Source organism: Anguilla anguilla, chromosome 16 (assembly GCF_013347855.1).
Source record: "Anguilla anguilla isolate fAngAng1 chromosome 16, fAngAng1.pri, whole genome shotgun sequence".
Classification (NCBI taxonomy): domain Eukaryota; kingdom Metazoa; phylum Chordata; class Actinopteri; order Anguilliformes; family Anguillidae; genus Anguilla; species Anguilla anguilla.
In genome coordinates this window covers 26,734,883-26,806,971 of record NC_049216.1, presented here as the reverse complement: position 1 = coordinate 26,806,971, position 72,089 = coordinate 26,734,883, and the positions used below count along the sequence as shown (strand labels likewise).

General features: G+C 45.7%; 1 protein-coding gene across 8 annotated transcripts; it reads left to right on the top strand.

The window, feature by feature from the left end:
• Positions 1–17,198: 17,198 nt before the first annotated feature.
• LOC118215003 (protein CBFA2T3-like) lies at positions 17,199–63,783 on the top strand. 8 transcript variants are annotated; one of them, XM_035395333.1, is made up of 13 exons: positions 17,199–17,256; positions 17,454–18,176; positions 44,048–44,194; positions 46,022–46,263; positions 46,668–46,757; positions 49,473–49,654; positions 50,730–51,010; positions 51,430–51,530; positions 53,515–53,752; positions 54,058–54,126; positions 54,679–54,732; positions 56,510–56,700; positions 57,233–63,783. In XM_035395333.1, the coding sequence occupies exons 2-13, from the start codon at positions 17,969–17,971 to the stop codon at positions 57,578–57,580; spliced, it is 2,151 nt and encodes a 716-aa protein (XP_035251224.1). In that variant the 5' UTR covers positions 17,199–17,256; positions 17,454–17,968; the 3' UTR covers positions 57,581–63,783. The 8 variants fall into 8 exon arrangements, 7 of the variants coding, with proteins under 7 accessions (XP_035251224.1, XP_035251226.1, XP_035251229.1 ...); XR_004762749.1 differs by lacking the exon at positions 17,199–17,256 and having other exon boundaries at positions 17,264–18,176; positions 57,233–59,152; positions 59,319–63,783; XM_035395335.1 differs by lacking the exon at positions 17,199–17,256 and having other exon boundaries at positions 17,264–18,176; positions 51,430–51,515.
• The last annotated feature ends 8,306 nt before the right edge of the window (positions 63,784–72,089 follow it).

Here is a 72,089-nt window from a genome sequence, read left to right as displayed (position 1 = left end):
TTCCTCATCAGTATTTTCTCTGAAGTATACAGCGTTACTCCAAATCGAAAACAAAACATGTTTCACGTACAAAACAAATATCACTAAGCAATGACTTTAAATTTCCTCTTGTGCTGTATCCAACCACTCCCAAAGGATTACACTGCTTGTTTATTCACTGTGATCTCAATGAAAATGAATGTACTGTATTATATCCGAATACACAATGATAAAAAAAGATAATTCTACTGATGCTTTAACAAGACCATGCTGCAAATATGTCAATTTCTTTCCCAATGTTCCAAAATTTCATATAGCAGAACAATGATAATCATCTTATTATTCAATCTAGTACATTTTTAGGCTGCGCTTTTTCCACGCTAGTCTATTTATCTGGCTATTGCCTATCCACAGACACTTTTACAAAGCAGTCAAACACTTCCATCAATCCATCATTTATTTAGCGATTCATCAAAGTCAGAGAGTCCACAGGGCCGGGGGTCAGTGCTGCGTGCCCATCCCTCCACACAGCAGGAAACGGGGCCATTATCACATCGTATGTGCCGCTATTATGCAGACACTCACTCGCTGACTAACATCAGCCATCTGAGCGCTAGAAAGGGAATTTTTAAAAGCCAATTAGAAAACATGACGGAAATCAAAGATGTCACTCCTGAGGCACACACACAAAGAGAGAAACCGCTCCGCGATGGTATTTATTGCCTTCACATAAGGGGAAAAAGAAGAAGATTTAAAAGTGCTCTCATAGCACGTGACCTGCGATAAAAATAAAAAGAATTGGTAAGACGGGACAATGAAGAAATAAAGAGACAGAAACACCGGAGTGGATTGAGACCAGTCCTGATATTTGTCTGTATTTGCCCTGTGGGTTTTGTTGGCTTTGCCTGTTTTGGGAGGGCGGGGGGGGGGGGGGGTGCATGATGGGAGGGAGCGGCGGCAGTAATTGGGATATGTGAGTGTAGAGGGGCTGCTCATCGGTGGGATATCTGTAAATAAGTCTCAGTTCACGGTGGGGGGGCTCTGGCAGCACGGAGGACCTCCTGCCAGCCAACAACACACTATAATTAATCCCTCAGAAGACAGATGAAAGAATTGACTGCACAAAAGAATGAAAGGCACATCTCTTCTCTTGTTTTTGCCATGAAGCAAGTGGGGCCCCAGACTGGACCACGCTCAAACTTGGCTGCCTTTAGACAGCTGACTCTACGACGCGCTGATGTATCTTTCAAAGAGAGAGAGAGAGGGAGCAGAAAATGCACAGGTGTGAGGAGGGAGCCGAGGGAGTTTGAGGCACTGCGGGGACACGCACAGTCCGAGGTGGGATGCACCAAAAAGCGTCCTCGCTGACGGCTCAATCTCAATTTAATCACACAACACATCTATTGATCAGGTCTCTGAGGAATGAGCTTTCCCCGAGCACGGCCACTGCAGGTCACGTGAGCGCTGGTGGCTTCGGATGGAGTCCCTTATGAGTATTTACTGAAATAACACCTGAGCAGTGGTGGATTTCTCCATTAGTTGTTCTTGCTTTCCCAAAGGCAAACAATGCAGAATCATCAGACAATTCTCTGTTGAAGTTCTAGTTCTTGTTTGGAGACTAATGGTTGTATTGTCCCTGCTTAAATGAAGAGCACTGTCATTTATATAATTTTATGTCCCTGTTTTCAACATTGCTCCCACATGGTCTAGTGGAAACTTTGAGGGATGTTTTTCAAATTTGCAATCAGTGATGATTCTGAAACAAAACCAACTATTGTTAGCTATCCATTTCATAGCAACAAATGTTTTTTTAGTGCTTTGAAGAGACATTCCTGTAGTATAATTTAGCAAATAGAAATTTTATCATAGCAAGTAGAATTTTATCATAACAAGTACCTTTATAATCAGACAAGAATGTCTACAATGTGTTATTGTAAGTGTTATGGTCCCATTAACAAATGGTGATAATAGTAAGTTTGACGACACATAATTGCTTGTTATAATTTTGATTGCTTTGGGAATATATAAAAGATATAACAAACATACAAAGGGCCAATACTACTACTACTACAACACACTACGCACTGTTCATACATTATGTATATAATTTGTCAACATTTCTTTAGGAATGGGTTTCAAGGGCATGCTCAAACCACTATTTTCCAAGACATAAAGTGGCACAAAAGCATTTGCTTGTAACTGCCATCGCTGACAAGATGTGAATATACACGTACAATATATTGCACATTTCATTGAGAGCATGATCAGAGTGCTTCCAGGACTCGAGAGTTTTATCAAGTGAGTTTTGAGAGCGTTGTGCTAGTCCCAGTGTTTAGATCACAAGAAATGACACAGTGAGCTCACAGTCCACTACCCACCCCCCCCATTCCCCCTCGCCCATTCTGATTGTGGAGGTCTCCACAGCACCACTTTGAAAAGCTGCCTTGCCCTGCTTGGCCGGCAGGTCCGCTAAGCTCCTGAACCTGAAGGTGTCAGCATTCCGTCACACATAATTAAACCCTTTTTCCTGGACCCCGCGTGCGTGAGCCCCTAAGGGGCGGAGCGGAGAGGGCTGCAGGTAAGCCAGCAGGCCCACGGGGGCAAACGCTGCTCAACACAATAGGACCGCATCATGACCTTTCAGACACATCGATGGCCAGGTCTCTCCACCTCCTTCCTACCTGGCCCAACCAACGGGCATCTTTATCTGTCTATCAGCATCCTGTTCTCTCCGATCAAGGGGAGCTTACAAAAGACTGTCATGCTGGCTGAGGTACGATCTTTGACAACGATCATTACTCAAGTGGGAGTGCTGCACTGATCTTGGAAAAGAAACAATAGATTTGGAAGGAGCACCAAGAGCACTAAATAAAATCTGCTTACGATCTAAAATAGTGCATCCAATGCTCTTTTCCAGTATAATATCCATACCAAAAAGGGGGGGAATCATTATTTCTGATTAATGTAAAGGCGTGAGACTGTGGAATCTTGTTCCCAAAAGAGCTAAAGGCACCTTTGACTTAAGCGAGCCAGATCACACTGATGTCATGCTGGCCAAGCTCTAACAATGGCCTGCTCTCCTGAAGCAGCCTATTCTATACAGGGTGCCACCTGCCATTACTTTACAACCAATTGGCAAAAAAAAAAAAAAAAAAAAAAAAACACATACAAAAAAATAATAATAAAACAGTGTATAGCCGCACAGCCTTCTGTTCCTGACAAGAGCGGTGGCTGCCTGTGTGTGATGAATAATGTATGAGCGTTCATTAAGCGGAGTGTGTACTGCCTCCCCCCAACCCCCCCACCTCCCCAACCCCCCCCCGCACCGCGCCGAGACGCCTGCCTTGTGGCTGCCATCTGGATACACGCCACAGCCTTCAGAGCCCCAGCTCGGGCGAGTCGCAGAGCAGGGAAGGGAGAGAGAGAGAGAAAGAGAGCGAGAGAGAGAAAGAAAAAAAAACATTTTCCGTCTGCTTAACAGTTTCTGAGTGACACCCTGTAAACGCGATGGATATTTAAAGGGGAAGAGGGCAAAAAGGGGAGCGGCTCGGCACAAAACTCCCTCAGCCTCGTGCCGTCCGGCTCCCCGGCCCTGCAGAGCGTGAGCTCCACAGAGCCGACCACGCTCAGGGGATAATGACTGGCAAAGCGCAAAGCAGAGGTCACTGCGGTCTGGTGAGAGAACACCGAGAGAGTCAGCCTGGTCATTCAGAGCTGCTCAGCATAGGGCATTAACATCAGGGCAGTGCTACAGCCAATACAACAATTTATACATCATTTACACACTTTCATATTCAGGCACATTTCACATCAATCAAAATGGTACCAGGAAAAAGGAGAAAGGTCGTCATCCAAAACAAAAAAAAGCAAGGATATAAGAATAAGGCTAAATGCCACTTAATAAAACTGACCAACCATCCATACATGCATTTAGGTTTTTATGACTTTTCAAATTTTGAATCCCTAGTTGTGTCTGTTCTAGGGTTTTGCAGTTGAATAACATTCCACTATGGGTAACTAAGTGCACATATGACAAGTCCTCTCTCTTAAACTGCTTCAGCACAGCCAGAGTGGGAGAAGAGCAATGTGAACACCTCTTTTTGCATCCCTCTGCAGACAGATAGTTGCATGAGCCACTGGCATGCAGCACTGCACCAATGCAGAATGTACTCCTCTGGCACTGTGGGAAGATACCATTCCTCACCTAAAAATGGCGTGCCTCTCCTTTTGCTTTAAACAGCCACACTCTGCTTTTTTTCCAGCACATTCTACATCCACTCAATTGCTTTTCTCTAGTTGCATAGAGGGACACAGAGACAGCTTGCATCAGTGAATATCTGATAGATATCCCTCAATGCTGGTGAAATGTGGTCATTGGACTCAGCTAATAAACATTACTTCAATGTGTAATTACAGTCATGAGAGTCTTCGACCACAGGCACCAGACATTACTTCACTTGTCCCACCAGCACCTAATGATGATGGCGTATGGAGAGAAGCTAAATATAGGGACTGGGCTGTTTTATCCTGGCCTGCTTTCTTCCAATATTAGTGTGGGTTGTCCATCTAAAGTTCAGTATGCTTGGGTCAGCTGTTATTTCACCCAACAAACTGTCTAGTTTTAAAAAAATATTTCTTTCATTAAAAAGGTTTCCAGTAGGGTAAGCCGTCAGTACAACAGCACAAATCACCTTCTGGGATATATATGGCTAACAACCAGTAATCTTTTCAAACATTATATTCACCTGTCAGGGAAGCTTGCCTGTGTCTTGTGAGGGTTGAGTTTTTCTTATAGCCTGTGCTTCTGGAAATGTGTGACACCTTAAGCCCTGTATAAGACTGTATAGCAGTACCCCTAAACATTTCATTACCATTCATAAAGACAAAAACGGCATTCACAATTATTTTTGCATTCTTAGTCATACAGAAAAGTGACAATTTTAATGACGTATAGCGTGATGAGCTTCCTGCCTCTTTAAGCCGGCATTGTTTCCGAATGCAGATCCAGAGAAAGAGAGAGAGAGAGAGAGAGAGAGGGAGAGAGAGAGAGAGAGAGAGGGAGAGAGAGAGAGAGAGAGAGAGGGCTTGGTTGGTAGGTGGGCAGGAGGACTGGTGGGTGGTGTGAGCTCGGTGATCCTGGCAGCTGTCTGATTGCAAAGGTGTCAGTGCGCACATTGTTGCGCTACCTTCCCCCTACCTGCTCCAGCCCACCTGCTTACACCCCCGCACGGTGCCCCAGCGAGGTGGCAGGAGCGCGGGCACGCTGCTTTTTTTTTTGCAAGTGCCAGCCAGGAAACGAGGTGACAGAAGGCCCGGCGTTCCCCACGCATTCTGCCCCAGCGTCAGGCTTGTTTGTTTGTCAGTGTTTGCGCGAGATAGTGTGTGCATTGGCGTGTGCGTGTTTGTGTATGCGTGTTTGTGTGTGTGTGTGTGTGTGTGTGTGTGTGTGCGGCACGGTGATAAACTATCTAAAAACGAAGATGCCAGCTGGTGTGCCCCTTCCATCTGGAGGGGTCTGCCGGGTCACGGTGATCTGGCAGAGCGAGCTTCCAGCATAATGATGCTGCATTTGAGCAGGAGGGGAGAAGGAAAGTTTATTTGTAGGTTAGCCTGCTCTATATCCTGCAAGTCTGCAAAGGCAGAATTAAAAGTGTAGGAACCAAAGCCAAAGTCAGCACCAGTAACCAGAAGTATATGCAAACAGGAAAACCATTTGGTATTCTACACTACAACTGGTTTTGCCCTAAAGAAGATGTTAGAACTGGAACTATATGTCATCTGAAGATACGTGGCCTCCAGCTTCCTCGACTGTTCACTTAATTATCTGGAAATAGTGTGTTAAATTAGTATAGGAAGGAATGTCTACTACCATTTTTCTAACCAAAGATACTACAATTAAAATGTAATTACATATTGCAGTATCGGTGTAAGAATGTTTCATTTCTCAGTGTTCCTCTTCCTGTCAGGATCTGGAGTCCTCCTTAAATAACCTGACTACATCCACAGGCCCTGGGTTTTTATTTCTGTGAAGGATAATTATCCAGTGTTTAAAGCCGTAAAAACGAAGCCTGCCTGCTGTACCATGGGGAGGAAGGGCGCTGCTTATCTCTGCCAGGGACACTTATCACATCTGCGCATGTCACACCTGTCAATGCCTCCCCCCTCCCTCCCCCTCCTTATCAGCCTGGTCCTGCTATAGCAGGGCCTCTCTCTGGGCTTGGGGGGGGGGGGGGGGGGGGGGGGGCTTGAGGGGGGCATGGGGGTGAGGTGTGTGCAGTTGGGAGGGTCAGGACAGACTTTGTGATGGTGCATGAGAGTATGTGTGTGCATGTGTGTGTGTGTGTGTGTGTGTATATGTATGTGTGCTTGCATATGTGTGTGTGCATGTATGTGTGTGCATTTGTGCGCGTATGTGTGTGCATGCATGTGTATCTGACTGTGTATATACATGTGCGTGTGCGTTTGTCTGTGCATGTGTGCATATGTGTGTGTGCATGTGTGTGCGTGTGTGTGTGTGTGCATGCATATGTGTGTGTGTGCGTGCATGTGTGGCATGTATGTATGTGTGCGTGCGTGCGTGTGTGCGCATGTGTGTGTGTGCGTGTGTACATGCCTGTGTGTATGTGTGCGTGCGTGTGTGCATGTGTGTATGTGCGTGTGTACATGCCTGTGTGTGTGAGTGCGTGCGTACATGCCTGTATGTGTGCGTGCGTGCGTGTGTGTGTGTGTGTGTGCATGTGTGTGTGTGCGTGTGTGTGTGTGTACATGCCTGTGTGTGTGTGTGCGTGCGTGCGTGTGCGTGTGTGTGTGTGTGTGTGTGCGCATGTGTGTGTGTGCGTGTGTGTGTGTGTACATGCCTGTGTGTGTGTGTGCGTGCGTGCGTGTGTGCGTGTGTGTGTGTGTGTGTGTGCGCATGTGTGTGTGTGCGTGTGTACATGCCTGTGTGTGTGAGTGCGTGCGTGTGTGTGTGTGTGTGTGTGAGTGCGTGCGTGTGTACATGCCTGTGTGTGTGAGTGCGTGTGTGTGTGTGTGTCTCTGTGAAGGAGGGGGAGGGTGAAAGAAAGCAGAAGTGTGAATGGGCCGCTGGGCAGCAGGGCTGCCTGGCTCAGAGCCAGCGGGGGATTGTGGGTGTCCCTGTGCCAGCTGGCACGCAGCGCTGCCCATCTGTGGAGGTGCGGAGAGTGTGCAGCAATCTCGGCGAGAGCCGCCGCTCGGCCCCGGCCAGATTTAAAGGGACATCGCCGGAGGGCTGAGCGGGTCCGCACCGAGGCGCGCTCTCTCCCGCACCTCGTCCGTCGCCGTCAGAGCGAGCGCCTCCGCAGCTCGCCGGCGCCGCGTTCGGAAGGAGGCGTTTACCAGCGGGTCCCACGTCGTTTAAGTGTCGTGGTTTTTTTTTTTTTGTTCTTTTTTTAATTGAACCACCCACGGCAACGTGTAAAGAGGCAACAATGCGGACCGTTCTGGAGCCCGCCCGCCCGCAGGTTTCGCAGCACATTACAACAGGAACAAAAAAAGCAGACGTTGTTAACCATTTAATCACGCGCAGTCCCAGGGCGGCGGGGAGAATAAACCACACCGCAGTGAAATAAAGCAGAGCATCGGCTAACCTCACACCCTTAAGTGCTTCATTTAAGTGGCTTTAATGCCTGGGACTTAATGCTACTGAGCTCTGGCCTGAGCGCACTATGCGGTAAGCGTGTCTTTACAGTAAGCCTTTTCCCCTTATCAAGAGCTGCAGTTCTGGTACAGATGCCCTTCTGGGGGGGTGAGGGGTGGAGAAGGGGGGGGGGGGGGTGTAGCCAGGTGTGAGTGTGTGAACACACAGCTGGGTGTGAGGGGGGGGGTGGGAGGGGTCAGGACCAGGTGAGAGAAAGTCACCCAGGTTAGCAGCTGTGGACTGCAGCCGGGCTGCTGAGCAGAGCAAAGGGCTGTCTACAGCAGGTCCCCAAAAAATATCAGAAAAAATAAGGGAGCGGTATAAACACGCCGATGCATACGGGGGGGGGGAGGGTGGAGGGGGCGTTTACTGGTGTTTAAAAGGCGGCGGATGGTGGGAGATTAATAAACAGGGGGTAATAGCGAAAGGAGTCTATATTTACTTCTTTATCTGGGACGGTGCTTGTTTGTCAGGCCGGATGAATATTGACTGTGAAATTGGGATCAGGGGCGACACATGCCAGTGCTCGGCCTTATCTCGGGGCTGCAGGCGGGCAGAAGCGTCTTATCGCGCCGGCGCAGGAGCGTGCCGGCACTCCAGCGCTCTCAAAGCCACCACTTTCCCTTTGTATCGGCCTGGAGAAGCCTGTTTACCTTTCAGTGTCTTGATATTCCTATTAGAGGGCCTTCTTTTTTCCTCTTTCCATTCTGCTATGCGCAGTCTCTCTCTCTCTCTCTCTCGCTCTCTCTCTCTGTATCTCTCGCTCGTTCTCTCTCTCTGTCTCTCTCTCTCTCTGTATCTCTCTCTGCCTCTCTCTCTGTCTCTCTCTCTCTCTCTCCTATTCTTTCTCCATCTGACCTTCACTTTGAACATGGGATGAATTATTTAACTCTTTTTCGCAGAGGCCTGACTTTTGTTCTCACTCTCTTTCTGGTATCTGAGTCATCACGCTGCAACGTGCCTTTAAACCCTGCTGCTGTGTCCATAACCTCCCTAAGACCCACCTCACGTCTCAGTCTCAAGCTATTCCATATTCTATATTCATCCTTTAACTCATCCTTTTTTTTTACTTGAGGAAATCAGCCCTTTCTTTCTTTAAAAAAAAATACAATCAGTAATCTGAGCAAAGAATAATTCATATTGAGAACCGGCAGAAATGCAGATTTCTGCCTCATCAAATGAGCACATGAGCACGTCCTCCTTTGTGCGGTTCAACCTGCAGATGGTCGGCCATGTCCAATCATCTCCAGCCGCATTGTGCAGGGTCCTTTAATGGCCGCGGCCTGATCCGCTGATGTGGGATCTGAGAGCTCGCTACCTGAGGAGGGGGTACCGCGGGGGAGGGTACCGCGGGGGGGTGGGGGCTCTGGAGCCAGTCAGGATCACAGCATTCCTCAGCCTTTCATACAGAGAGCTCAGTGAAGCCCAGCTCAGAGCAGCATGAGCCTGCATCACGAGGGTCAACACACGCTTTTCTGAGTGGGAGGACGGGGGTGGGGGGAGGGGCATTTTTATGTAGATACAAAATGGTGCGAACAGTGACCACCTCATTTAGAGCTTCTGATGTGGGGGAGACAAAGTGAGGAGGAACAAGTTCCTGTGCGCGGCGTAAAGAGGATAGCCCCCCTCCCCCCTGCCCACCCCCTACCCCCTACCCCCAGCACGTCTTTCTGCGTCGGCTTCTGTACCCTCCAAGCCCCCTGATGAAAGGGGATTTGGATTCTTCTGCCGATGTGCTCTCCTGGCTGCCAGCTCCGCGGCTGTCTGTTTTATCAGCCTCCTGCACGCAGGGATTGGCTGAGGGCGGAAGAGCGCGGGGATAAGGGAGACAAACATGCCAGCACTGCTTAGCGACCCGCAGCCGCGTGCCTGCCAGGCGGCTGATAACCAGACAGGGACAAGTGGGCAGCCCGCGGGCACCGGCAGGGCCCAGCTGACACGGAGCCGCCGCCCGGAGAGACGCGCGGGGCGCTCCGGCTCCACCAGCCGCGGACGCGTCTGAGCGTCGACCGGGCAACCGGGCATCAGGTGCGCTGACTGCCCCCCATTGGTCCGCTTAGGGATGGAGGGGCTCGGCACACGCCAGCCCCCACACCCCCTGCCGGGAGGGAAGCGGTCCTGGGGGTCCTCACACCGGCACAGGAGTCTGACGTCCAAACACAGAACACGGCGCACATGTGGGGGGGCCACAGCAAGTGTCCCCCCCTCACGCCTCCGTGCCTAGCGCACCACACGCCCCCTGTTAGCCAGCATGCCCAGCTCCTGTGGTTCACCCACATCCGGAAACCCAGCAGAACTGTCCGTACAGACTAATCTCGCTCAAGAGCACAGCTGCAGAACCCGAGTCCAGCGCACCTGCCCTTCCCATTTAAACTATACTTTCAGTCTGCACCTCAGGGCTGGCCGGTGAGAGCAGTGTCTAACTGAGGTCCAGGCAGGTACATTGTGCCCTTCTCTCTGTCTGTAATCACAGTGTGTGGCCCCTGACGAACAGGTGGGGCACAGCAGCTTTAGCCAATGGGAAGCAGAGGCCTCTGAAACGGGCGGCCCTGCTTGTGAGCATTGGGCCAATGAGAGCACACTGCTCCACGTCCTCCATCGTGTTCAGTCTGCAGCAGGCTGTTCTTCCCGAGTGTATGTCAGGTACACACACGCACACACACACAAACAGATGCACATACACACATACACACACATGCAAACGCACACACACACGCACACACAAACAGATGCACATACACACATACACACACGTGCAAACGCACACACACACACACACACACACACACACACACACACACAGCCACACTCAAACGCACACACACAAATGCATGCACACACACACATACACTCAAACTCATACATACACACACATACACACACACCCACACCCACACGCAAATGCGCATACACACACACAAACACATGAACACACACACACATACACGCACACACGCATGCATACGCGCACAGGTACGTACGTACGCACATACGCTCGCACACACACACACACATAGGAGGTTCATGCATGCTAATTCATTCATTCATATGATTTTTATTCACCCAATTAAATCAACGAGTCAGAGTGACTGGGGCTGGAATTGCACAAGGCTGTTTGGATGCATTCCCACTGAGTGAAAGACAGAGAAGAGAGAAGTGTGAAACTAGTTAAAGCAACCACTTCTTCCAGCACTTCTATATCCCCATCGGTTCACCCTGAATGAACCTGTAATTATTAAGTTAAAAAGTTGCACTTTTTACTGACTGGAGAAAGGCAATCTGCCTGGTATAATGTTCTATAGAGGTCAACCACATAAATGATTGAGCCACTTTTCTAAAAGTATTGCTTGTGTGTGTCATCGGTGTCAATAAAATTGACTTCCTTGACTCCGCCTTGATGTTATTAGCGAAAGGTTATATTCCCCTTACAAACTCATAGATTGCGTTCCTTCGTTGCACCTCAATCAAGAATCAATATGATTAGGTGGCCTTTGGTTTCTCTTTCTCATTTCAATATTGATGTCACTTCTAAGGGTCTAGATGATTAAAGACAGCTCATTGATTTTTGTGGATGGGATGGATGGAATTGACTTGTGCAAAACAGATTAATGAAGGGCCTTTTCAGCCACTTCAGTGTGATTAAACCAGCAACGTGTTGCAAAGAATTGTGTGGAATATCAATGAAAGAGGGGCTGAGGACCATGGGACATACAACAGCACGTGTTCATATGTATACACAAGCAAGCTGCCTTCTCACATGTTAAACAGTATCACAATATTCTACATACAGTACACAGGGCTCTACTTATGTTCAGACCCCAGGAAGATTAGCTGCACACTGTGTATTGCTAATGGGGATCCCAAATAAATAAATAAATATTTGCCACCCCTGAGCAAGGCAACCTACATTATAAACAACCAATTAACTCACAGCACAAACAGGCCTCAATGTGCATTATGTACATTTCAATGAACAAATGAAAAATGGTGCACATAGTCCATTCTATTGTGCTTATAGTATTCGTAGAACTCACTTCGCTTAAAAAGAATTACCTGCATTACAGTCGTTTGCATGAAGGAGCTGGAGATGGTTGCGAGGAGACAGTAATCTATTTCGAACTTTCACCGAAATAAAAACAGGTGTCTGTCTGTTTTTTTTTTTTTTTTTTTCCGCAACGACCTTTCTGGAGTGTCTCCTGCTCATGAATAATTTATGGTCCCAGTGCACAATATACTGTGAAACCTATTGAGCTAATTGGCAGCAGTTAAATTCTGAGAGTGCATTTTCTCGCTGCGAACGGGGCATTGTGTCCTCCCTGTCCACAGGCACTTAAATAGCACACGCTGGATTAGCACAGGGGTTACTCTCCCCTAGACAAACATATTTCTCTGCATGGGCGACACTACGACTGGTTATATAAAGAGAGCAGTCTGGAGTTCTGGTTAAGGCTCCAATTGTAGGACCCAGAATATAACGACAATGACGCTTTTTCTTCTAGGGCACCCTCATTAGCTACTGAGAGCATGTACAGGCTAAATGGTGGGAGGCAGAAGAAGAAGTGTGTGTGTGTGTGTGTGTGTGTGAGTGTGTGTGTGCGCGCATGTGTGTGTGCATGCGCGTGTGAGCGTGTGTGCTTGCGTGAGCATGCATGCTTTACAGTGCTTTAAAGAAAGCAAGCGAGCACGCACTTTAAAAACGCAGTACACCTTCTGTCACTCACCAGTCTCACGGTGCAGTACCCACAAAACCCTGACTCTCTCTCTCTGATAAGCATAATGTGACCCAACACACTGCAAGCTGCAAAGTCAGAGGAAATACAGGAAAAATAGAACCAGATTAACTAAATTAGACACTTTGACAAGCAAAATACATTAATTTGTACTCAAACTCAACCTGTAGATGAATAATCTCCACACTATAAATGTGTTTTAAACACGTTTTGCCAACCGACATGTCCCCCTCATAGCCTGAACTAGAAATGGTGTGTTCTGCTTGCCGTACCGCTCACCCCCTCAGGGGGCAGTGCTGTAGGCCCAGGCCTGCAGGAAGGGTTAAGTTTCCTGCCTGATTCGGTGGCTCTCTCCCTCTCCGGGCCTGCTCACGAGCGCCCCGGGCTCTCGGGCCGTCCCTCCCGTCCGCGCGTCCTGCCCGCGTCCCCACCGAGTAGCTGTCATCACATCCTGTCACCGGGGCCCGGCGCAGCTGCAGGGGAACCGCGCGACGGGGCACCTTCCTCTCCATCTGTTTCCTATTCAGGGTGGCACCTACTTAGAGGAGAGCGGCCACTGCGTGCGCTTCCAGAGCGCGGGTGCGGGTTCGTGCACGGGGGAGCCGGTGGGGGAATGTGCACACGGGCGCGCCCCCAAAAAACAGCGGGCTTTTCTATTACCCTCCGCCACGCGTCACCTCAGCTCACTCCTCTGCGCAGCGCTGCACGTTTTCCCCAAAACACCAGGCGCCACAGAACTGGGCGCCCCCCCGTTCAGAGGAGGAAGAAAGACATCAAAGTGTAAAATTTCAACATACCACACATATAAGCAGACTGAATTTTAATTTTTTATTTTTTTTTTTGCTGATGGCAATTAGCCTGGAACACTGTACATGTAGCGCGTCTTACAGCGATGGCAGCAGTGTGGAATACATAAAGTGAGATGAGCACCGGCAGCTGTTCCGTCTGATAAGGGAAGCGTGTGCATACACGGCATGCATATATTGATGCATGTTTTTCTATGTGATTGTGAAATGTACACACTGTGTTTGCTGATGGGCTTGCATGTGCACTGGTATGTGTATGTGGGTATGTGTGTGTGTGTGTGTGTGTGTGTGTGAGAGGTGTGTGTGAGAGAGAGAGAGAGAGAGAGAGAGAGCATACTTAATTTAGCAGGTGCAATCTGACAGTTTTTGAACGAGCGCCAAGCCTGTTCTGAAGGCCCCGGCTTGCATCTGCGTGAGGCAGCGCAGTGACAGATGGGGACGGTTTAACTTATAGAGTTCGGTTAAGATCTGGAGGTTTGCAGAGACTGTCTGTGCCAAGCAGGTGTGCACAAAATACTGGGAAGATGAGAACAGGAGTCCCAGCTGCTGCTTTTGGGGGGTATTTAAGGAAGTCCTGAGGTTCCTTCAAAGTACTGATATTACCAGGCCAAAACCCATGCAGTTTGTCCACAGTCTGTGAAATAGGAGTCAATATCCTTTTCCGTACCTCACACAGTATTTGACAGTATCTAATGCTATATTAAAGATCACATAACTCTATTATATTTGTAATTTAATCAGAGAAAATATGTGCACACAGGGTAGATACTTAAGTCAAGGACTCTCGGCAGAACAACCAGATGTGTACATTCAGCTTTTTACCAGTAGGAAAGATGAACCATTTTAAATTAAGTAGTTCACTTGAGCCCTGGAAAATTATATGAAAATGAAATTATATAAAAGGACAATTCCCAGAATGCAGCTGAAGTGAGTGTAGCAAATTCAGGGTCTGGCAGGGTTTGTTGTGGTCCTGCATGCAGTAATTTAATTAAAAGCGGGAAAAGGACATCAAAAGACTGTTAGAGGCTTAGTGTTTTGCCTGTTCCAAAGTCTCCAGGTGGTCAGTTGGACCTCTTTGCATTTGGCTTCTCCATTCTTTTTTCAACAATGGGGCTTGTTAGACCTTCTCTCACTTTCAGTTGCTCCTTTGAAAAAAGCGAAAAACTGTTCCTCTCTCCTTTGTAGTTTTTGCTTAAAGGATAAGTGGCATTTCAGAGAGAAATTCCAACATTACCCACACAACTGTTAAAGAAATATCTTTCTAAATGATATAAACAAAGTGAAAATAGAAGTGACAAAAGTTTCCAAAGGAGTGGAGATTTTTTTTCTTCTCTTTTATTTTAAATGATAAATTCCATCATTTTCTTTTTATTGATCCTGTGCTTAAGTTACTGTTAACCTAGAAGACTCTGTCTGTCACACAGTGTTGGGGAAGCTACTAAAATGTAACTAACTGGGCATCCAGTTTCTCGATACTGGAAGCAGTTAAGCTACAGTGCAGCTATCCATAAGAGAAGAATAGTAAACTAAACTAAAGCTGCTTTTAAGAAGTATTAAACAACACTGAAGCTACTTCATTAAAAAACACAAATTAAGTCATCTATGGGCCATGCCAGACGTTGGTTAACACCTACTGTTTTTATGCTCAGACCCGCTGTAAATAACATAAAAATGCATTCATAAGTTAGCAGTTCATTTAGCTACACATTTTTTCAAATTTATTTCAGGGGAGAATTGATCAAGATGAGTTCTCATGAACTTACATTGTTCAGTTTTAATAACAAATGACCTTAGCTAACTAGCCACACTTCACACCAGCTAAAACTTAAAATAGTTCTTTCATTTACCTGAATTGCACCAAGAATCACACTCCCAAAATGACACATTTTGTTTATTAAAACACAAACCAAAGGTGTCTTGCAATACTAAATAACTCAGGTATGGCTATGGTACTGCACACTCCAACTCCTCATCCATGACTACTGCTTAGGAAAAATAATCTGGATGGCCAAATTGTTTTTTTGCAGTATGCAGTTTGGCTACCACAGGTGACTGGGAAATGTAGTTAAACTTGTAGTTCCTTTAAATGTAGTTCTGCAACTCCCCAACACCGCGGTGTCTGTTGGCTCAGTCATTGCTGGGAGCAGCAACCGCTGGCGAAGATAAGGCCAAGCTAACCGCTCACTCAACGTCCCTCCCTCTGCCCCGGTTCCACCACCGAGCCACTCTGACTTTATCTCCGTGAAAAACTACTGCAGGTCACAGTGTTGCTACGATAGCGCCAAGCACCAGAACTGGGCTAAAGTGATTATGTGGGAATCATTATCTCACTCCTCCCAACCTCATTTAATACCTGCCAGCGTCCGGGAAGCACCAGCCTGCACTGTTCCGCACACTAATCCCACAGATCCATCTCTCGCTGAACCCCAGGCACATCATACATGACATGTTATTACTCTGTGATCTCTCGTGTGGAGCACATAGAACTGCCAGCGCCTGCATATGATGCCAGTGGTGGTCATAAGGACGAGAAAACCATTACTCTCAATAAGGGCCTAAGCTAACCAGGAGGCTAGTTTAGCCCCTTAAGAGACCTAACTCAACACAAACACATACCCAATGGACCACAGCAAACTTGTTAAAGATTGGTATTGGTTTTGTTTTACTGTGTTTAAAATTGCCAACATTTGATTGACTTCAGGTATAACTATCCAGCTTCCATTCAGTTTGTTGAATCAACAGCCAAAGACCATCTCATCTTGTCAATTATAGTTCCACTGGTTTATTTCATCCACTATTGTCTTTATGGATTCTCTTTCTCTTCACACTCTTTCTGTGTAACTTACAATGCCTTACACAACTTTGTTTATGGAGCCAGAGTAGGGAGAAAATCTAAGCTACCCTCACCAACAGAAATGTCACAACATAAATTGCACCAGTTATACCTGTCCATCAGAAATATGCTTTGCAGTGATATTTTAATCCTCTTATGGTAGTTTTTTAACCTTGTTCTGAAGTGTGGAAAGCCCCCGATGTCATTGGAGACTTTCAAAAAAAATATTACAAATGCTATAAATGTTTCAGTTATCAGGGGACCCTATTGTAACTGGAAAATTCCCAACTGTATAGCACAAGCGACCACAATCCCCACCCCAATGCTCTCACATACACTCTACTGACTGCCATCTGTGTGCGAGTTTCATTCTGAGAGAGACACAGATGTGTGTGTACGCACGTTGGATGGACGGACAGGGGACGGGGGGGGGGGGGGGGGGGCGGGGGGGCAGGTGCGGAGGTTAAGGGCTACGTTCCACTTCCTCAACACACTCTCTCCTCTCTCACTTCTGCCTTAGCCTGTAGGGTGGACAATCACAGCTGCATCCTTTTCCCCCGGTCTAACTTTCTCACACTGCTGGTGCGCTCTGAACCCGGGTGAAGCCCGGGTCGGGTCTCACACCAGGGTCTCGCGCTTATGTTACACAAGAGGGCTAGTGTATCAGACAGTCAGCAATCATGGATATCGGGGGGACACTGAACAGGCAGAGAATAAAGTCCAACATGTCAGAAAATAATATATGGCATCCTTCATCATATTTTGCACAGACATAGACCAGCAACCTGCCTGATATTTCAGCAAAGCCATTCCAAAGGAAGTGCCTTGTGCCCTGAGGCTGTTGAGAAGAGAGCAGAGAGGTGTGAAGGCAGGGAAGTGAACAGACCCTCTGAAAAACTACAGGCAGCAGTTGCTGGTGAGACAGAAGGAGAGGCTCCTGAGCTCAGTCAAAGCCAGGGCAGCGGGGTTCTGGGCGGGTGGGGGAAAGGAGGCTGGAAGGAAGCGTTTGGACGGGAGCAGCCGCCCCCACACAGCTGGTTCCTGACGGAGGAAGCCCGGAACGGAGACGCGGACCTCACGTCTGCGCACTATCGCCAGCGCGCAGCACTGTTTACCTTCCCCCCCCCTGGGCCTGGCAGCGCCTTCCACGCCCCTCTGACACGAGGGCAAGAGCGCACGCTCGCGCACTCAAACCCACTCCACTGCCTCAGCACGTGGGGACGCCACTGCTGCTCTTACAGGAAGGCTCAGGTAGACACCTCGCTCCTGGCTCCTGCCGGGGAAAGCTCTGCCGCACCACATATTCGACTCATCTCATGAACACTGAGTGACTTCTGAGAGGGAGTTGTGAGAGAGAGAGAAAAAAAAGGAGAGAGAGAGAGAGAGAGAGAGAGAGAGAGAGAGAAGAGAGACTAGAGTGCTCAGACAGGAGGTGCTTCTCATTCCAGGCTGCCGCTGCTGTTACTACAGGAATATCTACCCATCTCATGTGTCATGAAGAATGCAGAGAACAGCTAGAGAACGCCGTATACCGGAGCAAAATGCAAATTAAGAGAACAGAGGACTGATAAAGGTAAGCAAGGATAAAGGGGCGAAAAAATTCCCTCTCATTTTCTCTCAGGCGCGTGTGCTCTAGCCTTCCTTGGGCTCATGTTATAATCATCAGAGCTGGCGAGCCCCGACCGCAGTGATGTCAGTGGTTCTGTGGTGAACCTGCCAACTCAAGGCCAACTCTAACAGTGGAAGGAGGAATTTTCCGGGGCTCAGCAGTGCTGTGAGAATTCAGAATGAGATCATCAGCATTGTTCAGGATGGAAATCTGCGCAGAAAGAAGGCTTGAGCCTCCTTCGTCCTTCTTCTGACCTGCTGAGAGAAGACAGGACTGATCCCGAAAAGAAGCAGACGGGCGTTTTGAAGCCTCCAGACACCAGAACTTTTGGATATTATCCCGACAGCACTGGGAATGGAGAGAGCGGCCACAGAGGTCCATCTCAAAAGACAGGGGAAGGTGGATTTTGGAAAGGCCGGCTCCATGGCCAACCGGTCTCTTCAGGGAATTCCGACAGTCACGCTAACCAGTCACAGGAGCATCCTAGAAGAAAGGCCCATGCACAGAGCAATCTCAACCATCTCTTCTGTGACTGCCGGAGGCCCACGGAAGGCCGTAAGAGGTAAGTAATCTCTTTTGAGTAAACCTGAGTGAGACACTGTATGAGGGCAAAGTTAGCATGAAAACTGAGGTTTTTACGATGAAGAACTTTTCACCTCCTTACCAATTAAATCACCAGCAAGAAGAGCCTCTGCACTGCATATTACAGTTTGTATGAAATACACAACCATAAAGAAAAGGAATGAAAAAGTAAGAAATAGTTTAATGGAGAGATGCTGACGTGCCACGGGTTTCCTCCTTATAATGGCAGTTGGAGTATAGAGTGCAGACTTCCCTTCTGCGGGAGGGGGAGGGGGTGTCATGTGTTGAGTGTGGTTGGGGGTTTGGAGGGTTCCACTGTTATGCCTTGGTTCTTATAAGTTAGTATAATGGATGAGGCACTGGCATCCTCAGTGGGTGATACATCCAGGGCTCTGGACCTTGATTTAGTGGAGCAGCAGGGAAGACCAAAATGAGAGTGAAACACGACCACATGCTTAAGCTTCCACAACCTAGGGCTAACTGCGGAGGGCCAAAAGCCAAGACCAACAACTAGCAAAAGACAGCATGTGGAGAGACAGAACTGGCATGGAAAAGTTCTGCCATCACGTTTTGAATTAAAGAAAATACTGAGTGCCATAATACTATTTATTATAAATTCAAAAAAGAATGTTTTTTTTATGATACAGGTACTGACATTGGAACAGATACTGGATTTTTTTAGTTCAGGGTATTCAATTGGGAGGCATGCAGAACTTCTTTTTAAAGAGCCTTAATGCAGTTTGCTATTTATTGACTATGTCAGTGTAGAGTATGTTGTTGATGTGCTGCCAAAGATTGCAAACAGCAAATCCAGGAAGACATCCATACTGTAGTCAGGTGAAACTTTGGACATCTAAAAGTCAGGTAAATATAAAAAAAAACTGAAATGAGAGATGGAAGATGGGATATGGAAAACAATCTTTCCAACTGCAATTTACAGACTGAAATTACAGAGAAGGGTAGCATTATTTTAGCATTAATATCAAACATAGTGAATTAACAGCAGCAGCTCCCTGTTCCTTCACAGTAATGAGCTTAGAGAATACTTCAGTTATATGCGTTTTATAAATAGGATTAGTCACAAGCGTCTGCTGTAAATCTCAGATAAAAAGGGAACGACTCTAGTAAATGCATGCCCCATCCATCAGACTTGCTCTACATTACAGGGAAGGCCTTCTCCCTGCAAACAAAGCTATTGTTTTGGTGGACGTTTACCAGTTTGTGGGAGAGCTGGGGAGCTTGTCACCACTCCCTCTCTCTCTCTCTCTCTCTCTCTCTCTCCCTCTCTTGCAATATCTCTGCGAGAAGCGGTTTTCTCTTTTGTGCGTTCTAAGACATGAGAGAGACTTCCTGTGCGGTAGCAGATGTCGGGCGACTTAGGCGCAGCTGCGGCAGACGATTACCCTGGTGGCCGGGAGATGCTGCCTGGCTGGCTCCTTTCCCACTGTCTTATCACCGCGCGTGCAGCACACATCCAAACACAATGCAGAAAAGCCATCGACCAGCAGAGAGTGGACCAACAAGGCAGCGCACAGAAATGGAGAGCTGGAGGCAGTAGACTGGGTGCCTCGGGCCCCACTTTGGAGACTCAGCGAAAGATAGTACTCAGGAAAGGGAGAGAATCAAAACAAAGACATCGGTCTGTTGTCACCGTGCATTCCTAAAGCTTGTCTCATCCTACACTAATCCTCTGTGGTTAGGAACAATTTTATAGCTGTCTGTTACGTTGTTGCACAACACTTCACTTGTAAAATATGTTCCTACATATAGCCCACAAACATACACTGATTCAGCAGCTGGAAGAGTAGACAATGGTATACACCGGAAGAACAGTGTGCTTTTTGGGCAATCAAACTTTCTTTCAGGAATCACAGTGAATCCTGTCACAGCACCACTGCAATGCAGTTTTGAAAAGCAACAGAGAATGGATTTCACAGAAGCCTTGGGTCCATAAGTATTAGCTTAAGTGATGCTGGCAAGCAGGCACACTATGATGAAGACAGTGGATGATGCACCTGAAAATGTTTAAGTGGCAGGGGGATGTCAGAGAGCAGAAAGGAGAGAGAGAGAGATACAGAGAGAGAGAGAGAGGGCTCATTCCAATTGTTCATTTTATCCAACCTCGTCTCCTCGGTCCTCACCTGACCCAGAAATCGATTGAGGACCGCCATCTTTAAGGACATTCCAATCTGTTAAATGCTTCTGGGGGAGCAAGGAGGCTCCGAGGATGCTTCATTGAGGATACACGAGTGCATCCCTGGCAGAAGTACTTTTTTTGGAACACATGATGTGGAAATGATCAACCTGTAGATCCACTTCTCCCCATCGGCCACGTCTGTATTTGACGTAGCTTCAAACTGGCGCTTGACTGAACAAGGACATTCCATTTGCTAAAAATACCTTTCCTTGATTACTCCATTCTTTCTTCCTTTCCTTGTGTTCTTTCCTTGTATCCTCCATTGGGTGGAGCTATGGAGCGAGGAAAGGACAAAAGGAAAGAATGCAAGGAGTGAAACTAAGTGATCTGAATAAGCCCAGAGAAAAAAGAAACTGTCCTTCCTTCCTTGCGGTTTCTCTGAGTAACAGATGTTCATAACTTGAAGCAGTTCCTCTACACCGCCCCCCCCCCCCCCCATTCTATTATCAGCTCTGCCAACTGCTACATGGACACAGCATCGAACAACAAAACACACACTATATAGAAAAGGCCACCTATACCCACCTATACCCCTGTTTCACCATCTCCTTCTGCTCAGTTCTATTCAGATATATGACAGAATATCGGGTTCAGCAGTTAGTCCTTTGGTAGTCTTGCTATACACTAATGACCTTTGGCCATAGAACTAGATCAAACTGACTGGTAAACACAAATGGAAATTTCAATTTTAACCCCAATCATTTTTTGTTCCTAGTCAGGTAATGTCATGTCTGCGCATAATGGTTTCTCGCTACACCGATTTTAAGCCCGTTCTTACATTTCTGGGTAGATATAGGTGAATTCTAAGCACTTGTGAGCATGTGCTTCACTGGGAGACTGAAAATAGTATATCAGATGGCCTATGGATGCAATTTGTAAAACCAGCATCAAATGTGCGCCTGAGCGGGTAGTGCAATGATCCGTTGTACCTTGCTACATTACATTCTTCAGTGGTGAGGCAGAATTAACTGGTGAGCAGGGTGGCAATGTGGTGTCAAAGTTTATGTTAGCAGATCAAACTAGAAATCAAAACTCAACTCAGCACACCTCTGCTAATATGATCAAGTGAATCTTTGAAAAAGTAACTTTTGTTCTGGAGATAATGCAACTTTCACAATGGTGGCCTACTGCTATTCCACACTAGAGGAAACACTGCTGTGGCCACACTGTAATTTTCACCCTGTTCCTGCTCGAGGCATTTCTCATTAGAAAGCTATTTCCTTATGCAGCTCACTAAAAATAACCACAATATACATCGTAGCCTTGAATTGCAGCTTAATATAAGCAATAGTGAATGTGAATCCAAGCACCAAGGCACAATAGGGACAAAGTTCTTTCAGCCAGCCAAACCTTATCTCTTTTGAACACACGAGCTTGTGACTGGCGCAAAAAGGGAAAGGATTTGCAATGTGTGAGCTGAGGACGTGCTACAGACCCTCTCGCTATGAACAGCCCTGCGTCTGCAGAGAAAGTCACACACAAAAACAGGCATTCTCCACCATGATTTCCTATCTGCTCAGTACATCTTGATAGTCCTTCAGTACTGTAAGATAGTTAAAATTCTGCATGGCGATGATTATTTTAAGTAATAAGTTGTGCTGTTTGAATTTGCAATAATGCAGTCAGATGCAACTTGTGTTACCGACTGTTGTCATGTAAGAATGGGAACAATGTGCAAACAGGGATAATTCCAGCCATGGGACCATGTTAATCGGTTTATTGGTCAGTGTGTGGCTTGTGCTTTTGGACAGCAAATCCAACAACAAAAGCGCAAATTAAGCAAAGAATGAGTCTTTCACTTCAACAATTGGCCAGCCATCCCCTGTTAATCCCGTACTTTGGGAGGACAACAGCGGGCAGTCAATCATATTCTTGTCATAGTGACAGGAATCGCTTCCAATAACCTCCCCCCCCCCCCCTTTACTGTCACTCAAAGCGTGCGCCCTCCCCACATCCAGCCCCCATCGGCACCTGGGCACGCAGGTCCAGCAGGCGGGTGAGGGCAGTGTCACTCCTCAGCCCTGTTACAGTCGCATGGTGCGGCGAGCACTGGGGCCACCTGTGTGGGACCCCCAGGCGCAGGAGAGACAAGGTAATAATACCCAGTAGGGCTCGGTCATAAACATCCCACGCAGCCTGGCTTCTCTGCGCAATTCATCTTTGTAACAAAGGAATCCCAACTCACTGCCTAGCCTCTCTGATAGGACCCCAATGAGTAAGGGTACAGGGAGTGGTGGGGGGGGTCAAAGCCGCTTTATTGAGCAGCTGTACTCCAATTACAACCCCCCACTGAGAAAACCTGCTCTTGCCAGCAGGGATATCCCAAGGCAGGGTCACTCTTGACCAGTCCCACATGACACAAAGGTGTCATATTTTAAAATCCTAATAAATTATACAGATGCATTCAAGAGCAACTGAAATACCATGTCCTCTGCCTGAGATCTGACCCATACATCTTAACTGCAAATCTCAAAACCCATTATAACTATAAATTAAAACCCATGTCTTATACGATTGCAGATTAATCTTTATGGTTCCTGGGGGATAATACTTCTCTCTCCCCCACTTTCTTTGCTTTGCTTTGGGGTTTGTAGGGGAGGAGTTAGACACCGCGCCAAGGGTTGAAACCCATCACCTCTGCGAACCATGGCTCAACATGTCCTCTGGGGACTATAAACAGACAGGGCTCAATACCAAACGACTGAATCATGATCAGCTTTCCCTGCTTTATGCCTAATCCCATCCACAGTTAAAAAGAATGGTCTGATCCAGAGTCAGTGCTCCAGATCAGAATATTACCAATTGTGAGAATATTGGGGTAAGTTACATGCAGTCTGAGAAGCTGATTATGGAACAAGGAACCTTTGAGTCTAACTGTGACGGGCAGGTTCTTTGCATGTTCTCCCTGTGTTTGCATGGGAGCTCCGCAGTTAGCAGTATCCTCTGGGTGCTCTGGCTTCCTCCCACAGTCCAAACACATGTAGGCTCCAGGACTCGCTTGCAAGAGAGATGTCAATCTCAATACGACTACCTTGGTTAAATGAACTTAACTTACTCTGAGGCTCAAAGTGAACACAATGAAAAACTCCACAACCAATTCCATCTCCATCTGCAGATTGGACCCAGATGCCGTCCTACTCTACGCAATAATTACTCAGGGTGTAGGCTATAAGTGAACAACAAACTTACAAAACTGAAGAAGGTGTATAATTATTGATTTGGCTCAATTTATCATTATTATTTTCATACTTATTATTTAACAAAATTTCCAGAGGAGTTTTAGCCTATATACGCACACCTAAGGCCATAGAGAAAAAAAAATCAGGTTCAGCTTGACTAGAACTGGAATGGTTCAGTGGAATTTTTGGATATCCTTGTTGCTACAGAAGATGACAAAAAAGATCAATTTCATTTAATGTTACAAATAAAATCACACTATGTGTGTGCGTATATATATATATATATATATATATATATATATATATATATATATATGTGAGAGCTAGATCAAACCAGGGAACTGAATCCATCAGTTTCAGGTTCAAGCCTAGTTCCCTAACCATTATACTACACTGCCACCCTAATCAGCATTAGTGTGGAGAAAGGGCAGGAATCCCCAGGGGCCAGTGATGTAGACTGTAGACCAAGAGGGGGCTCTTTTCCTCCCAAGGGTGGTCCTGGTTCAGGTTCTTTGCGATCAACTACCACATATTTTAGGCACATCTCCAGCGTTTTGTTATGAACCCCCCTTGGCATGGTCAACTGAGGCAGGTCCGCAGTTGGCAAAGTGTAGCCCAGTTCTTCACGTGACAGGGGCTTCTCAGACTGTCTAAGTGACTACAGTCTGCATGCACCAGCTGGCTAAGAATTGCACAGTTTTCTTTCACACAATGGCAGCACAGCTCAGCAGATCCTTTCAATAAGTTAAGATCTTGCTAAACTGGGTCTTTTTCTCTTTTAAAAAGTAGTAGTTATCATGTGTAATAGAATGGTTTTAACTTTCAGGGACAATTAAAAAAAAACACTGATTCTACACCGATCAGCTGCAAATATTACATTTATTAAAATGTAATAGATTAAGAATAAATGCTTCCAAAGCAAAACAAATTTACAATGAATGAGTCAAAATTATGGGATCAATTAAAATCTTAGAATAAACAAAAATGTGTTAATTCGAACACAGACCTCTTGACGATACGGAAAATGATTCTCAGACTGCAGATGCGTCAGGATTTTTGCTTGTACATTAAACGTCGCTATGTTCAGGACATGCATTTCCTAGAATACTTATTATAATAACGTAACTATATTCAATCGGTACATACGAGATAACTGGTCGTTGGTCGTAACGTGTGCTCTGTATTGGCATGATGGTGTTGGTGGAGTCGGGCTACAAAAACGCTGTCTGATGAAGCGAGGAAACAGCGGCACCCACGGGTAGACATTGGCAAAACAGCACCTATACAAAACCCCTTAGGTGAGTCGGAGTGCGTAACGTAACATCTTCATGCCCTTGTTGTTTAACCGTTCCAAGTGACGATAACAACAGTCTTCTGTGCAGAAGACTGCTACCTGGATAACTGACGGAATAGTTAAAGTTAAAAGAAGATTTTTTAAAAGTATTGTACAATGATAACGATAACTGCCACATATTTTACATAGTTCATTTACAAAACTATTGTTTCATTACGAAATTGAGTCTGGATAATTATTAAAGAAGAATCCGTTTATTCCACTAGCGAAGAAAACAAAAAATATATTTTTTAAATATTGTGATGTGTAATGTAATTTGCCAAACAACACTGTCATGGCACTTCTTATGTTGTTCCCATAGTAGGCTCCCATCTGAAATGCCTTTTGTACACAAGTGTGTGTGTGTGTGTGTGTGTGTGTGCGTAGGTACGTACGCCCGCGTCTGCAGAACGAAGCAAAGAGGGAATATGTGTTCCAGAGGCACAAACTCGAGAGCTGTAGAGCTTGCTATAGGTGGAGTTTGGTCGTGGTGAGCCAGTTGCCAATGTTATAGAGGAATCGAGCAGCAAGCCAGGCTGTCAACTCGTGTGTCTGAGCTGTCAAAAAGAGAGAGAGAGAGAGGGGGAGGGAGGTTAGGAGCGCTGGAGCACGCAGCTCCTCTCCAGATGGTAATTTAAACGCAGACAGAAGGCTGCAGAGGAGAGAGAGGATAGAGCACTACACAACCGGGAGACCCAGGAGCGCAACACCGTCGATTACATGATAATAACCAAACACAAGAAATGAGAACAAACAAGACAAAACAGAAGCGCAACAACTCAAGATAATCGCAAAATCGCGTTTAATCGCCACTATTTTAAAACTGAATCTGCGGGCTGCAGCTAATGCCGACTGTTAACAGGGGAATGAGCAGCCCTTGCATTAGCAGTTGGAGGATTGATCGACAACAGCAATCTACGGAACCGCATACTGAACTGACCGAACAATTGACCCAGAATTACAAAAGTATTAATTGACGGACCTTCACATTTATTGTCTGTGAAAATACTGATTCTTGTTTCCAAGTATTGGGGAGCTGAACTGAGACCGGAGAAGGATCCATGCCAAAATCTACTGCATCTTTGTACCTTGAAGAAGTACCACGGACATCGTTCAATGATTTTCTGCTGTGGATTCTCTGAGAATACATAGTGCGCATATCGCATTGGTATTACAAGTGACTTTTGATCTACGATAAAATTACGTATGTTAACTTTATTGTAATTAGGCCTATTTTATTTTTTAAAATCACGTACTTAACTTTTTCATCTTTTTCTTCGGTGGTCGTTCGGGGCTGGAATACAGCAAACAGAAAATGAGGCATAAACAAAAAGCTAAAATTTAAAGGAAGACGAAAGAAAAAGTAGATTTTTTTAAAGACTGAACCAAACTCTCTTTGTCTCGTTTCAATATCAAAAGGGAAGGTAAACCAAAGATTGGTGTATTCTAATGGACCCCATCTTCTAGCTCTAGCTCTGCAAGACAAAATATATTTCAGTCTTATATAGCTGGGACGTTAATTACCTCATAATTTATTCAGCTGAATTGTCAACAGTGCTTTAAATCCAAAGGAGCCGAATATATATTTTTCATTATTTTATTGCGCACAAGTTTTTTGACAAGTGAAGGATTTTTCAATATTTTTTCCTGACAAAGCAGACAAACACCTTTAAATGGTGCTGAAACATTCTGGAGGATCTACCCCTTCTTTCTCTTGCAAATATTAATGGCTGGTGCATTATAACAGCTATTTCGTAATTTTGATGTGGATTTATCGTTGCTGCAATTACCTCAGCCTGACCTCCACCCTCTAAAAGTAAGTAGCAAAAATGTAACATTATGTATTAGGTTTTCTGTAAGGTGTGTGTATGCGCGCGCGTCTGTGTGTGGGAAAATGTCACCATTTGAACAGGTTTTGCTAATCTTGTACAGTAAAAATATGTTGCCTAGGCTATATTTGTCCGCGACACTTGCTCTAGTTCACAAGGTTAGTTGCCCTTAATTCGATTCAGACATAGGCTATAGTTTGTTAACCATCTTTGAATACATATTTTTAATTTGCATTAGCCTAATAAATACACGCATTTGCTACAGGTTCACTTCAGTGATTTGAATGGACTACATCGGTAGGAACTGCAATGTATATTTTACATGTAGGCTAAAAGTTACCTTTCTCACTTGGATTATAGTTTATAAAGAATTAATTCATACCCGAGATAAGATCTTGATAAATTCAGTCTTTGCCAAATTAGAACACGTGTTTCCTGTGTTTCGGTAAGCTATTGCTTTCGGCACGGATCTTGAAATAACGGATAAACAATTGGACTCTTCTCGACATCCACCCCTCCTCGTTCATTGTTGATGTAGCCCAAGCTTTAAGGACTTTCTCCATCGCCTAGTCAAGTTTCGGTATTGTCGGCTGTTTTTAATGGAACTTGTGAAGAACAGGGGAAATGTTTATAGCCTAAACTTCTGCATGTAGCCTATTATATGCAGTGTATGTCTAATTTTAAAATTCCACTTAGATTCAGCATAACAATATAAGCTCGTTTAGTCAGGTTAAACAACCTAATAAGCATCCTTTGTTGCTCACAGCCCTGCTTTGAAAAAATGAAATCGGCTAGAAAGGCTATCTATGGCTAATGATGTGCCGGCCGCACCTGTCCTATCAACCTTACCGTTGTTTGTGAACCTAATTCTATGTTGCGTATAGTGCAAAATTTTGAGTTAGTTTTTTTTTGCCTGTTTTTTGCCGTTATTATTAAGCTACAGTAGACCGTGTGCTTCAAACCACTTTCCAAGCTGTTGCATGCCATTTAATTACCGTCACTTCACTGGCATGAAATTGTAGGCTAATTTATGGTAGGCTACATAGGCCTACGCTTTATGTATTTTAGCATGTAACAGAATTCCACCCTATTTGATTATATTTCCCAAAATAACAGGCTACAGTCCACAGAAGGTGGTGACACTGGTTTTTAATCAATTCAACTTAAGTTTCGTAGGCTACATTTATGTTACATTCACCAAATAGCTACCCTTCCATATTACATCTATGCAGGAATAACACGAATGCTTATACAGGAGAGAGCACGGCAAATATTTAGGCTCGCTTTCAAATAGTAAAAAAATACACATCTTGCATAAGATATCCGTCGCCGTTAGAATTGCGTTCTTTTCATCACATGTAGATAAATCAGTCCCGTGGTCAATGTAGTCGCATTCAGTTACAATAGGTTAAGTCTTTGTCAGGATGTGAGCGGAGTGCTTTATTTTAAATTGTGTCACTCACCTTCACAGATCCCACCACTGACTGCGGGCCACATCAGTGAAAACACCGGTGTTTTTGAATAAAGCACATATTCAAGTATTAAATCGGGAGAAAACTGCAGCGATTAAGGTCATAGAAGCGGTATTCATACGGCTATATTTAAAATGTCTGGCGAGAAAATGTGGCTTGTATGTATAGTGCGGACAGGCATGCAAGCATGCCATTTAACACTTAACCTGAAGACAAGGAACGTGATCACAAATAACACAGTCTTTCCAGACACGTCCCGCCGTGAGTTTAGCGACACGCAGATAAACTTCTCATACTTCCATACAGGCGGAAAACCCATGTCAGTGCATTACCCCAGTTTCATACGCGGGACGGTTGAATAGTGAAATCGGTTAATTGCGCCACGAAATTTAACTGACAAAACCCCACTTCCCTCTTTCACACTAAGTATGCGGAATGTCAGTGTAAGGTCTTGTCAAGCAGCAAATCGAGAACGGGAATAGGGAGATACTGCCAAAGAATAAAAGTGCAAAATGTCCATGCAGCTCGAGACGGGTTAAAACACCGCTTAAGAAACATATAAGCGAAGACGCCCTTGACAGTCCCAAAAGCTGCCACCGGCATTCTCCATCCAAATGTATTCCATAGATTTTTTTTCCAACTGTGTTGATAAAACATTCAGACCCTTTTCTCGGCAGGACATTAATTCATTATTTATTGGCCCTAGTAAGATCAGCTGAATAATTCAAGAGCTGATAATAGTCAGCACAATGGATGGGAGGTCTAAAGGTGAAATTGCGGTACAGTCGTTTGGCTTTACACTGCATCACCATCAATGTCTGCCTCTTTTCAAGGCAGATGTCCCCACTTCATCATTAAGTACTGCTCTTGAAAGAAAGCCCATTTGTTATCCAAGGCAAGTGTTTATTCAATTTGTCTTTATACCTCTGGTACCGCATTTATAGAGCCGTCTCCTGTTTAATATCCAGATGGAGTATACCACATGCTTTACAGACATAGACAGTGCCAAAAACCACATACCGGTGGAAGGATATCATTGTGAAGCAATGGAGTCTTTATACAAGCGCTCACTCCGCCAAGGCAAAGATAAACAACTGCTGTTCTGTGTCTGTCGGGACCGAGCTAACAACAAGTCCTCACAACTTTTCTGAACGTTACTGAATTTTGCCTAAAACATTATGAAAGTGCTGCAAGAATGCTGACTCTGGTATGGCAATAGTATTAACGACAGTGAGACTCCAGACTTTATCATGCTGTAAATCTACGAAGACTGATGAGAACTCCGTGCACTAATATGGAAAAGGGTAAACTAAATCACAACTAGAATAGAATACGTGTGCGTTAAGTAAGAGTGGAAATCTATGCAGTCTAGCAGAAAGCAAAATGGATGCAATTATAGATTTGTCATGACCCTAAATCACTATTCTTAAAGCAGTAAAGCCCATGTGCAATTTGACTGTACCTCAAACACGAACCAAGTGTTTAATCGTCCGAGAATCCAGATCCATGAATTGCCAGGTGATTACCCCGTGAACCTAATTCCTAATACACTGAAGCTATTGTGCAGTTGAACAGGACATGCAGTAGTTTCAGCCAGTCTGCAGGGCCTGCTTAGTCTCTGCTGTTTTCCATAGATTTATCTATTTGTTTGTGTCTTCGGGAGAACTGCAGGAGTCTGGCTGCATGGCTTGTATGAACATTAAAAGCACTTGAGTAGCAGTTTATTTCCCGGTGTGAAGAAATTAATTTCAGACAGAGAAAATGATTTTTTGGAGTGGCTGAATGAGAATTAAAGGCCTTTTTGTTCACGTGGGAGCAACGGAAACGCCAGGCTGGATAAGCAAAAAAAATGTACAATCTCAGGGAACTGGAGGGCTGTGTGTGTGTCAGTGAGGGAGGGAGGGAGAGAGAGACAGAAAGAGCAGTCCGTTCAAAAATGGACATTGAGACAGCCAGAGGGTCTGTGTTAACATTACACATATGGTATGGTATGGTATGGACAGTGATTTGATAGCTGCCTGAGAGTTTCACAATGGAGTTGTGCCCTCTGATACAGTATATGCTTATACATCTACAAGGATTTGGCTGACCACATTACTTGTGTTTTAATCCGACATGCAGGGGCACATACACAGACGCACAGATGTCAAGCTGGTTGTTCACCGAAGGGGTGGAACTTTTTTACATAGCAACTCAAGCTCTGTGTAAGGGCGCCTGCAATAAAAAAAAGGGAAAGAGTGGCACATCACTAGGGTTTTGCCCTGCTTATCCCTCAGAACAGTGGGAAAGGCTTCAGCGTTTTAAAATGGGTTGGTGAGCTTGACTTTCCTCCACATGTGTTTGACATTACTGTGACATGGTCAGTTCTCAGGGGAGACTGAGAATGCCAGCATGCAGACAGGCCGTCCAGCTTTCCAACATCTGGCCAAATGAGAAACACATTGAGACCGCAGTGTGGGAGCAGGGAATTAACTCAGCACAAAACCTTCCTATTTCACACACACACACACACACACACACACACGTACGCACGCACACAGGCACACGTACACACGCACACAGGCACACACACGCATGCACGCACACATGCATACACACACACACACACACGTATGCACACATTCATGGATGCGCACACACATACACATACCCACACACTCTCTCACACACAAACACACACACAGCCAGTTCTCAGTTGCTACTTGTCTATACAGTGCACTGAATAGCTTTTTGTTGCTGCATTTCACTCTGGCAAGAATTTAATGGTTTATGAATGTTGACAAAAATGTCGACAGGCAATGGAAACATTTTATCCTGCTATTTCTCTTCGAATTCGTTCCTACTTATTATTGTGTATGACTTAATATGCACACTATTCACCATTCACCAATATTCTGTAAAAACAACAATCCAAAAATCATTATCATCATTGCGTGGATATTAAGCTTCACACTGTGACAAAAACAGGCGGCGAATTGTAGATTTGAATCTTACACACACAAAATAACAAAGGGAAATAGAGTTTTCCATTTGTTTGCATCAAGCCCACGTTACTATCTGTGAAAAATGATAATTCCTGACACAAAAGCCATCGAATCGCTGACTTCTTTATTGTAACGCCGCCGAACGGGCCGTGTTGCCTCGGAGAGCAGGCAGGCGACGGAGAGAGCGCGTCTTCCCCAAAGTTGAGACGATCTGAGGATCAGAGACTCCCGTAATAAAACAACTGCCATAATCCCTGCTGGTGGTGGATTTAATCAAACTCTGGGGAACTTCATATCATCGCTCCCCACATTGATATAATGAGTTTCTCCCCCGCTTGCGCCTCTCCCCGCCAGAGGAACCGGCCCACTCAGCTTTGTGCTCCGTGGCCAGCCGGTTATCAAAGAGAGGGACGCCGACTTTGTGAGATGAAGCTAAAGTTATTAAGTATTGGAGCCTTCTTCACAATGAGTTTAAAGGCATCTAAAAAGCTCTGGGCAGAGTCGAGGATTGCGAGGCTGAATGTGAAGACAGGCTTTCCACGCACTGGCGAAATTAAAAGCTCCTTATCTCCTGGAAACAGAAGGCCCCGCGACAGGACTGTTTCATCATTTAAATGGGTTTCATCCAAGCACTGTTGTTCTAGCCGGTTACTGCAGATAGACAATCTGTGGCACAGCACTGTGTCTCCCTCTCTCCTGCAAAGGTGTTGCTCCCAAGCTGTTGGTTGTATCCAGAGGATACTGCATACATGCACATAGAATACATTACAAAATGATTTTAAAAAGTGATTTCATCTGTGGTTGTAAAAAAATTAGCCTGAGGAAAAGCATGTGGTCCTTCAGGAAAATTAGTGTTGATTTCACACAACCGCGCACGTCAGAGTCCTTAACTTGACAGTTTCAGACTTTAAAAAAGACTGGGAAGCACTGGGCAAAGATGCTGTGTGACTGTGTGACAAAGATGCACCTACAGAACCAGTGGAGGCTTGTTTGAGAACAATCATGCATCTGTTTAAGTGATACGCAGTAAACAGATTGAAGGGGAGCAGGCAAATCGGTGGGGGGAGAGGACAAGGTGAGCGAGTGAGAGTGTGTGTGTGTGTGTTTCTGTGTATGTGTGCGTGTGTGTGTGTGTGCGTGTGTGGGATCAGCAGTGACATGTTAAGACGGGATCTACAAAAGACTGCTTGAGGGAAAGAGGCAGAGATTAGGTCACTGAACCAGGAGAAAGAGGATAGAAACGGCGAGCCGTGAATGGCCACAGCTGACGGAGAGGTGGCCTAACCGAGGTGTCCATCACTCGACTCTACATCCTTCAGCCCCCTCCCTATCAAAGCCATGGGCAATACTACCACCAGATCGCTTTAATTAGTCTATCAGTGAGAATGATTACCCCGTTAATCGCACGTTCTCTCTTTTTAAGAAAACAGGATGTGTGCTTTTGAAAATTTGGTAGTGGCTTTAAGGCATCCTTTTGATATCTCACAGGGGTTTGTATTAATTTATTTCTTAAGCTTCTGTTTCTGGCTTGTGGCTGCATTGGGGTTCAGTTGGGGGAACCTGCTAAGCTTCTGCATAAGGAGGACAGGGAAGCATAGGGAAGGTACGATACCTGAGGAAGGACTGAAAAGTAAGACTCCTATCGTACGCCGACCATCTAAGGAGAGCTGTTACAGCAGCAATTATGTGGATTGAGCAAAATATCTGACAAAACAAACCCAACGGGCAAGAGGTAATTTGAAGGAATAAAGCAGTTGTGTAGACAGTGCAAGAGTAGAGCAGCCCTTTAACAGCTTAAATAAAACAGCTTACAGATAAAGAGATAAGATGGGATGTATGCTTTTTTTATAGAGTCCTCATCTGGCTTTAAGATGGACAGATATTGCCTGATTAATGTCCATGTACTGAGCATATTAATCTGCACTTTGTGTCATTTGTTCACACTGATGTGTGCTGTTTCGGAGGGCTAGAAGCTCTGTGTTCAGGTGCTGTCTTCCCCTCAGGTTTGGCCTTAGGATCAGCCTTTCCAGCCCATATTCCAGCCCCACATCACTCCATGTAAAAGGCAGGAGTTAACACAGGAAGGGCGCCCAGGCCTTTGTGTGCCATACATCAGGGAGCGCGGGGTGACGTCAGGATCAGAGAAAAGGAGAGGGAGCGCTGGGCTGCAGCTGGCCTGGCCAGAGCCAGCGCCTCACAGGCAGCAGCTGTCAGAGCCCGACACACACCTGTCACACAGGAAGTCAGGCCCTGCCACTGTTTCCTGGATACGCCTCCTCATCCAAACACGGCAGCAGCTCCCAGAGAGGGGGAGGGAGGGAGGGAGGGAGAGAGAGAGAAAGAGGGAGAGAAAGAGAGAGAGGAGCTGCGAGATGGAGTGAAAAGGAAAGAGAGTGGGGATCTGGGTAAATCATTTATGGCAGTAAAACAAACCAAGGCAAGTTGTGGGGGGGGGATTGAATGTTTCTCATGCATTTTAGATTCTGTTCAGATAAGGGGATGTTTGTCTTTGGTGTTTTTAGACAGACAGACCACTGTGGACTGTTTCAAGACTTCCCTCTGGGACAATGACTTACACGCACATTCATGTATGGAATATTCCCACGCCCACCCAGCCTTCCTGTGATAAAGCTAACCTTATCCACTTGTCAACAGACTCAGAAGCCATTATTCCTTTCTTATTGGTCACAAGTATGAAAGGTAATGCTGTTGTGTGTGTGTATGCATGCATGAGTGTGTGTGTGTGTGCGTACGTGTGTGTGCTTGTGTCTGTGTCCGTTGCCGTGTGTGTGTGTGTGTGCGTGTGTGTGTGTGTGTCTGTGTGAGTGTGTGTGAGTGTGAGTGCGTGTGCGTGTGTGGGTGTGTATGTGTCCGTGTGCGTGTGCATGTGTGAGTGTGTGTGCGTGCGTGGGTGTGTATGTGTCCGTGTGCATGTGCATGTGTGTGTGTGTGTGTGTGTGTATGACCGGATGTCATGGCAGGAAGTACAGTGGCAGACGGTGGGTGGTGATGTGGCCGGGCTGTTTTTTTTCCAGCTGCCTGAGCAGAGTTGTTATTGGCACTCGCTCCTCTTTGTTTGTCAGGACTGTCAAGGCGGGTCCTCAGAAGGGCCCTGCTCCTTATTCCCTAGCCGCCCCTCACGCTGCCTGTACGCAATTAACAGAGTAATTAAAAGCTTGATGAGGTAATTGGTGTTCGGTGGAGCTGCAGGTGTTTTGATAGTCTAGCTTATTTGTGTAGGAGCACAGAATAAACAGAATCTGATCAAGGGTAATTTTTGGCTCTGTTTTTTACACAGTGTGACTGTTTAGGGAAAGCAAGGCTGCTACTATTGTATACAGCCTATGCAGCCTGTATTGTATACAGGCTTTTAAAAAGATCAGTAATATCCATTAACTCAATGAGCAACAAAATGACACCCTGTCAAGGCACGTCATTATGTCACATTTTTGTATTTGTTTGAACTATGACTTCACTTTCGAAAAAAAAAGAAATTGAAATGATATCTTGCGTGCTAAATATTTTTTTTCGAACCCTGCGGCGAACCTCTCAGCTGGCAGGAGCACGTCTGCGTCTCCTTGTAGGAGCCAAGCTAGGAATCACACAGGGGATTCAGGGAAGGCTCCCCCTTCCTGCCAGCTCTCAGCGTTTTTGTGTTTTCCTCCTTCGTCGTGCTCCGTGCCGCCCCCCCTCCCTCCCCCCCCCCCCATCCTCCTTTCCTACGGCAGTGGCAGATGTGCCAGAAACGGCTCTGTGCCCACGGTGCTGCCGGGCCCCAGGTGGCAGAGATGACAGTTATTGATGTTCAGGTGCGAGCTCTTTACAGGAGTCTTTGAGCAGGCTGGAAGACTGGCAGGAGCTCCACACCGTGCATTCCCCCGTGGAACGGTCTTAATATTAACAGCAGCGAGGCAGTAACAGAGGCAAGAGGACAAAGACACAATCTGAGAGGCAAAACAAAGAAGTGTCGCCTGGAGAACGGGAAGCATTCGAGCATGCCACCATATGCTCCTCCAGAATCAAGACTTCAGATTCCAGCAAGTACACTTGGCTTGGGCTTACTCGGTACACAGCCTTGTATATTGCTCTTGATCATACCACTTCGCCAGCGAAAAACAATATTCACCACTGAGAGGCACAGTGCAGATAGGGCCTCAATCTGCACGGCCAAGACCAAGACATTCATTTTGTGTGCACAGCAGCTGAAACAAGCAGCTGCTGTTTGTGTGTCTGAAGCCTACAGTACCTGTTGACACAGGTTGGGTTGTGTGCCCTTGCTGGTGTGTGATTCTGTGTGTGTGTGTGTGTGTGTGTGTGTATGTGCACATGTATCAGATCCCTGAGTGGTCATACACTTGTCTCTATGTCTAGGCCAGTAGTGCTGTACCCAGTGCTGTCCTAACACACTCCAGATGAGCCTGAGTTGGGAGTTGTTCTTGGCACGGCAACGCATAGCAGAATGTCACAAATACTTTCCTTTATTTAGGAACAGCCAGGGGTTAGAGACTGGAGAGGGATAGGGGTGAAGGGGTGGGGGGGGGGGAGAGGAGTGGGCGATGGGGAAGAAAGGCAGGGAAAGAGGGAACAGGAACCAGGGGAAACATCTCTACAAAACATCTGGGCGCCATTAGCATTTACTGGAGGAATCTGAAAAGGAAGTTTTCCCTGGTCTTTTAAGTAGTGATGTATCAAATGTAACCACTTCACTGCCAAGACCCTCACAGGACAGCGTGGACTGGTTCAAGACACTGAAAATTCCTGTGACTCGATCCAATGGTATTAGCAACGGGGACGGGCTGATGTGGCGAGCATGCAGAAAAGAAAATCATGAGCATGCTGGAGGGGGAATCGGCTCCACTTTGTTCATCCGGCTGCAGTTAGGCAGCGAGTCATTATGCGAGGCGGTGGCGGGGGCAAGCCCTGCGTGAGACATCGACTGGGGATCGAGCTGTGACTCTCACGGCGGGGATACCGGGTGAAAAAAGCAAGAGCGAGCGAGAAAAACACCATAAAAAATGTAACTCTAAATCTCACTCCTCCAATCATCGTTGCAGTATTTTTATATGGCCTGAAAGAGACAGTCCCGCGGGGAGGGGGGGGGGGGGGGGGGGTAATGCGCAGTTTGTGCGCTCCGTTCTGTTCTGTGTTTGGGCTGTGTGGTGTTTCTCCGGCTCCCTGGCAGTCTGTCAGACAACTGTCTCCACAGTCTGCTCAAATGGGCCGGCCTCATGTGATGCTGGCAGAGGGCTTCCCATCTGAATCGGAGACAGCCAGCCACACCACCCAGCAGCCTATTCTTCTGCTAATCAGGCAGGAACGCTCCTGTTCCTGGATGTAGGTCAGGGTTAGGTCTGCTATCCATCTGTAGGGGCTCTGAACAGTCTTGCCAAGCGCTCTCTCCAGCTGCAGCTGGTCTGCCATGTCATCCCGAAGCACTTTCGAGTAACTTGCCCTTCCTCAGAAAACTGTCCCTCGTTGACTGTCCGACACACAGCCCAGCTCGTCTTTTGGTTCCGTTCAGGTCGCAGTTTAAAAAAAAAAAAAAAAAAAAAAAAAAAAAAAAAAACCATTCTGTGAAAATATCCCAGCGTTTGCTCCTGCTTAACATATTTCTTAAGGGGCTGATGTCTGTGTAGTATCTCAGTGATTCTTTTGCGAGGAGAGGAGGGGCCGGCTTTGAAACTTGTACTGCTCCACATTCTCCAGACCTCTCTTCCACCCTGTCATTAGTAAATGTGAAGACTCGGCAGTTTAAACAGCTGAAGAAGACCTGAAGCCTGGATTACATCAGAAGTAGGATAGGTGGGTGTCTGTTACCCAGCAGGGCTTCAGTTATTTTTTCCAGTCCTTCCAATCGCCTTAACCAGAAGAAAGACGTTGGTACTAATACTGGATTTTTTTTTCTAACTGTTACGATGCTGCTCAGACATTTTGAATTCCATTCACAATTTCCAACTGGTCTTTTATTATTTTTTTAAGGCAAAGTTTTACAATATTTGAATGTGGTGCTTTTCTTTGCAGATGACAAGTCTGCCTGCATGCTGAAATGTTCTAATTCAAAATCAAAAAGGCAACTGTTTTTCCGGCTGACACATCAGCCATGAACAAGTATGTCATCATTTTCATCTTCCACGGTGCACTGAACGCTCCGCCCACTCTGTCCACGCACAGGCTCATTTTTTGCTGGTCTTAGAGCCAGTCACAGAGCTTCACGTCCTTTTGCAAATAGTCCAAGGCTACCCAACCCTGTCCCTGGAGATCTACCGTCCTGTAGGTTTCCATTTCAACCCTAAGTTGGCACACCTGATTCTACCAATTAGCATCCATAGCAGATCTCTAGCTGTTGAATGAGGTGTGCTTTGTTAGGGTCGGACAGAAAACCTACAGGACGTTACATCTCCAGGAACAGGGCTGGAGAGCTCTGATATAGTCCCACTAAGGAATCAGCAGCAGCAGTGACCCATCTGGGAATCAAACCTACAATGTGGGATTCACAAGCCCGTTGAGCTGCACTGCCTCGGTGCACACGCAGGGTGGTGGGGGGGGGGGGGGGCGGGCACAGGGGGCGCGGGGAGAAGTTCACCTGGTGGGGGTCGTGCAGAGGGCTGTGAAGGTTGACGGGGGGAATTTGCGTGGGCGGTTTGCGGATCCCAGAGCGGAGGCAGAGAGCACTAATCCCTGTGTTTTGAAGCGAGGGCTGTGTTTGTGTGGACTCCACCATGGGCTGATGGGGAGCAGATGTGGACAGGCAGGCGGGCGGGCACAGAGCCAGAGCAGCTGGGAGAAATTAAAAACAACAGCATTCCTGGAGACTGGGGGAATTACAGAGAGAGAGAGAGAGAGAGAGAGACAGAGAGGGGTGTGATCACAGCAGAGCACCAGAGCCCATCTGGAGAGGGAGAGACAGGGCCAGGGAATGGGGAACAGAGAGCCTGCGTCACATGGTCTCCGGGGGGTCTCATTGTGTCTGAGTCTTGGTTACTCCTATGCAGAGCAGCCGTGCAAACGAGTGGCCATGTGAACCCAAGGCATGGGCTCTCTGAAGAAAGCACAATCGCTCTCCAGCATCTGATGGTTTGCAAGGTTGTTATTACGTGATTGTTCCCTCAGTACTTGGGGCTTTGGGGGAAAGCGAAATGACTTTAAAGCTAGAAAGGCATCAGAAATAGCAGCAGAATTACAAACTGAAAAATATGCCCTTTCAGACATCAGAGATTGAGGCTTTTCCTCTCATAAATTTAAATTTGGAAACTGGCTTGTGGAACGAAGAACGTTTCAAGAACCATGATGCGGTTCTCAAGGATTTCGGCAATACACAAAGTTACAAACATAGAGTTGTTCAGCAAGTCTTACAAATTTGACAGTAGTTGTATCAAAAACACATTCAGTTTCATGTTCTGAAATCTGGTTGTTCATCGTCCTTCTGTTAGAAGGTAAAAGGGAGACGAGCGGACGCTCGAAGAGACAGGGGAAACGTGCTGTAAGTTAGGCTTGGGAGGAAATCCGCTCTGTGATTTCTGAATGATATTAGCTTGAGCACATCCATAAGAAGCACGCGGTGTTAGCGTGTGTGACCTGAGGCTCTTCAGAGTGGGTACGAGGCTCAGAGACAAGCGTGTGTCGATGCGGCCATCCCGGGCCAGCCCTGGGAATAGGCCCCAGCTGGCATTAATACCTCTTTGACTCTCTCTTTCTCTTTCTCACTCTCTTTCTCTCTCTCTCTCTCTCCTGTTCGGCGCAGGTCTTCCTGTCCTTCAGCACAATAGGAGCACAGATGGCCACAGATGGTGTGTGGCCACTGCAGACTTTCTAATGTATTAAAGTGAAATCCAGTGCCGTGTCCCTCCCTGTCCTTTAGCTGGTCAGATTAAACAGCTGTTTGTAATCCTAGGCAGGGCTCCAGTGGCCAGTGCTTTTCACTCCCTCGATGTGGCAATGATGTGCTCGCAAGAAACTGTTTCTTATTACAGGATTATTATATTTCTTCAGCACTTCTAGTGATTTTCCATCTGGTATCCAGTTCAGAAATGTCTTCTTATATCAGAAAAAAACACGACCTTACATTGCATAAAACACGCCATGAAGTGAATCCATAAACACAAGATGTCAAATACATTTTTATCATAAGAAAAAGGTCTATTTTTGGAGTGCCTTCATCTCTCTTGACCTTCTGTAGTCTTGACCCTAAATATCAGGCCAAGGCTACTGCTAGTGCTCCTACACTGGATGGCACACAGTGGCAATGCAGTCTCCAGTACTAGCTAACAAAAGCCCTTTTTGCAAGAGGTCCACCCTGTCAGTCAGCGAGAGAGCGATCCTCCTGGCTTTTCATATCATTCATATTAAGCATTCTGAAACAGATTTTAGTTTAAGCAATATAATACAAAATGTGGGAAAACGCATTTTCTCCCGAGCGTGAACTCACGGCGCTTTACTTGTCTTGCTTTCACAAACAGAGGTAAATAAACCGAAATAAAACAAAAGCCATAACAACATTCGTCCGTAATGAATCTGTAATTACACGTCTATGGCGTCCCGCGTTAGCGTGAATGTGCTGTGCGGCGGCGTGCACAGAACGCATAAGATGTGTTTATAAATAATGCCTCTTTTGCCAGATGGCAGCAGTTGTTTGGAGCCCATTTATCCGCGCGCCCTTCAGCTCGTTTCCAGCGCTGATGGCTCCCACCGACATGATTACTGCATGACCCAGTGCAGACAGGCCAGCCTTATATGTCATCTGCTCTGACAGGACACAGGCGGCCCGTGTAAAAGGAGAGTAGTCGGCCGCTTTTGGCCACGGAGCGAGTATGGAGGTCAGGAGTACGCGGAGGGCCCGGCTATTTTTGTCGGAATAGTATCAACACTTTGTTATGTTTACCCGTACGAATGTTCTCTTTTTTTCAGCGGCAGTGGAACGATGTGCTTGACTGATTCGCAGAGAACACGGTGCTAAGGACGTTGCGAAATATCACTTTCTTAAAGAAGCACACAGCCGCATGTGGATTCAAGAAACGAAAGTAGCTCAAGATATAAAGCCGTATAAACACGGTGACAAAGAGAGGTTTCTACGGTCGTGCTGTACAGAGTATACGTGTACATTTTCTGCTTCGCTCAGCAGTGTATTTGCTGTGCTGTGTTTCCTTTAAAAAAAGCCGCGGATATTGCTGCCCAACTGTTGTGTCGCTGATAGTCAACAGGAATGTTTACAGGAATGGAGGCCTTACCTGTGTGGTGGGTGGGTGGCTTATCTGGAAGATGCTGCTTTTATCTCAGGGAGGTGAAGCATGATCTTTTCTTTCGGAGCACCGCCCATTCTATCTCCCTGGACCGGAAATAAATGTGAGAAGGGACACAGTCAGTCTTTTTTATGCTCACACACACAGGAATGCACACATACACGGAAACGTGCAGATACACACACACTCAAACACACATATATGTACTTTATATATGTGCTTTTTATTGCCTTTTATCAACATGAGGACCAGATTTGTGCCAATGAAGGTCTAGGAAGCCATTATGAGGTTGAGAAAAATCAGCCAGAGACACAGGCTATACCTTAGGCTTACCAAAATTGTAAGCCCACACAAAATCTCTACAATTGATGAGAATTCTCACCATAATGAAGAAAAACCCCCTAAACATCTGTCCGACAGATCAGAAACATACAAAATATGACTTCTTTCATTTACACAACATTAATGTCCCAAACATTCTGGTATTATGATGCCCTGACATAATTGGAGAGCACAAACGTGTTTTCCTCCAAAGCATATGATGTCAGCTGCTGTTAGCAAGTTAGCAAGCTGGCCTCATACATACATGAGCTGGAGGAAGCCCCTACATGTGCAGCTCAGCAGGCGGACCTGCATGGCCCAGATTCAAAACCAGACCGTGGGACTCATCCGTGCTCTAAAACAGAGCCTTAACTGGACGAGCGTCCCGGCAACCCATTCGATATCAACTTCAAATCTGAATTTGGTAATCTCCTTCATGGATTTATGTAGCATGTATTCAATTTCTGTTTGGTTTTGCGCATTTAATTCAAATGAAAATTTTGTGGTATCCTTGACTAATAGAATACACAAGGTTATGCAAACACGTCGACGGCAACTAGTAATGCAGCCTTGAAAACATACAGAATTTCAAAATCTTACATTTATTTTTTTCAGGGTCAGTTTACAAACACTAAAACAATAAGTGCAATCCAAGTCTAGTAAGTTCTACCCATGGTTTCCCAAGTTCCTATTGTGCCAGAAGGAAAAGATATTATTCATCCTGAAATGACAGTTTTCATCAGGATACAAAATGCAGGTTGAGAGATGTAGTGGGTGGGCAATGTGCTGGCCAGCTGTATGACCAACCTTCGGGGCAAAGTCTTCCATTTCAGTATTTTTGGTTTGGCAGTGACCCTGGTTGTTTTTGTCCAGAGAGATTATGAAGACTTGAACACATGTATGGGAGATTCAGTGTCACATTTGGAGTTTTGGCTGTGTTTTCTTTCAGAGAAGTTTCCTGATTCTGCTTATAGCCATAGACAAATGAATAGGATATATTCACTGTACAGAACTGAATCACAATCATGGTTGTTTGCCTGTAGACGTTGTTGCGCAATGTGTTTTCATGTGACTTTGACATTCTGGGTAATAACCATCCAGCCAAGGTGAGGTGTTTTCCCTAGGATTGTCTTATGGGGGGTGGGAATGGTAGTTTGGGTCTGTTGGCTGGCGGTTGCATTTGTATGATTCTGATGGCCAGATCCCCCCCCCCCACCAACCCACACTCAGTCTTCTTTGCAGGATATTGACTCCTGCTACAGGGTCACACTCACTGTAAAGCTACCCGTGGTGTCTCTGTGAAAGTCATCAGTCTGCCAAGCTGTAGCTGAAGGAGCTCAGTCAGGGTCAGCCAAGTCTATGCCACTTCCCCTGCAACACTGAATTCTCAGCACAGAGCGTTTAACTTTGTGGAGTGCAACACTGCAAGGTTAACACTGCAAGCATAACACAAGGAGCTCCCAGCAGACAGACCAGACACTTGTGAGACGTTTCCCTACCCCAACGACAACTTCTGCAGAAATGCTTGAAAAAATAACGCCCCATCATTTCCATTAAATTTACCATGTCACATAACGCATTTGAGAAACCCGTTAGGTATTCCCAGGAAGTTAGTAAATGGGCAAAACAGACAACTCTGCAAGCTGCTAAAGGGATTGGTTTTTAATAGAATTAAAGACCATCACTGTAAAATGTAAACATTTGCCTGTACTTATTATTACAATTAATTAGTTTCTTTCTTTTGTGGAAAAAACATTGCTATTGATGACTCTTGTTGTTGGCCTTATGGATGCAAGAGTAAGCTCAAATGAGTGAGCAGTCGGCACTAAACTCCACAGACATTGTTTTCTAGCGCCCCTGTCACTCTTAACTAAACAACATGAATGCAACGGAACCCAGCGTTGCGAACACAATCATAACATCCATTACAAACGACGGTGAAGAAAACAAAGCCAATTTCAAAGCCGAGGGATAGCTGCGGAAAAGGCGAGCAATTCGAAGCACTTCCTGCAGTGATCCATATGCACGCTTTACTTATCATTTTAAAAAAAGGACAGCAGCTGATAGGGTATTAAAGGGGGCGGCGTGATGCGTGAGAGCCCTGTGTGTCCCACCGTGTCCCCCCCCCACCAATCCGCGCGCGACTCGGGCAGCGACGGGACGCCCGGCCGTTGGGCTCCAGGAAAGGCAGAGGCACCTGACCGTGGGGGCCCTGTGGAGCTTTCCTTGTTTGGTCCGGGCCAGAGGTCTGCGCAGGTTCGTGGAGACGGCCGCGAGTGATGGACAGTGGCAGATCCAGCTGCACTTGTCACTGACCGTCAAGCGGCTGTCCGTAAGGGGGGGGGGGGGGGGGGCGAGAGGGGACAGGCGGGCGGGGAAACACAGCAGAGGACGCTGGGTGGGGGGGTGAGTTTGGGGGGTGGGGCTCCGTCAGCAGCAGCAGCTGAGCGGGACAGCAGGTGTTACTGGATGTTTCCAAGAGAAGAGATATTTGTGTTTACCTTCAGCTCCGCACTCTCCATCTCTCGCCTACTTCTCCCCCCCAACCCTCTGAAGCAGCTAACTGCTCATATTCTGTACTGAGAGACTGTGGCCTGGATTCAGTACAGATTTGTCCTTAACTTTGACACAGAAATCAATATGAGTTTTGCTTTTGGAATGGGAAACACACTGTTATTCTCTATGTGTATGTTGGCGATTGCGGAACTGCATCTAATTGTGAATCAAAGTTAAAGACAAACAATATTAAATGTTAATTATGTAATTATATATAATAATGTTAATTAAATCCACACCTGACAGACTGTTTAACCCTGAGTAGAGCTGTAATGGGCTACAGCTCCTGCTTCACTGTGCCATTTAATGTATGTAGTTTTACACAATGCTGCTTTGTTTTCATAGTGTCAGTCCATTTTTTATCCATACTGCCGTTCACCTCGCCATATTGCATGAATCAATTTTAAGTCGTATTAGATGACACCATCTGCTAAATGAATAAATGCAATGCATAAATAATGACATATAGTGGTGGATTTAAAGGCAGACCGAGACAATGCATTGCACCCATTACACCAAAGCATTGAACCCAGTTAAGCCCCACCAGGTGTTCCTGGTGCTAAATCGTCCAAAAAAACAGCAAATAAACAAGATAATCTTTCTTGTTTAATTAGAATTTTGAACAATCATGTCCAAAAAAAAAAGCTGTAGTCCTAGACCCCAGGATGTGCGGAGCTGAATGTCCGATAGAGAGGAGAGCTGTAAGACAGTCCTCCCTCTCACCTGGTCACTGTGTTCTTTCAGGTAGCACGGAACAGAAGGTTGGAACGATGCCAGATTCACCTGCTGATGTCAAGACCCAACCCAGATCGACTCCGCCCACCATGCCTCCTCCTCCCCCTGCCGTCAGCCAGGCAACCAACCGCAGTGCTTCATTCACACCCACCACCAGTAAGTCCGTGTTACCATGGTAACCCCGTTCTTTCAATAATTTTGTGCGAAGCTGCAAATCAACACTTCAGCGTTCACTATTTCAATCATCTTTTAGCCTTGTGCCAAAACGGTAGGCAGTAGCTATCCAAAATTGGATAGAAGAGGCAGAAATTGAGTGTTTTATGACCTTGTTAAAAATGAATCTCGTTTAAAATGGCAGTATTTTCCCCTCTGAGTGTCCTCATCTTGCATGTGAAACCTTATTGTGTTGCTCAGCAGAAAGATGCAAAGGGTCGTTTTTTCTTGTGATTTACTGCCTCCATCAGTGTCATTTCTATCTTTCATTTTTATGGGGGGGGGGGTTAAACATGAATATAAATTTAAACCATTTCAAAGAATAAAAAGAAGAGCAGTATGGAAACTGCGAAGTTGACTGTTGAGACCAAAAACGGCAATAATCAGGTTAGAATATACAGTTACACTCATTATATTACCGGCGTTTCAGGGTTTTATACTTCGCCTCTGATTGCTCGGAACACAATTAATATTATGACAAGTTGCAGAAGCATTGTATGTGAACTTGTATGCATTTGGGATGGAAGAGGACCCACTGTGCAAGTCGTCAGGTGCAGGTGCCCACTGGACCAGGCCGTTTGTTTACCGATGGGCGCGATGCAGCGGGTACAGAGGGCACAGCAGTGTTCGAGTGGCCTCTGGACCAGTTTCTTCCCTATATAGCAATGACAGGCGGTGTTGTTTCACCTGTTGTGTTGGTCACCAGTAGCCTGCTCTCCGCTCTATAACCAGAACACAAGTGGGTGGTCACATGGTCAGCCCACATGCGCCTCAGCCCGCACAGAGATTCACGTACGCAGGCTGAACTTGCAGCGCGGAAAATAAAGACGGGATCTAAAGGACCGTGTATTTATACACACAGGCACAAACAAACATGGACATGCACACTCTTCCTATATCTGTCTAAGTAAGCCAAAAGCATACATCATATGAAAGTTAGTACTACATATTTCTGATTAACAAGGCGCTCATCTATATGTACGATTTCAAGTTATTTATTTGTAGCAGACAAGTCTAAAAAACTGTTTAACATTCCATGATATAATTCTTGTTGTCCAGCAGCAGGAACACACGATTTAAAAATAAATACGCGCGCACGTGTTTATTTGCCTTCTGAGCCGATCTGCCATTTAATATGCTTCAGACGCCGTATGGGAATGTTGCAGTAAATAAGGCTCAAGTCCCGGGGAAGGCGTGTTTGAGAATAGGCAGGGGGTGAACTGGGGAGCAGGGGGGAGGGGGAGGGGGAGGGGGGGGCTCCTGAACCTGAAAGCTGCAAATCTACTTTCAGCTGGTGGACATGTGCAGAGACAAATTTAGCAACACACCTGCTGTCGGAATAAAAGTAACACAGGCCACGGGTCTATTTTTGGCGCCTCTTTAACAAGTTCCTCTTATAGTTGTGTTCTAGTGAGTGAGTGAGAGACGGAGAGGAACAGGCTGGAGGGGCGGGTGTAACGGGGCGCGTGTAAAGAAAAAAAAAACAGCTGAGGGGGTTGGCTCAGAGTGGGATGAACCCTGGCGGAGGCAGCAGTGTGAGCGCGCTCAGTGGCGGCACATGCATGATATCCCCGTCTCCAGCCCGACGGCCGGATCCGGAGAGACAGCCCACAGCGGCCATGCGCCTGCCCTCCCCAGGTTCGGCCGGTCCCAGCGCGGGGGGCCGGGAGACGCGGGGAGCGGCGGGGGACGGCGGCGAGGGGGCGGGGGGCGCGAGGCGGAGCGGGCCGGGCGCAGGTGCTGACAGCTGCCCGCTCTCTCTCTCCCCAGTGCTCAACGGGAGCAGCCACTCGCCCACGGCGCTCAACGGGGCGCCGTCCACGCCCAACGGCTTCAGCAACGGGCCGGCCATGTCGTCCACGGCCTCGCTGCCCACCCAGCAGCTGCCCCCGGCCTGCGGCGCGCGCCAGCTCTGCAAGCTCAAGCGCTTCCTCACCACGCTGCAGCAGTTCGGCAACGACATCTCGCCCGAGATCGGGGAGCGCGTCCGCAGCCTGGTGCTCGGGCTGGTGGTGAGTCCCGAAGGCTCTTCCTCCTCCTCCTCCTCCTCTCTTATTCATTCTTTCAACCGTCCTCTTCCTCTCTCTCTCTCTCTCTCTCTCTCTCTCTCTCTGTCTATCCGAACATGGTTGTGATATTAATTCTGTGAGCCGAAATTCCTTTGTGGTAGTTTTTGATCTTGGTAATGAGTCCACTGAGAGAAAGAGTTTCTCACCTTCTGTTACTGTGCGGTTAATTTGCGTTCATTGTAACTGCATGCATCTTATTTGTGCTTTATTGGCATGATTTGAATTCAGAAAATGTGAGGCCAGGGAAATTAATAAAAAAAGGACTGTTTACAGAAAAAAGAAGATACAATATTGATGACAACTGTGCTGCACTGTAATTTTTTGTCATTATATCTGTGTCTGTCCAGAATTCTACTCTGACTATTGAGGAGTTCCACTCCAAACTCCAAGAGGCCACCAACTTCCCCCTGAGGCCGTTTGTCATTCCTTTCCTCAAGGTAAGAGCGTCCCAACCGAGACTTCCATCCCAGACCCCTCCGGGGTTCTCTGAGCCGCTTAAATCCCACCGCTAAAATACGGACATGAAGGAAAATGAAATAAGTCTTTCAAGCCCACACGCACAGAAACAAAAAACAGAAAGCTGATGTGGAATGCACAAGCTAACATGAGTGCAGACGCCGCTGATCTTTCCACCAGTCAGAACTGCGTGGAGAGGGTTAAAACGAGGCCGATATAGAGAGAGACCCCATTTCCACACGTCTGCTGGCACAGGGAGGATGTACGGTCCATATGGCCACCGTTTGTGATTCATTGTGAAACTTGGCGCACTCGCGCTCACTCTAAATCTGTCTGTGCGCTGCGTCGTGGGGAGGGGGGGAAACATCTAAGTGGAGATGCATCGAGCGGGAAAAGAAGATTTCCTGACAGATGTTGACGGGCAGCTCAAACGCGGGGCTTTTTGCAGCGCGGACGTCTCTGCTCCCCTGTCACATGTCAGTCTGGACTCGCCCCGTCGGTCCTTTATCAGGGATGAACTCCAGCCCCGCTCCCTTTGTGAGCTTCAAGGGCATCTTAACCTCGACTATAACTACTCATAATTTACTTTAAACCTTGTAGCCTGCACACCTGCTTGAGTCTTCAAATGAATTTTTCACATTCTGGAAAAAAAAAAAAAAAACTCAGCAGCACTCAAGCAAATTATTTCTACATTCCTGGAGTGTCCAGCCAAGTACTTTCCTTGGATTTTATTTTGTCATGAAATGTCCTATAACTCTACACAGAATCTATTCTACACTGTTATCCTTCTACATCACACACATGACACACTGGAGAGTTTGTACATTACTGTCACGCACTGCATGTACGACGGTATATTATCATGAAATGGCTCTCGCAACAAAGGCCACGGCAATAATGAATATAATAGTGGTAATTGCAGACTCAGCAGGAGGGGGCGGAGTGATTCAGATGCCGAGCGACCGTGTGGAGGGCCATGTGCTGGGCAGTGTGTGGCCCGGCTGCAGGCTCCAGTCACGCACGCGCTGCCCCGCTCATTCTGAGAGCAGAGGGAGGGAGGGGGGGAGGCCTGCTGAGATGGAGCCCTGCCCGTTTTAGTCGAGGAACAGACGCTGTGCGTCTCTGAGGCTGAAACACACACCCGCGTGCCCAGAATGGAGGGAGCTGGGATGGAACAGGAACACATGGGGTGGTGGGGGGAGGGGGAGGGGGGAGGAGTGGGGGGGGATTAACACACCAGAGCTGGAGAGGTGCTAAGCAGTGACAGCTACTGAAGGAGCATACTGTATACAACAGAGACTGCGGCAGCATGAGCACCATCTGATGGTACACACACACACACACACACACACTCACACAAACACACCATCACACACACACACACACACACACACACACACACACACACAAACACACCATCACACACACACACACACACACACACACACACATATATACTTACTATCACACACACGCACACATATGAACTCACACAAACATACACACTATCACATACACACACACACAGTAATGAACTCACACAAACACACACGATCACACACACACACACACACACACACACACAAACTCACACAAACACACCATCACACACACACACACACACATATATGCTTACTATCACACACACGCACACATATGAACTCACACAAACACACCATCACACACACACACACACACACACACACACATATATACTTACTATCACACACACGCACACATATGAACTCACACAAACATACACACTATCACATACACACACACAGTAATGAACACACACACGCACACACACACACAGACACATATACACAGACACACGTGCACATGCATGAATGCACACACGCACACGCACCAATGGATATACGCGTGCACGCGCGCGCACACACACACACACACACACACACACAGTACAGTATGCGCCAGAGCTTAGCCTTAATGAGCAGCCTTATCTGTTCAATAAGGAAACACTCCTGGGGCCTCCAGAGGGAGACTGCAGTGTGTGCCAGAGTTAACTTTATAACAAGAAGCTAATAAAAAATATGAATAACCAGCATTGCAAAGCAGTGTACCCCATTATGATCTGTGGAACTATGCGAGAGAGCACAACCTGCTCTCCTACTGAACATTTCAGCAGATGATTTTGTTCATTCATTAAAAATGTTTTTGGCAACATGTAACTGCCAACATTGGCTGGCTTGCCAACTTGTGACAGGGTACCTCATTTAAAGCCTTGTTTTGTAATGACTGTAGTACACCGCAGGTTCACATTCATGCCATTCTGATTCAGGCATGGAGTGCGGAATGCATGCTCACCATGAAAAGTGAGTCCTGTCTGAACTTTCAATCAAATGGTAAATGGTAAATGGACTGCATTTATATAGCGCTTTTATCCAAAGCGCTTTACAATTGATGCCTCTCATTCGCCAGAGCAGTTAGAGGTTAGGGGTTAGGTGTCTTGCTCAAGGACACTTCGACATGCCCAGGGCGGGGTTTGAACCGGCAACCCTCCGACTGCCAGACAATCGGTCTTACCTCCTGAGCTATATCGCCCCTGCAATCAAATTCTCTCTCCCTACTGTCTCTCCCCACTCTCTCTCTCTCTCTCCCCCACACCCTCTGCACACTCTTTCCCTCTCTCTCTCCCCCACTCTCTCTCTCTGCACACTCTCTCCTTCCAGGCGAACCTGCCCCTCCTGCAGAGGGAGCTCCTGCACTGTGCCCGGATGGCCAAGCAGACGCCCGCGCAGTACCTGGCCCAGCACGAGCAGCTGCTGCTGGACGCCAACGCCAGCTCGCCCCTGGACTCCTCCGAGATCCTGCTGGAGATCAACGAGCACGGCAAGAGGAGGACCCCCGACAGGTACGGGCATCCCACACCCCTCCCGCACCCCCCTGCCATACTGCCACGTACTAAGAACCGCCCCCCCAATATCCACGCTAGACCCCGGGTATCCCTGAAACAGGCGTGGTTTTAGAGAGTGAAACGCGGGGAAACGGGGACAGAGAGGAGCGTTTGGACGCAGAGTCGGCGGGCTGCGCCGGCCCTCGCCAGGCTCACAGGCGCACAGGCGGGGCGCGTGCCAGCTGTCCGCGCCAAGCCGAGAGCAGGACGGCTCCAGATGCTCTGGCAGCGGCACAGCGGCGGCGGCGGCGGCGGCCGCTCCAGCGCTCGCACGCGGAGCGAACCCGCTCGGGCGGCGCCGGGGCTGGATCCCACGCCGCAGTTCAAACAGAACCCAGCCGAATTTGAGGTGCCCTGTAATCATAAGAGGCACCCCCTCCCCCAACCTCCCCCCCCCCCTTTCCCACATCTCCCTCCGCCCGGCCATATGTCAGGGATGTGTCCAGATGGCAGCTGGCTGAACCCCTGTGTGATCTGATGCAGGCGGGTGGGGGAGTGGGGGGGGGGGTGATCCCTCCCATAATCCGCACACCTCTGCCTCTCAACCCCTGTGCTGCAGCAGGATGTCCCAGCTGTTGCTTTGATTTGGGGGAGGGATGCCGGAAAGGCAGGGAGAGGTGGAGGAGACTGTGGGGGGGGGGGGGGGGGGGGGCGGAGAGTGGAACGCAGTGCAAGGGTGGCCCAGCAGCTCAGGACATAGAGCTGCTTACACACAGCACAGTGCTTAAGAAACAGAGTGAATTAGGACATGCTGACCCTACCAGCAGCCATGTCCCAGAGCTGCTGAAGGCAAGCCAAAGCAGCACAGAATGCACAGATTAGGAAGCCATACATGCAGAACCATCCAGACGACAGACACATTTATGTTCATGTGGGCCGTCAGACGCAGAGCTGGAGATGCAATTCAGGATGAATCTGGGACAGTCTGGAGGTGAAGACTAAGATCTGCATTGGGATGAGTTTACCGTATGTGCTGTACACGGCTGCATTTAGGATTCGCTGTGTGAGTAAACGCCTGCCGATGTCTCCTCAGGACCAAAGACAGCGGTGTGGACAGAGACGCTCTGCACCCCGAGCACCTGCCCAAACGGCCGTGCACCGTCAGCCCCAGCCAGCGCTACAGCCCGAGCGGGGGCCTGCCGGCCCACCCGCCCCCCAACGGCCTGCCCACGCACCCCCCCAACGGCCTGCCTCATCCCAACCCCCCCGCCCCGCAGCACTACCGGCTGGAGGACATGGCGCTGGCGCACCACTACAGGGACGCCTACCGCAACGCCGAGCACCGCGAATCCCGCGAAAGGCACCGGCAGGCAGGTGAGCAAACGCAAGGGAGCCGTACCGTCACCGGGCGCATCCTCCAATAGGGAACAGCGGCTTATCCAGCTTGGTCTTGGTATTGTCCAATGAAAATGAGTCTTTCAAGCGCGTCCGTGAAGCTCGCCAGGTCAGGGCTTCCAGTCCTCACCCTCCCAAACTGATGTAGCTGCTGCTTCAATGGGACGGGCCCATAATAGCGATTCAGCGTTCCAGAGTGAGGTCAAACGCTGAATAAATACACGGCGAATTGCAGCTCACATCGTCCGGTCAGAAATGTGGCTGTTAGATTAGATCGGTCATTTGTGTCTCTGCCCAGAAAGCTGCCATACGAGCCTTTGGGCCTCACGGCTGAGAGCCAGCAGGGCTCGTATATGGGCTGGCGCCAGCGCGCTCACCCTGGACTGTTTGTGTTGCAGCGGTGCATGGAGCTCGGCAGGAGGAGGTCATCGATCACCGCCTGACAGACCGGGAGTGGGCCGAGGAGTGGAAGCACCTCGATAATGTACGTGTGACTGGGGTACGGCTCCCCACTTATCCTCCTCCTCCTCCTCCTCCTCCTCCTCCTCCATTTCCTCCTCAGCAGCGGAGCCCAATAGTGCACTGGCCCTGCAGGGGGCCACAGGACGACGCTGATAGATACGAGACAGAGCCTGTCCCCAGGGTGCATGCCTTTGACACGCTTCAGGTAATCTGTTGTTGGCTGGGCTTCAGCTGGAGATATAGACCAGGTACACGCCAACACGTGGTCGACAGCAAGAGCCATTAGGCCTTCACTGTACTTCCGTCCTGAATTCTGTCTCTCACTCTCTCTCTAACACACAAACACAGCCATACACACGCATGCTCCCTCGCACGTATGCACGCACGTACACACACACACACACACACACACAGAAACATGGACACATACACACACACACGCGCACACACACACACACACACACACACACAGAAACATGGATACATACACACACACGCGCGCACACACACACACACGCACAGATGGAGCCAGGGTCTGGGCGGAGAGGATCTCCAGCTGGGGTAAGCAGCTGAGACAAGGGCTGCAGTCATGGAGGGAACTGGCCTGCTCTGCTCCCCTGTGCCAGAAACAGCCCACTGAAAATAAACACAGCTGAGAGAGAGAGAGGGAGAGAGAGAGACACACACACACACACACACACACACACACAGACAGAGAGACAGAAATACAGAGACAGAGAGAGATATTGACTTATTGAGCAAGAGAAAGTGACTGGGAGAAACATTGGGAAAGGAAGGGAAGAAACAGCTGTGTGAAGCCTAGGGAGACTGAAAGAGTGAGAAAGAAGAGAGGGAGAGAAAGACACAGGGAGGCATACAAAGAGAGGTCATGGCAGTGTAGCAGATAGGGGAGGGTGGAGTCACGGGGGCGGCATGAATCACTTAGACTTTCCACATCAGCTGCACAGCTGTTCCAGTGACATTGTTATTCTGTTGTTCTGTATAGCCACCCAAGCGCACGCTGAATGGCTTGCTTTCTGAGTGCTGGCAGGCTGAAGGGTCACGTACAGTACAGGTCACCCCCCCTGGGCTCCACAAGGAGCAGCACAGATATGCATGAAAAAAGAGCACCCCTGTGGTCACATGATGCTTCTCTCTGACTGCATAACGATGTGCCTTGCGCTCAGCATCTTGCCTCACTCAAAGAGGCCTACCCAGTACTCACAAAAACGCCTACTAAATTAATACTGTGCTGTATATGTTTAGACAGGTCTAAGCTCATAGTAGTCTTGTAGTCCATCATTCTGTATCATGGTGGCCTAACATGGTGCCTTAACGAGGGTACCCATCACCCTCACAGATTACTGTAGCACACAGAGTGGAATGTAAGCCACTTTCGGGTATTTGGCTAGCCAGCTATGCCCAGAAAATTAAAGCCATGTTCTGACAAATACAGAGAAAATCCTATTAAACAGTGCTAACAGCCACTGGATAAATCAGCCAATCAGAAAGGCACCAGGCACTAAGCCAGTATCAACTGTCAAATAAATAGTCTCAGCATTGTTTTCTTGTTTACCTCTATGTAGCCCCATGTACACCGAAAATGTCATTATCATAGAACTGACTGTGAAACATCATTTACTTTAGGTTTCATCAGTGTGCCAACACCATGTGAAATGTATAAACTGTGATGTATGTATGTATCTAAATTTGCCATGTCCAAATTACACTATTGATGAAATATGTCTGAAACAACATGTGCAAAGGAAATGATGAATGAAGCATTATATAAAGCTTTAAACATGAGCCGTGATTACTGGGTTTATCCCAGGTCCCTCCACACAACCAGTTCCAGGAGACGCTGTGCTGTACTAATTCCTCCCTGGCGTAATCGGCAGAGTTAAATCGGCAGTAACTGCCTTTGGGAAAGGAAAGGAGAGAGTAGGTTGGCCCATCTGGTCCTCTCTGACTCTGTCTGTGTCCCCTCCCCCCTCCTCCCCCCCCCCCTCCCCTCCCTGCAGCTGCTCAACTGCATCATGGACATGGTGGAGAAGACGCGGCGGTCTCTGACCGTGCTGCGTCGCTGCCAGGAGGCCGACCGCGAGGAGATGAACCACTGGATCCGCCGCTACAGTGATGTGGAGGATATGAAAAAAGGTGGGAGCTCCGCCCAGCGCCCTCCTCCTCCTCCTCCTCCTCCTCCACCTCCTCACAACTCCTCCTCCAACACCTCTAACAGCACCGAGACACAGCCCCTAGGTATTTCCACTGCACCCCACACAGGTCAAACGCATGCACACCCCTCCCCACCCACCCACCCACCCGGGGTGGGGGGGGGGGGGGCACAATCTGAGTCTTTTAACCTGGGAACGCATCCCACAGATATGGCAAAGCCGAGCTCAGAATCGGCTTTGGTCTCAGTGACCGTGACGGGAAGCATGCAAACACCGAGCGGTCCATTACCGAGGGGAAAGTGATGAATTCTGGGAAGCTGATATACCGCGGCGCGTTAAGTGTGACACGCAGCGTGTGAATGCTTTGCCGTCTGTCCGCTTGCCTTTCAGAGATTCACCGGGACTTTTTGCACAGACCGACCTCCGGTTACCTGCCCGAGGAGATCTGGAGAAAGGCTGGTAAGCGCCGAGCATCTGGACAGGGCCGTCAGCGCAGCTAGCTGAGGGGAGATAGCCCGGTTACATAAGGCTAGAGATTGGAATCCCATGTGTCATTAGCGATAAGTGCTTTCCATCTGTCACCACTATGAAAGACGACTGCAGTTAAAACTGCGGTGAAAATGCAGTAACCTGGCACAGTCAACAGCAGTGTAGCACAGGTAGGACGCCCCCCCCACAACCCCCCACCCCCTACTCTAAAGGTCACAGACCGCTAGCTTGTGATTTTATTCACAGCGAACAGTAAACCTGTGACACCTAGAATAGCGGCAGCAGGGACTGGATCAGACATGGCGGAGCATGGCTCCACTACTGCTCAGCCTAGGAAAGCCAAGACACAGAACAGCACAGCCTGGCTTTGTTTTGAATCCAGATGCCTGTGCAATTGAATTGCAGTCACGGAGTGTAAAACTAAAAAAAAAAACTAAAAAAAATCCTGCTGTTGTCTGCAAGAACTGTGCTGCATTTTCACTGGCAGTAATGCCCTTTTAATTGCAGTTGTTTTTCATACAGGTACTACAAGTGTCCCACTCTCACCAGCACTAAAGCAACTCCAAAACAAGCAGGGTGAGTAACGGCTCCCATCGCCTCCGATGATGTGTATGTGCTGGATTATTCATGAGGCGTCGTTGGGCAACGCGCCATTTCTGCCTCTTCGCCGCTCCCATAAACAGCGTTGCCGTGGCGCACTCCTCCGCTGACCGCCTTTAATTAAATTAAAAAGAGGAGACGTTTAAAAAAAGCGTTTGGCGGTCGAGTGAGGTCTGAACCCTACCGCTCTTTAAGAGGAACAAGACCCGAAGTGTGAACAAGGAGAAATAAAAAACAGGGCCCTGCCAAATCCCTCCAGAATAGAAACGTTAATACCGAGGCCCTGGTGTTTTCCATTAAGAGCTAATTGCTCCAGCATCTGCTCTGGAGTCTCCTTGATGAAATTAATTAAATTTGCAAAGTGATCTTAGTGGTGCATGCATTTAGTCCGATGACTGAACGTTCGAAAGCTTGAATTGATGGAGAATAGGCAGACGAAAGGAGGACAGAAACCAGGGAGGGAGGCAGGAGATGGGATGAAAGAAAGAGGGGAAGTGTGTGGGAGATGCGGAGAGGAGGGGAGGAATACTAAGTGCTTCCACACGCTCCGGGGGCTCGATAAAGGCTCCGCACAGCGCCACGCCTCCAGGCAACCAGCAGACCTCTGACAGGGCTGGAGCCACCGGAGAGGGGGTCCTCATAAATGTGAAAGAAAGCAGCGGGGAACACAGGTAGAATAGTGAAATGGGACAGAGCCGGTGGAGTTCATCAGGAGAGGGCACTGCCACTGGGGCGACTCTACCGGTCTGAGCACGGGAGGAGGAAAGTCATTAATGCTTTATGTCGCCTGCGTCGTCTCTCGCTCTGTCTCTTCTGCTCTAGGTATCAATCTGTCTGTCTGTCACTCTTGGTATCGGATATTCAGTGTACTCAAGTTCCATCCATTTTAAATCTCATTTTAAAATACTGTATTCATCCCTGAATATAAGGTACATTTTGACATGTTCAAATATATCGCTCAAAATAAACATATAAAAGAAATCGTTTTGAGTGTTACCTTATAATTAATATTTGACCATGTCTTGATATATCGTACTGTGTGGTTTTCAGGAGGGCAAAAGAGCAGAATATCTCTGAATATATATCTCTGTAGGAATAAAGCATAGTATCTCCAAAGTGTTTGTCCTTGTTTGGTCCTTCATGGCACAGTATGATATATAATGGAATAAAATGGAACACAATTATACTGATAAACACTCTGTCTTCCAGCAAGTAGGAGTCTGGATATCTATTCTTGAAATGCCGTCTGTGAATGAGTCCACACACCTGCCTGATCTAAAAACAAAGCCTATTCACTCATACACAATGGCATTTGTAGAACAAAGAAGAGGGAATTAAACCTCAACAGTACTCTGTATCACGTATATGGGGAGACATCAACGGTTTCTTCATTTCAAAGTTGGTCTCGCGGTCATTGGGCGAAGAGCGTAGTGCTGAAAGCACAAAGACTCAGAATAGTGGGGAAAACGGGCAAGTTTGCGAACAAGTCGAGACATCTGCTGTTGTCAGCACTCAAACTGATTGTCACCAGACTTGTTTTGTTGAATTATTAAAGGATTCTGACAGAATGTTTTAAATGTTGGATGACGTACATCTGTTTGCAGAGATAAAACAAGCCGAGAGCTTAGAGTGTCTCAATAAAGGATGATGACTGAAGGATAGGAGGGCCCTGAGCGTTGGGGCCTGACGTTCTCTCTCTCTTTCTCTCTTTCTCTCTCTCTCTCTCTGTCTCTCTCTCTCTCTCGCCCCACAGAGGAGGCTGTGAACGAGGTGAAGAGACAGGCCATGTCGGAGCTGCAGAAGGCCGTGTCCGACGCCGAGCGCAAGGCGCACGAGATGATCTCTGTGGAGAGGTCCAAGATGGAGCGGGCTCTGGCCGAGGCTAAAAGGCAGGCTTCCGAGGACGCGCTGACCGTCATCAACCAGCAGGAGGACTCGAGTGAGGTGAGCACCTCACACGCTGTGCGCTTCACTATCCTGCCCATAGAATGCTCACTTTTATCTCCCAACACGCATAGCACTCACTCATCTAACTCTCCCTATACACACGCAACCTCACCTTAACATTTATGTGTGCTCTCCAGCCACACACAACATCTTACATAGTTTCTCTTTGCGTAGATTTCACACGACGGATTAAATTTTGCACTTCTTTATTTAGTCGGTTTTTGGCAAATATCTTAGTTTTTTTTGCACTTTATTATAAATTACTGAATCAGGAATCCGAAATAAATGATCACAGCAATGTGTAACTCAAGTTGGTCAATCGCATTGAACATATCATGCCTTTATTTACTGCACAATGCAGTCTCATTAGTGAAAAGGGTGCTAGGTTATTTAGGTTATCTCTAAGCAAATGCTAACGTGGATTAAACTCTGCTATCAGAGTCTGTCGGTCAGTGTCAGCGTGGTTAGTGTCAGCGCCCTTAAGAGCCGCGTTCAGTAAGAGTAACGCGGGGCTCCTGTGTGTCCGCAGAGCTGCTGGAACTGCGGCCGCAAGGCCAGCGAGACGTGCAGCGGCTGCAACACGGCGCGGTACTGCGGCTCCTTCTGCCAGCACAAGGACTGGGAGAAGCACCACCACGTGTGCGGGCAGGGCCTCCAGGGGATGCCAGGGGGCAGCGGCGTGCCGCAGGGGGCACCCTCCTCCTCCGGCGCGCCCCCCACGCACTCTGAGAGCACCCCGCCGGCCCCCCTGTCCCTGGCCAGCCAGGGCGCGGGCGGCAGCAGCACCTCAGGCAGCCCCAAGGAGGCTAGCTCCAGCAGTGCCTCCAGGTCCACGACGCCGGCCACGCCCGCCCTGCTCGACAATGCCTCCCGCTGATGCCCTCAACCCCCCGCAGGCCGCTGCCACAGCACCCTCCCCCCCTCTGCGAAAGACACTGAGGAAACACATGCCATGCCCCGCCCTTTCCCCGCAGTACCAATACCGCGTCTACTTCACAGCTACCTGAAGATGGTGTTTTCTCAACTCGTCAACCTCCGAAAGGACCTCTCTGTCTCTCAGCCATCCACGCACCTACGGACCCATGCCCACACACACACACACACGCCTGCATACACGCGCACCCACACCCGCACACCTGTGACAGGCCTGCTGCATTGTATGACATTGCCAGGGCTTAAATTTACTGGGAGCCAAAAAGATGTATAGAAACACATTGAAGGCATATTTTCTAATTAAAGTGGAATTTTTCAGTGGTAATCCTATTACAAAATATTTAGTATCTACCACACAATTAACAGTTCAGCACTGAAAGCTCTGAGTCAGCACTAGCTTTGTAATATTCCTAGCATGCCCAAGACCTGGCCTCAGTAAAACAAGCCCTATACTACTCATGGTATGTATGGGGGTTTGCATGAAATCCAGAATTTTAGTAGCACAGGAGCACATGATATAGTAACAGTGAATGCCCCTTTCTTGACTTTAGCAATTATGGAAGGACGTGATTATGAGAATTGTTGGATATCATGCACCCCTATGATATACACCTTTGGTATAGGCCTTTTCTGGAGCCATCTCAAAGAACAGGTTCGGCAGTGCGTCTTGCCTGAACAGTCTCCTCTGTCACTCTGTCCCTCTGTGTAAAAAGACAGACATCAGGACGTTCCATTCCTCAAGAGGGCCGCAGTCATCAAGGGAACGGTGAATTTTGTTCCCTCCGTAAGAAGGCTGTTTATTTGAGGAAGGATTAGTTTCAGTGCTTTTTTTGGCTTTAAATGAAATAATAAGAGAATAGTCCAAAAATCTTAAGGAGAAGAAAAAAAAAAAGGAAAATCCATTAACTACCTTGCTAGCGAGCCAAGAAAATATACACCGGACTCACCTCTCTGTACTGACGTGAACCCAAATGAGTTAAAAAAAAAAAAACAAAAAAAAAAAAACAGTCCAAACCTATTTTTATTACACTGCCAAAGTTACTGAGAGACGAGGAAACCTCTCATCTTTGTGACCAAACGCAAGCTACTTCAACTTCTCAGCAAGTCAGGCCTGAGGGAGAGACAGGCCACAAGGTACACCCAAAAAAAAAACAGATACAGTGAGTGTACTTCAGCTGGCTGAGAACAGACTACTACCAGCTCAACGTGATACCATGGAGGCAGAAACAGGAAATTGCGTGTGAAGCTTTTTTTTAAACGCACCAATTACAAGGCAAAGAAAAAAACAATAATGACAAAAAGAAAAAGACCAGGATAAGAAACTGAGTAAGACTTCTTGTGAATTGCGATGGAGTGGAGATGAAAAGATTTTTGGCCTCCCCTAAAAGAAGCAGAACCTCAAAGAACTTAAAAAAAAAAAAAAAAAAAAAAAAAAGGACTAAAGGATTTTAAAAAAACATTTTAAAAAAAGCATCCAAGCAAGCATTGTACAATAGGATACCTGTTCAATTCAAAGGTATTTTTCTGTTGCTCTCTGAAGTAGAGACTTTATGTGGGTTCTACCATATCATTTTTCCTTACTTTTCCAAAGCATGGCAGAGTGAAGTGATTCATACACGGTGTACTCTCTGTTCTTTCTCTATCTCTACCTCCCTCTCGTTCCTGTGCGTTCCTCCCTTCAGCGCCATCCCTCCATCCCTCCCAGCTGACTTCCTGCCTCCTGAGCACACGTCTGGGAAAGCATCAGACTTGTTTTGTAGATATTCCTTTTTTTATTATTATTTTTGGGTGTTTTCCCCGACTCTGATGTTTTGCCTGTGTTGCCCATGGTTTCGGCCTGCCCAGTCTGGGGATAGCACTGGAGGGAAGCCGGGCTTGTTTTAGGTTTTGGGCTGAACTTACTTGTCATGGAGAAGACCCTCAATGAAGAGTGAACCTATTGTACCAGTAATAGGCCAAGAAATGAAAACCCTCATGTAGAATATTTTATATTATTGGCATTGTGAGACAGTGAGAGGACAAGAGGTGCAATATGAAATGAGAATTCATCTACTGAATGGAACCTCAACTGCTGCCCATAGGGCTATATATATAATATAAATACACATATGAATATATTTAAAATAACAGTAACTTAATGTGAATGTATATAGTATTTAAAGAGGTCCAAAAATGTGTTTGCCAAATAAGAGAAACCTTTAAAGTATAAATTGTTAAATATGATTTTTTTTCCTCCTTTTGTCCATTTCATTTTAATTTATTGTACTGTAGTTACATGTTCAAAGGTTTAACTTTTTGAAACTGGCTAAACCCGGTGAGTGTATGACCTAGGCAAGAGAGGGGCAAGTGATTTCCCCATGAAATCATGTTACACAGAGATTAGCTACAGGAAAAGACAAATTGCTGTGTTGCCATATAAGTCCCTTTTGTGAAGAAGAACCAAGTACACATTCTTTGACTGATGCATGTGTCCCCCAAAAATTGTATGCTGGTTTTTTATACCATGGCTTTACTATACAGAATGGAAGAGCAAGGTTTTTATGGCACTGGATTAATGTCCAAACCAGACTGGCACAGTGTGTAAGTTACTACAAAACATTACTGCTTCAACTATGAAGGATCTGCAACAGGAGGTGGTTGAATTTGTGTGAAACATTGCCATCCATTGGGCTGAAATACCACTGCAGCGCTACTTCTTTCTCCAAATGCAGTTTTAAATCTTTGAATTTGGTTGCAAGTCAGTTATATTTTCATACATTTCTAATGAGACATTCACTATCAGCACTGTGCTTAGCATGTTGAGAAAATAGGGTTTTTTTAATTTTTTTTTAAAGAACCACTGGAAAGGGCAGCACTCATTAGGAACAAATAGGTTTGATTTTCTCAATATCTTTATAGTTTACTAGAGGAATTGGGTTTTTGAATTGGGAAACATTTGACATGCAGGTATGTCCTATTACTGTAACTCAAAACAAGTGTCATTTACAGTCACATCATTTTCTTTACCTGGTGTCACCATTTACTATTTATATGTAAAATAATATGTGAGTTGAAAAAATATATGAGCATGGACATTTAAAATACCCAGTAAAAATAATTTGGCTACTTACCTCTAAAATGGACCAAACTTGAGTTTCTTCTTTGGCTGCAGTAGTTATCCCCATGGTGTTCCAGGCTGTTCAAAATGCAACACAAAAATTGCCGTGCTTTAGTGTCACCTGGTTTTCTCATTATTTATGTCACTGCACATCATCTAATTTCTTACACAAACGTAAAATATATTGCACATTTCAAATGTGATAAGGATTATCATAGGTACGCTTAATCTGTATTTATTCAAACACAGTAATACCATCTCCGTGCACGGTGCCTCTTGCACAGAGGGTTTCACTAATATTAGTTCTTCTTTCAGGCCTAAGACTATGAACTATGGACCACAGCTCCCATCAATAAACCTCAGCGCACAATTACAATGTATTTATTAATTGAGCTGACACAATGGCTGTGTTTACACATTTACACTGAAGACATCGGAGGGCAAAGTCCTTTGAGGGAACTTGTACATGTGAGACATATGAAAGTAAGCCATGTAAAGGCAGTGCAACTCTCACGCTTGTGGGTTATTCATGGTTAGCTGCAGTCTGTGACTGGCATCTGCCTTGAGCCAGAAGAGAGAAAAACCGTGTGGTGGTTGTGTTAGATCTGATCCGTCTGTGCGTCTGAACCTTCTCAGCCTCCTGCTCCCACTCCCAGTCCCTGAGCCCCATACCGACCTAGCGTTAGCAGAATCGATCATTCTACCTCATTCTACCCAAATAAACATCCAAGCTAGGAGATGTGCAAACCCATTGACATTCTCATCCTAAGTGTAAGAACCAAAACCATTCAGAGACAAATAAATAAGCATTAGTAGATCCTACCCAGTAGGACTAGCAGTAATCATGGTGCGTTAATGATTATCTGCTTGTTTTACCAGCAGGACTTTACAAAAAAAAAAGCATACAAATAAAAACTGCGCTGAAATCCAGTACTAAATTTATGATGACTTGCACTTGAAAAATTCAAAAGCACTCGACTGAAGTTACCGATTAAAGACAATGCCCATTTAGAGATGGAGACAATACTAATGTCCAGACATGAAGCTTTATGTTGCAGTGCTGTGTAATGTGGAAATGTTCCAGGAGCTATACAAGAAACAATGTTTTGTTTGCTCTCTGGCTGAGATGTTAGACCAGGTCTTCTGTGCATGAAGAGGGTGCATTGTGAGGAAAAGCATCTTCTTTCTGTCATTTCAAAGCGAGTATTTAAACTTTGCCATAGCACTTATCATCCTAAACCATTTAAAAGCACAGACCAAAGCATTCATGTATGGCTGTAGATCTCGTAAGTCAATGTTGGTGTACTTTAGACAAAGCATACCAAAACCCAGGCTCTATAACAATTTTATTTTGACACCAAAGTACCGGAAATAGACACATAAGCTCTCAAAGCACAACAAATAACCACCAGGTATTTGCAGTGCTTGAATTTATAACTGAGTGTATCCATTTAAGCTATTTAGGCACACAGTTGCTTGTTTCCAAATACATCACCTTGGATTACTGCTTCTTGTCTGGAATGTATAATACTGTCTGCAGGGTAAAATGTGCAAGTTTGTATCTTTTTCAGAACTGGAAATAAAAATTTTGCAAACCACTTAAATAATCCAAATTTGAAACAAACAGCAGGAAAGACATTTTCAGTGAAACTGCCATTTGAGAATATGTGGATTTCCCATTATATGCTATTGCCTGACCTTTCCACTGTAAGAAATTAGTAAAAACAACCAATAATACAGATAACACTCAAAGGTGTGGATGCCGGATTTCAATCTTCCACCATATTTACATATGCTTTGTATTTCTGTCAAATCTGTGCTTTAAACCACAACTGATCATTTTGTCTACAGTTTGTCTCGAAATCTAAACGACAAACCAAAAAAAAGTGTAACTGCTAGTTTTTTTTTTTCTTCCAGGTGATCATTGTATTTCTGTTCACAAAAGGATTTATTGCATCAGTGCTATTTTTGGTACCTCCGTATAATTCAGTCAGGCGTTGCAGTCAGTGGATCATGTAGCCAATTAAGCTGTGGAAGGAAGGGGAGCTAATGAAGTTCTGGACTGTGAGTTATTACTAACCAGAGAGAAGTGGAAGATGTGTTCCGTCTCTACATCCATGCATCGATGAAGCCAAAAGAGAGGCCGATCTAAAATTATGGGTTCAATTGGTAATTTCAGATCAAAAGGAGGAAAGTCTGTCGTGAATTACTGAAACAGACACCACTGGGTTATTTTCCATAACACAAGCAGTTTTTTTATTTGCTTATGCCCTTTCACGGGAGTCATCACTTTTCAATAGCTGCAGGACCATTACTGCCCTAATGCCTCAGAAATTGGCAACACGCAGCACCTGAGCTTTCCCCAAATTTCTTATGAATGAATATCGATTGTTTTGCAACCAGGTGCATGAGGCCCAACTCCTCCATTCTGTCAAAGAATGAAAGTAATTCTTTAAAAGAAATGTTTCATTTTTCATGGGGAAGTGTAAGGAAGCATCAGCCAGATAAATGTTTTTTAAACCAACCTACCAATACCAATGAATTTAATTTTATCCTCTGTTTATTTGACAAGTCACATAAAATACTGTTTTGTACTGTAAGCCTGGTAAAGATAAAATGCTGAAAATATTATTAATAAGGTGCATGCAGCACTTCTTGAAAGCAATCACAGGGACAATTTTTTCATGAATGCTTTGGACATATACAGTTTTTGATTTGATATGTGTAGAGAGCCATTATATACTGTATTGTGCAATACATAAATACAGGAAAAAAAAATGTTTCTGTAGGAAGGTTTGTGTGTTAAAGAAAATCTTACTTTATGTTCCTCTTCAAGGGTCCTGTTATTATACTTTAGAAAACGTGAACTGTGCCAGGAGAAGTAATTCAAGTTTTTATTTATTTCTTGCATGCTCGCCCTTTTTGCTATTTCCCTTTCTAACTGTGTGCTATGTTGGACATGTGAAGTTGTAAACATTCTAATTCAGGTTATTGTCTGTGTTGAGGTATATACATATATGTGTAATTAAAGAAAGAAAATTGAATATGAATCACTTTAAAGTCTCGAGAGTTCTTTTTTGGAACGTCACAGGGTGTTTCAATTTTTCTAGCAGATATACAGCAATAAATAATGAGTGAACATACTGGGACAGAAAACAGCCCATAATGGAAATTGTCCACCTGGAACTGAGTTTGACACCTTTCCTGCAAAGTACAGGAATTCATTTTGAGGGGATGAATTCCACTAAAAGATTTAATTAAATAAGGTAATTAAAAGACTTTTGAGCCTCTAAAGCAATTCATAAATAAATACAGCAATATTAATATTTAGCTTATGACGTTGCTGGGTCATTCCTCTTATTAATAAGTTTAATATTAACAAATCACTTTTTTGACATGAGCTCAACACATCTTTACAAACAAATTAAAGTATGGGCCGATTTTGGTTTAGCATTTTATAATCGCCATATTTCTAGCAATTCTCTTTGACCAATTGGATTATCCAATTTGTTTAACCTACGATTGTAACGAAGTAATCTTTTCTTCTTTGAAACCGGCCAAAGACTATTATCTCTTAACTGGAATTCAACACCTCTATAGAGTCGTATTCACTTCATGTTTTACATTTAATTTATAGCTACTATGCTTTTGAGGTTGTGCGACTAAGTGAAGGCTACAAAATGAATATTTAAAAATGGATTGCCGTTATTCTCGAGCCCAAAGACACACCTGCACTCACATGACGTAGCCGACAGGTGACCATCGATTGAGACACGTCTGCCATCATTATCCTAACTTATGTGGAGCTCCCCTTGTAGGAGTAGCTGAAAACTCTTACCTAGGCTACATCAAATTACAACACTAACCATTTTCACACAGGAACGCCGACTTTTCTCTGAAGTCAATAACGTTATCCTCCCTGTTTAGAGTACTTGAATCGAATGAAAACGAGGTTTTCAGAAAGTATCACGATAAAACGAAATAAATAAATACCATTTCATTAAGTACATATGCTATATATATATACAAAACCAGGGGTAACCTACGGAGCAATACAGGCTTTTGCGAATCGTGGAGGAGAAACTGCGAGACGAAAGGTTAAGCTTAACAAATAGCAAACGTTACGTTAAACACTCAAGTGAAAAAATTGGCATAATTGTGTGCCTGGTGTTACAGAGTACAATTGGTCAAAGAAATGTTATATTAGCATGAAAAACTCACTATTAGTATACAAAAAGACACATTTTCTCTTTTACTTGCCTCACAACACGAAGACCACCTGAAGTTCACTGGACGCAGCACAGCGCGCGGTGTATAATCAAACACCGGTGTGGAGCTGAAACCAGGTTTATTTACGCCTAATAAATGAACACCAATTGAATGCAAAGGATGAACCGCTAACACAAACAAATCTTACACGTTCACACTTTTTGTCTAACTCCAGATGTTTGAATTCCGTCAATTTGCTATATGGAAGTGGATGTAATGCAGGGGTGGGCTGGGCATGGAGGGCTGTATCTGTTTCAGAATTCCATGCCAACTTCCACTTAAATGTTTAATTAGTTAAATAATTTACGTGATCTAATATTTTAGCAAAATATATAGAAAACACATGAATGTCAGCCAAAGACTGTCCTTGTGACCCTATATGCAGCATTTTACCGTCATATAATGTATGGGCGACCTGACTGTAACATGTACACTGAAATATTGAGCCTAAATGAGAACAAAAAACTGCATACACACCGGCCTTGCAAGTATGGATTTTCCCACCTTTGATCTTTTTCTGTCTAATGACCAGAAAAGAGAAGTGGACATACTGTACTGGTACTATTGGCCACTGTTCTGACCAGTGACATCCAGATCTCACATATTGGGCTAAGAAGGCAGGGCACTCTCCTAAACAATGTCTCTTCTTTACAGATTTCAATTGCTGGGGAGATATGCTGCATTATAGCACGGAAGTCTATATTTAGGATGCACACACACAAAGCAAGAAGAGCATATGCATAGGTAGATGACCTCACTTCAGAATGATAATTGCCTTCCAATTATTTTGTATTCACTCTGCAGAAGACCAGTAAGCATCCATGACCTGTATTACAAACAGAATGTAAAATATGAAGTAGGCAAATGTTTTGAAGAGCACTATTTTCAGTACAACCTGTCAGTTCAATGTGTGTGTGTGTGTGTGTGTGTGTGTACCCATATGTTTGGTAGTGATGGGGAAGAGGGGGTGCGGTACACAGGGCAATTTCACCAGCACAATTACACTCCATAATGCAGGCGCAGGCAGCACCTGTGTCATCCCCCTGGCCCTCCTACCCCCCTCTTTCTGATTGGCCCCTGAGGAAGCTGTGTGTGTATGTGTGGGGTGAAGTGTCAATTAGTATAATAGCCCCAGGCCCTGTCCAGCTCACACCTCCTCTCTGCCTAAACCAACAGCACTCCCAGTAGGCCATGGGGCTTCTGCAACCCAATAATACCTGCTCCTCTAAGCGTCAGACAGTGCCTACATTTAATTGCTTCTGCCATCATGGCAGTTAACCCTTCACCGTCAGGTAAACATATCCACCAAGCCTTCTTTCAGGGTTTTCTATAAATATGAGGTAATATGGCTGGTTAGTGATATACAATCACAACTATGTACTGTTGTACATAATGAAGCTAGGACAAAATGTTAAAATGACTAATGAGTGTATTTACTTATAAAAGTAGCACATTTTACATAAAGAAAAACCACAGCCTATGTAAACGTTAAATTACATAAATTTTGTCTTAGATAAATTGTTTTAGAGAAAATGAAAAATCAATACTACTGTAAGTGTAAGCTTATGGATGACTAGCAGGGTGTGTGTGTGTGTGTGTGCATGTGTTATTGTATCTCAAATTTACATAATTTACTGTGATTGTTTTAAGAATGAAAGCAAGACAATTATATTCCTGTAGCATTAAAGAAAGCCCTGGATATCCTAGAGATATCAATTTTCAACATTCAAAACAGAGGCACAGCAGTGCCGACAGAAGAAGCAGTATTTCCTTAACCCTAAGACCTCCATGAAAAATTAACATGTTCATTTATTTCCCTCTCCCTCAGTAAAAATCCAGTCTGCATAGTTCATAACTATATCTCCCAACTAATTTCCCAAATGCGATATGGATAATAATAATAATAATAATAATAATAATAATAATAATAATAATAATAGTAAATGCAAATGAATTCTTTTGATTTATAATGCATAACACCCAGAGGGAAAGGAACATTGCTCAGGTGTGCAACTGTACTGATTAGAGATTCAAACCCCATATTGGCAGAGCACAGGGGCACACACCCACCCACGCACACACACACATGCACATGCACGGACTCACACACTCGTATGCACATATGGACATACATCAATACAAACATGATTAATTACATTACGACATTAATTACATACACACATTTACATATACAAATACAAACATATACACACAAGCAATCATACATCGCAAGAGCATACATATTGCATGCAGATGTCAAACATAAGAATCTAATTAATTGGCCGTGTAAGTTTGCACATACAAGGAATTTCTACATACATGCACGCAGACACACACACTTGCACACATATTTAACAGGCAGGGTGAGTATAGCTGGGGAGTGAGTCAAATACCTCTCCCCTTTTTTCTCTGTCTTTCTCCAGTGAAAATTGGGAGTTTGGTGAAGACGGTAAATTGAGGCGTGGTGTTAATATGACAACAGTGGATGCAGGACTGAAAGCAGAGCTAATCATACAGGCTAGGACTTCAGTGCTCACCACAGAAATGGGAGAGCCCAATAGGTCAAAACCAGTTTTTTCCCCAAAATTCAAGTGATTTTAGTTTATTCAGGAGATTGTGTGTAGCTAGTTTAGTGAAAATTGGACTTGGGGTGTGGAAGTTGTTTCCCTTTAAATATCATCTTTAATTGTACTGCCACCTAGTGGCTGATTATGGTTATATTGAATGGCCATCAAATGGCAAGCTTAACTGACCATACTGCCATATATATATATATATATATATATATATATATATATATATATATATATATATCATTTGCCATCTCACTGAAATTGTGATCTGAAATTTTTGCCATTCGTTCTCAATGGGAAATTGTTTGACCAGTAACATTTTTTATCACGGAAACTATTCATAATTTCAGAAAGTTGTACACAGGTGCACCGATCAGGATCATACTAGACAGTTAAGAATTAGATTGATGCATCTACCTCAAAAGCCGTCCAAGGGACTAGTGGACAAAATTTGGAATAATAAAAAGGTCACTTTTGGATAACAGTAGTGTGTTGCTTCGCGATCACGCTAGCATTACATCTCTCACAGAAAATTTGGAGGGATGTGGGAATCTGGGCTGACTCATACTGTGCTGCTAGACTGAAGGTATGTCTGAAGACAGGCCCTACATCATCTAAAGTGGCTCTTTAAGAGCAGACAATGAGTAATGGCTCACGGCCAGTCTAGCCGAGTGCCCAAGGACCACATGGCTAGCAGCGTGATGGTGGGTCAGTGAGCACAGGGATGGACACCACACCAGGGCAGGGGGTAGAAACTACTTCAGGGTGGGCTCTTGAAAGGGCCCTGCATTAGGATCGCCCTCAATATCTGGGCATCCAACTGACACCAAAAAGGCAAGGCACCATCTACCACATAACTTTCACAACACACCAGCAAGGCAGGTATTGATTTTCTTATTTTCTTTTTTTTTTTTCTTTTTTTGAGGGGCTTGAAATCAGGACAGCACAGAGACAATAGATAAACAATAAACATTCAAGTTTTATTTATCACTTATTTGTTGGGAGGGAGGGAGGGAGGGAGGGAAGAGAGAAAGAAAAAGAGAAAGAGAGAGAGAGATTTTTCTGAGAGAATATTTGACTTTCAACAGCACTTTATTTCGAGACTCAGAGTATAAATAGACTATTATTCAGAGTATCTTCATATTTTTTACTATTTATATGACTATACAACAATCACCTCCTTTCTGAATGATACCAATTCTTTCAACTTTTTTGCATCAAGTTAATTGAATTAGTAAAAAAGCAAAACTTCCCAACAAATATATCGACACAAAAAAGTTTTGAAACTATCCTGAACTGCTTTACACATTAATTCCTCAACACCTCAAACTTTATGAAAACTGCTAACATCTTTTCCCTTTTATAATAAGAAAATTTTATCCCAAGGTACACAGAGAATAATGCCTTATAAACTGATACCAGATCAGTTACCAAGATACCAGATCTTGCTTCCCAGCCACAAAGAGAGAGCAAAATTAAATTGTGTGTGTGTGTATACAAGTGTATACTTGAGGTCACGTTGTGATGACCTTTCAATTGCAAATATCTGTAATTCGATAAAAAGCTTATTTCCTGGAGTATAGAATGGATTAAGTCAGCATACGATCCAGATCCAACTGCTGACCTTATTGTTCACTCACAACTGAATGCAGCGGTTTGCTTTTTATTAATAAATAACCAAAAATAACTACCAAAATTGCACTTGCAAAGAAAAAACTAAAATGTACACTGACAGTAAGTAAGAAGTTAAAGATAAATTTTGAGTGAATCCAGGCCTATGGGAAGCTAATACTGTGTGCAGCTGTAATTGTTACAAGACAAGAGACAACATCGTCAGATCAAACCGCAGCAGGATAGTTTGGACAATGGTTGAAAAACAAATTGCTGAATGTCACAGGCTCTGCTTTTTATGTCATAAAATGTACTGGGTCCTCAGGATACTTGTTTATAAGGTATTTTGCTATTTGAACTTATTATGATGTCCTGAAGTAGGTGAGCAATAATTGATCTGTTCATAAACGTGGTTGGACTGTATCAAGTCTTTTGAAAGAACAAGATCTGTATTGATCTCTTCTCTTCTCTGGTCTCATTGGTAATCTTGCTTCATGAACAAACAGCTAAGAGGGATGCTGCCATCCACAGCAGTGACCTGCAGATGATTTCCCCTTATTTATTTGGTTTGCGTTGATTGGTTCAGACTACCCTTCTACATTACAAAAAGCCTGTCTAGGTAGGGTAACATTGAGAAATCAGGGATTCTCTCTTGATGGACAGCTTAGCATACAAGCACTCCCTTAATTTAGCATTTCTTCCCGGAGTTCAATGCCAGATCTGAGCCCATTTGCCACATGATGCCTTCCTTCTGACCACAACCAGGAGACAGAAGTTAATACTCTGAGCACACGATGGACACAAAGCTCATTAACCTTGATATATAAGGGAGCGCACCACTGAAGGCACTCAGGAAGAGCTTGGCTTACAGATAACTTCTTTTTAAAAATCAGGTGAGCATGTCCTCAAAGAGAAAGTTCAATTAAGAGACTAGATGGATGTGGAAATGCTTTGAGATCAAATCACAATCATCAGGTCCTCTCAGTACTTTCAAAGCCACCTGATGCAGGATTTCACTCAGAGGTCCAACAGCTTCAGCCTGGCTGCTTAGTTTATCAAGCTCTGGCCCTGTTTCACCCTTTGCTATGACCTGTGTGTCTGCACCCCATTATTTCTTATGCTGTCAATTTTGAGAGTATTTTAAGTAATATCTGCATTGATATTTTTTTAAATAAGCAGTTCTGACTTTTAATTCACGGTCCTGCCTGTAGGAATGGTTTAGTCCAGGTAGAGGGGCAGGGCCATGGGTATGTAAGGCTGGTGGTTTGGTCTATATTTTTCTGTTTCACTGGTGGTATTGTATTATTTATTTTTATTTGTTTGGTTTTGTTTCTCCTTGTTGCAGTTGGTCATTTTTGGGATAGCACTGTAAATAAAACTTCACATTGGTTTGCACCTGGCTACTGGGGCGTTGGCGTTTCTTTCACCGTTGACCACACCTGGTCCAGTGACACATCCCTACCTGGAGGTGGCGCCAACAGCTTCATGACTCAAACACTCTCACACACCTGCAGATCATGTTCAAGTTTCAAGTACATTTGCGGTCTCTCACGAAAAAGCATGCAGAGTATACACACAGACGTCCACACGTGTTCACATTGGAACGACTCCATTATTTAAACACAGACCACCAGCACAAGCACACACTGAGCTCTGGCCATTCCCCAGTATCACACGCAGAGCAGCCCTGTTTGGAGCAGAGCTTGCATTCAGACTACACTGCTGCTGTCTGATCTTTGGCCTTGGAAGTGTAAAACACCGAATCCCACTGGACCCCAAGAAACCACTTCTGAGCTTCTCGGTCTGAACCCAAGGAGGAGGAGGATCAGGGAAATTGAAAATCTGGATAAGACATGGCATTAATAATGCAGTAAATGCAGAAACATTTATTGAAAGGTCACCAGTGTCATGTGCTATTAAGAGATAGTGGCTAAGTGAGGCAGACTTATAGTTTGGCAGACTTTGAAATAGATACTTAGAATATGATACAAATTTGACATTAATCTTAAGACCAAGTATCTTAAGGAGCCTTACTCCTGTGCAGTTACTTGCTCATCATAAAAGAAGGTTGTTCAATGTATGACTACAGGGTTTCCACAATTAAATAATAAAAATGGAAATGGAGGTTGCTGCTGAGGCTTTGAATTTTTCAGCTTCTTGGTAAAGAACAACACATTGACCTCTGTTTAGAAATACGACCAAAATGCAAGATTAGATTATCAGTTAGTTTATTTATGAAATATTTTTTTAAAGAATATTCCAGGTTATGGCATGTGCAGTTGATTGGGTAGAATACAGGCTGCGCCTGATCGAGACAATCCGCATAGATTAAAATATTTCCCATCAAGACAGTGAAACTGCCAGAATGAACACTGTCATTCGCATTTAATACAAACCATTCATCCCTGTGAAATTTCTAATTTTACACACCAGTGACTCAAACAGGTTTCAGACGGCAAGCACAAAGCATTCCATAGCTCTAAAGACACTTCACAACTTTTATCTCATTTATATATATCTGTGTGTGTGTGTGTGTGTGAGAGAGAGAGAGAGAGAGAGAGAGAGAGAGAGAGAGTGTGTGTGTGTGTGTGTGTGTGTGACAGAAGTAATACAATTTGAGCAGACTGGCAATAGAATTATTGAAATTCTGCTGTACTCTTTCAGACAGTCTGTTTCACCCTCTCAGCATCGGCCACTATTCAATTTCAGACAGTTGTCCTTTTTTTTTTTTTTTTTTAAACTTGACGAGTTTAAAGCAACGACCAAAGATGAAAGGTCACAGGTGAGCTCTGGGCTCGTATGGCCCATGCCAGCCCTTCTCTAATGTGTTAACAGTCTGGAAAGGCACGGCCTGTCTTCCCCAAGAGCGCTCTCCCAGAGTTCCTCCTTCCCGCCGTCCACCG

What these genes read in the sequence shown, in the direction of transcription:
- LOC118215003 (XM_035395333.1), top strand. Translation starts at nt 17,969, where the DNA reads ATGGAGAGAGCGGCCACAGAGGTCCATCTCAAAAGACAGGGGAAGGTG. An exon ending in CACCGAGACACAGCCCCTAG is followed by an intron (nt 53,753 to 54,057) that starts GTATTTCCACTG and finishes CTTGCCTTTCAG; the next exon opens with AGATTCACCGGGACTTTTTG. An exon ending in AGCAGGAGGACTCGAGTGAG is followed by an intron (nt 56,701 to 57,232) that starts GTGAGCACCTCA and finishes GTGTGTCCGCAG; the next exon opens with AGCTGCTGGAACTGCGGCCG.